A 69,796-nucleotide genomic window follows, 5' to 3' on the forward strand; every position below is an offset into this window, starting at 1 on the left:
GATACTCAATATATATATAGGCTTAAGTTCATTTGAAAAAAAAAAAGGAAAAAATGAAGTTAAAAATATAAGCGCGATTTCTCCTTTTTTTTTTTAACTCTGGAGACAGAAAGTGATAAATATAGCTTTTTGTGCGCATGCCAATCCAAGAAAAGTTTAAAATCCATGCCCTGCTAGTGCGGGGAGTGCGAAGAGAAACGAAGGTTTTATGAAAGAAATTTTAAAAATATCACGCCTTTTGTGTAATATTTGCACGATATTAATACTAAGAAAAATCAAACTGCGCTAAGGGCTATTACGAGATGCATGGTTATTTTACTGACACAATTTGTACTCAACCTCAAGTATATTTTTACAAAAGATTCTGCAAATTACTTTCTCTGAGAATGCAGTTTTGTCGCGTTTTGTGTAAAATGCTTGACTATGCCCTGTCACCATTTCGTCTAGCTAACAGTGGATGTAACTGAAATGAGGATTTTATTTATGGCTAAAACATTACAAAAAAAAAAAAAAAAAAAAACGCTAACGACTGAAAACAACGCTCTGTAAAACTGTGTGCAAACTTTGATATGTCTACACATCGGAAGAAAAAAATCAAACACCAAAATATGCATCTCAGTGCAAGAAAACTAGAGAGCGCAACCCCCGCAAGGACAAATAATTGCGTATTATAAAGTATCATTAATTAAGTATTAGTATTATAAATTGATTAATACTAAAATATGCACCTGAGCAGAAGAAAACCAGAGAGCGCAACCTCCGCAAGGACATAATTTAGTATTATTCAGTATTCTTAATTAATTAATACTAAATTATTTGTCCTTGCGGAGTTCCATGATCGATTAATTTATTAATTAAATAATAAATAAATGGATCATTACCAAAATCTTCTTCCATTGTCCATTTGTGAGCTATCCTGGAAATTTAATTTTCAAGTAATTAATTAATGGAACACAACCAAAATCCAACCATTTCTTCCTTTGCCCATTTGTGACCTATCCTGTAAATTTCAACAAAATCTGTTAATAGCTAAGTAATAAATAAACTTATTAAACAATTAATTAATAAATGAATTAATGGATCATCACCAAAATATGGTGCAGAGCCTGTTCATTGTGGTTGCTGAGACTCACAACGTAATTCAGCCGTTTTCACCCGTGTCACATTTTTGAGTGCTATGAGATGATACTGTAAACAGTACATCGCCAGCCTTAAATATCGGACACAATTTACCATTCTGTTGGACATAAATCCTATTTTCAAATCATGTATGAGTGTAACACAAGAAAATCGAGATAATTGTTATAGAAATTTTATGAGCCGAGATGGTGTACAGAAGAAACAGGTGGGAAAAAGTCTAGTCCTTTTTAGGTCAATTTTTTCAGTTCATTTTTCAAACACAAATATAGATAAATTTGAACTCTTACATGCCCCGTTATGCTTTTATTTCTATTGATTGCCATATAAAACTATTAAATAATCCTTTCTTTCGTTTCTGATCTTTTTCACATGGAAAAGAGTTCTGAAGAGATGAACTGGTTGTAGGGGTCCATGTTCCTCATTACCCAGCTTCTTTTTAAATTTCCATAATGAATTAATTATGACAGTGGAACGTCAGATTTGAGGAGACATAAAATTACCTTAGAGTTAGCCAACGAAAACGCGGCAAGTTATTGACTGCGGGTGTATTGTAGATTTTCAATGTATTTCAATGGGCTGGATTAAATGTGATTAAAACTAATAAAAAGACCACAGGTAATTACAAAAGCAATTATTTCAACAGCTTTGACATAGATGAACAAGAAAATGTAAAAGACTGTTTGAAAAGTGAAAGTTACAGAAAGTTACAGGGTGGGGGGGGGGGGGGTATACTACAAAAGTAGCCTACCGAACGATCTACGTAGACCGACATTGATGGTTTCAAGGGGAATGAGCCATTAAATTCTGTGGCCTGTGATATAGGGCCAGGGGTAATCCTAGAGAGGGGTAAGAAACGTCCATTGTTCTCGTTACGTCAGTGAGGCTAACCGAATTCAGGGTATGTACGCACAGACAGAAAACCATGTATTGTGGGAACGTTACTAATGAAGCCACTGGTAGTACTAGTAGATATCAGTCTGTAGTCTAGAACAAGCACCTCGTTGACGAGTGAACAGTTGTCAAACACAAAAGACCCAGGTGTGGTAGATCGACTACTGTTCGCGCGTGCCGCAAAGACCAAGCCTAATTGTGTGATTGATTATCTACTGTGTAATAGTTCTATATTGTGTAACCTGGAATATTTCAGGGTACACTCTCTAACTCCACTGTCCATCCACTGCATGATTTCCTGCTCACTAAAAACTGGTATGTGCCACTACCCCGACCACAGTCTGCCACAAGACCAAACACATGACCTCCCCAGCAACTATCAATGGTCAAATATCATAAAACAAATTTGGTCAGCCTCACTAGAAACTCCAGATAGCCAGACAGAAATAAATAAATTCATATCTTCATATTCACTTAATAAGGACATGGACATTGACCAACTCACCAACAACTTCTATACACTCCTTACTAATCTGGCCTCTAAAGCAGGTTTCACTAAAAAGAACAATAATAAGAAAGCTAAAAAACGTAAAATGAATAAAAAATGGTTTGACACCAACTGCAAGGAAGTATCCAAATCACTCAAATCTCTAAGTAGACAAATTCGAAAAAATCCCCAAAATCAACAACTCATACAAGAATACAATAGGCAAAAAAAACAATACTCAAAACTACTAAATAAAAAAAGAAACGACTTTCGTAACCACATTTTCCACAAAATTGAAACCCTCGAGAATTCTGACCCCAAAACATTTTGGAACCTCTATGACCAGCTATGTGAGAATGAAAAAAAAAAGTAACTGTAACCCTATACCACCCCACTTATGGTGGGAACATTTTAATAATCTCATGAATAGAAGTCTACAACATGAGGACCCCAAATTTGAATCCCTAATTAATGAATTCTTTAATGGTATTAAAAACGGTACTTTCAATGAACTTGACTACCTACTTACTGTAAATGAAATAAAAAAGGCTTCTACAAAACTTAAGAATAATAAATCCTCTGGCTCAGATGGCATACCTAATGAAATGATCAAAGAGGGTATTCACAGACTGGCAGCCCCCCTGTGTATTCTCTTCAACCACATTCTCACAAATGGAACATTCCCTACACTTTGGAGAACAAGCTTTCTAACAGTTATACACAAAAAGGGTGACAAAACAGATCCAAATAACTATAGAGGAATTGCTGTCACTAGCAATATCTGTAAACTATTCTGTCTAATCCTGAACAACAGACTCACAACATATGTAGAAAAACACAATATCATACCCCCAAATCAAATTGGTTTTAAAAAAGGAAGCCGCACCAGTGACCATATTTTAGTATTAAAAACCCTCATAGACAAATATGTTAAAAGGGCCTCTAAATCCAACCTCTTTGTTTGCTTTGTTGACTTTTCCTCTGCTTTCGATACCGTGTGGCGAAACGCCCTGTTCTACAAACTGACAAGGGCAGGCATCAATGGGAACTTTCTAAGAACCCTTCGTAATATGTACTCATCTGTGCGTTTTGCCGTCAAATGCAGAAATAGCATAACAAATAGTCTCTCGTCCTCTGTTGGTGTTAAGCAAGGCTGTAATCTCAGTCCACTCCTCTTTAATCTCTTCATAAGTGACCTGCCCTCAATTTTTAACGACAGATGTGACCCAGTGTCTCTGAATAATCAAAAATTAAATTGCCTATTATATGCAGACGATCTAGTAATTATGTCGGAAAGCAGTGCAGGTTTACAAACCGCAATAAATCAACTTCAGGCCTACTGCAAAAAATGGAAGCTACTAGTGAACATCACTAAAACAAAAGTCATGATATTCAATAAATCTGGCCACAAAATCCAGAAACAAATTTTCAAGTTTGGCGATATACCTCTAGAAATCTGTAGTGAATACTGCTATTTAGGACTTGTCTTTACTCCATCCGGAAGTTTCACCAAATCCCTTGAAATACTCAAATCAAAAGGGGGGAAAGCATTTTTCAAAATCCGCAATAAATTATTCACCAGCCCAGTGCCCATTTCCATGAAACTTTTTGACTCACTCATAGCTCCCATTCTTACCTATGGCTCTGAAGTTTGGGCACCATACTTTGTCAAAAACTCAAGTAAAGACAGCTACTTCCTAATTTGTGACAAACTTTCCATTGAAACCTTACATCTCAAGGCCTGCAAAACTATCCTAGGTGTTAACCGAAAATCTCCCTCACATGCTGTCCGCGGAGAACTGGGCAGCTTCCCAATACTGACCACTGCCCACACACTGGCCCTCAAATACTGGCACAGCCTCCAATATAAAAAGCACCATGACACCACCTCCTTAGTTACTCATGCACTTCATGAAAATGAAAATTTAAACAGACTTAAAACCTCAACCTGGTCAACCGGCATTAAAAATACACTGGCGCTCATTGGACGCCCTGACATTTGGGAGGACCCTTTTAAAATATCCATGACCGCACTCTCTTCCATAATAAAACCGCTTATCCAAATCTCTTATAGTTCGGCCTTTAAATCTCACCTAGCATCCCTGAACACGGAGGGCAAAAAATTACGTACCTACAGTACCTTCAAAAAAGATTTTAAAAGAGAAATATATACACAGTTAATCCACAAACCCAAATCTACACTCCTTTGCAAATTCAGGATAAGTGCCCACAATTTGGCAATTGAAAAGGGGAGACACATGAATCCTAAAATACCCATTGAGAAAAGGCTATGCACGGTGTGCAACATGGGGTCAGTTGAAGATGAGTTCCATTTTATGATGATATGCCCCTCTTATGCTCCACTAAGAGCCATATTCCTTAACCAGGTTAAAGATATACTGGGCAGTGCAGCCCCTGAGTCCATCAGTGACCTTTTTATTACTGTACTGCAATGTAATGATTTTGATATTGCAAAATGCACAACTAATTTTCTTTATGATTGTTTTAAAGCTAGGGATATGAAAATTGCATCCATGCTGAATAAAACCTAGATTAACTGATGATGCAGTTTTCATATCCCCCTAAATAATAGTTAGTTTTATATAAGGTTTAGTGTAGCCTATTCTAGTTGAATCAGTTTTTTTTTTTTTTTTTTTTTTTTTTTTTTTTTTTTTTTTTTTTTTTTAATTATCCCTATATTGATCTTTATTGAGTAGTACATGTACTTTCCCTGCTTTAGTCTAGACATTATATAATGTATATCAAACTGTATATGGTAATCACTCTGCGGATTACTTCTTGTATTTGTATTTGATCATGCCCGGATGTAGGGCGATAGTCAATAAACTTCTGACCTATAAGTAGCGCGTTTCCACCCCCTGATAGGGCCTACCTGCTGCTGCCATCTTGACTCTGTTTGGGCCGTGACGCTTCACAGAGTCCAACGTTTATATTTCCGCTCTAATAATCACTAATAAACTCTGTTCCGACGATTGAACTGGTCCTTCGCATGTACCACAAACATCATCTTCTTTACGTCCAAAACCGGTTCGCTCGGGCAGAACCTAAAAGACGGAACACCGGAACAACGGAACAGCGGAACAGACTAAAATGCGGAATACAGTAAAAAGCGGAACGTGTATCAAATACATTGTGGAACGAGGAAATATTATTTATTTAGTGGTAAAAGAAAAACAAGACGAATATGAATACATTGAGTTATTATTATTGTTGTTGTTGTCTTCTTTTCCTGCATATAATTAAAGAAAATTTGAACGCCAATATATTATTTCTTGTTTCAATGCGTTATATTGAGTTATTATTATTATTGTTGTTGTCTTTTTCTGCATTCTGTGCAATACATTCGTTCTTCATTCAATGCGTCCTCGTCACTGCGTCCTATACACTGAGGATGATATTCCTCATTGCACCCGTCACAGATGACATAGAGGGTATGTGTATCTGGTAATTTACAATTACAATATAAATTTACCGCGACCGAATTTTTGATAGGATTTTTAATTTTACGTCTGCTTGTTATCGGAAAAAGAGAAAGATGTCGTCTTTCTAAACAAAAAAATAAATGTGAACGCAGTTTTTTACTGTCATACTTCATGTTTGTGGGATCTTTACCATGCGCCAAGGCAACCATATTTGCTATTGCGTACAGACCGCAATCATAGTTGTTGTTTTGTTGCGTTACGTCCAAAACGTTAATTTGTAGAGTTCTTGCAGACGATGGTGCTATTAATGACGCAATGCACATTTGTTCCACAGTTGGAATGTCACTGAAAGAGGAATCGCATATATTAACTGTATCTGGGGCACACCCAATGTTTGATACTGTGAGCCAGTGTGTACCGCGGTCTGGTGTTCGGTTTATAATTTGGATGAATTGATTTTTGTGACGCTTGAAATCTAGCTGTACTGCCAGAGCACATGACTCGAGTCCTTCTAGAAGCGGGAATTGATATTTAATTATATCATGACAAGCGTCGATGATGGTTCCATTTAGCCAACCGCAAGGGTCAGTGATTATGTCGCGGTCTCTGACGTTCAAATTTTCTTTAATAATATTCCTGTCAGCCGGGATCCACACTTCTCTGCTGTAGCTGATGTCCCTTTGAAAACTTTCATCGATGTGTTCCGCGTCCAGAGTTAAGTGTTCCATTCCGTGGTCGATGTCTGTGTGAGTTAAGTGTTCCGTTCCGTGGTCCAGAGTTAATTAAGTGTTCCGTTCCGTGGTCATTGTTCCGTTGTTCCGTGTCCCGAGTTAAGTGTTCCGTTCCGTGGTCGATGTCTATGTGTTCCGTTCCATGGTCATTGTTCCGTTGTTCCGTGTCCCGAGTTAAGTATTCCGCTCCGTAGCCGTTGTCTCTGTGTTCCGCGTCCAGAGTTAAGTGTTCCGTTCCGTGGGCGATGTCTATGTGTTCCGTTCCGTGGTAGTTGTTCTGTTGTTCCGCGTCTAGAGCTAAGTGTTCCGTTCCGGTGTCACATACATCACCCACCCGAGGTTTTTTCCTTCCAGGCTTTGCTCTTTTCGGCCCTCTTGCGTTTTTCCTGACAGTTGATAAGTTTTTGAGGCCTGATTTCTCTAATGGCAAATTGATGCTCATGGGCACTGCCATAAGGTGCACGCACCCATCTTTCAGTGGACAACTGCATGACGGTGGCTTTTCCATCTGCACCCTTTGCATAAAAGTATGATTTTTTGTATAATGGTTGTTTCCTAGGTAATTTTTTAGAACTGCCGTTTGTCCACCTATGGCCGTCTGCCCTCCAGTCTTCTTTTTCCGCCTCCGAATTGGCTTTGAAAACAAATGTTTGTCCTCCTTTTGGTCGAAACGGAATGACGTCCACTTTCTCAGTGTGATTAAATAGTCGACACACTTTATCTGTTGTTAGCGGGGCGTTTTTTTTCAGATATTGTATCAACCATTCTCTGCGCCATCGCGCATCTCTAAGCGTTGCCGCTGCTAGTGCTATTGTAGCATTATGGTGATAGCGATTATGACGTAGACTCCACAGTTTGCAAATAGGAAAACAAACAACAAATATCTCTAATTTTTATTGAAAAGAGAAAAGAAACATAAAAGGCCGTAGTGAGTATTGGTGGGGTGAGATAGAAAACACATCATCCTTTCCTAATTCGCTGTAATTTAGCCATTTTATACACTCTCAAACGTCTATGACTTATACAATGGTAGGGTTTAATTTGCTACGATAAAAGATTAATCACCATTGAAATAAAAACTAATGTAATTTCAGGAATTTATTGATATAAAACAATGAGATGACGCATATTTATAATTTTGATATTTTTATTTTGTAAAAATATTTTCTTGTTTACTTGTAATTGTAAATTTATTAATAGTCTAAGTTATCTGTGACGTCACAATTTTCTTTGGTTGTTATTGGAGCGTTTGTTTTCTAAGGCCGTTCCGCACTGTTGGTTCCGCAAGCCAGCAGTCACAACAATTAAACGTTCCGTCTTTTATGCTGTTCCGTTCCTGCGTCGTGTGTTCCACAGTAACAATGTTCCGCATTATAGTCTGTTCCGCTGTTCCGTTGTTCCGCTGTTCCGTGTTTTAGGCTTACTGTCTGATATTTTTTAACCCAGTGTTGTTGTTGTTGCGGTCGTCACCTTGACGCTCACCTTGACTTGTCAGTAAACGAGTGTCGTAAGATAACCAAATGATTATTTTATTATTACGTTTTGAATGCTGCTATCGAATTTGGTGTTTTTAAAATGTGCTTTGGCATAATAGAATGACAGTTATTTTATTATAGTTTTTTCAGGTTGATGCACCCGGTTTATTAATAATAGGACGATTTTACGACACCCGTTCACCGACCAGTCAAGGTAACCCCCGAAGTGTGTAAGCCGTGTCAACATTCTCTTTGGAAAGGTGGACATCTAGCGATCTGTTTATAATTTGCAGTGACTTTTCGACTGGTGTACTCAGGTATTGCTACAAAAAACGCTCTGCTGGTTTTGAAATGAAACCACATGTTGGCCTACAGTCATGAGAAGTACGCTACTAATAAGATTATGGATCGGTGTGGCGATAGGGGGCATTATGGTATTGTTAATAACAATGCATAAGAAAACAACGTCCCAGCTCCTAAGTCTCCCCGGAGGACCAAGCCACGTCGTGGATGAAGGGGCGCCGGCAGGTACTAGTGCTAGCGGGTCTAACTCCAATATCCCAGGTGTCTGGAACTCTGTTCCGACGCTTGAACTGTTCCTTCGCATGTACCACAAACATCATCATCTTTACGAGAAGATCTTCAAACCCAGCTTGATGCTTTTCTGGCCGCGTCATATTCGTGTGATGGTTATCTTAGACAATGAATCGAAAGAGGACCATGCGTTGGAAGCAACGATAAGAGACAGCCCGCCTTTTCCGAAGGTTTTCTTTGAAGACCCCTACCCAGAAATATACAACCATCGAGGGCCAAGCCGTATGCAGCGGTCGATGTTTTATCCCGAAAATTACACCAAGGCCGAGTACGTTGGCTACGTGGATACAGACACTCTGTTCGTTACGGTTGTTACGCCGGAAGACCTTTTCAGAGACGGCAAACCTATCGTGGTCGGCGTCGTTGGCCAGTTTCTGACGAAAGAATGGGGAATGACAACAATGAAGCATTACAATTTATTCGGGACTGGAGAAGTCATGAAATGCATGTCATACTTTCCTGTCATCATAAAAGTAAAACATGTTGTTGAATGTCGCCATTACTTGGAGCGGTTACATAAGAAATCTTTCGATGCAATCATTAAAGAAATATCAGTCGACAATCTCTTTTCTCAATTCAGCATAATGTGTCAATGTATATACACTCTCCATCGCAAGGAATACATCTTTCGCATCCAAATGCGCCCAAACGGAGACTTCAAAACCGAACTCCCCGGGAGAGCACCTCTCAAAACTTACAAAGAAAATTTTACGACGGAGGAACTATCCCCCATCGCTAGAACTTCAATGCATTGGAAATATCAGACAGTACCCAAACAGGAACTGTTGAAAACACCGTACGACAGGGAAACTTACTACCCTCAAGCTCTTCTGATGGGGATTTGCTATTCCGGTGGCTTCGAAATGTGCCCGAATCACTGTAGATTTTTCAGTAGGAGCGTCATTCAAAGAGACCTGTTTAATTTTGAGTTCACCGACTGGACCTGGCACCCGGGCTGTATGAAGGCTCAAGAAAGACACTACCAGGATGTGAACCGATTGTTGTCGTATTACAAATCGCATGGATTCCCCATATTTGGCGAGAAAAATACCACCGTGGCATGTGATCGAATTTATAAAATGCTTCAGGTCGATAAAAAGTATTCACTGATTACACCAACGTAGGCATGGCTTTTCAAAGTTTTAATATTAGTATGGGTATCTCTGATATGATGATGAAAGTACAACAAGACGTATTTTTTTAAACAATTTTTTAAAGACGCATATCTTTTATATTTTTTACTGTCTGATATTTTTTAACCCAGTGTTGTTGCTGTATGAGATTATTTCTTTCTTTGTATTTTCAATATAATTTTTGGTAGTGTTCATATTAATTTAATTTACTTACTGTAAGACGCGTTGAGATTTGTGGAAAATTTTTGTGGAAAAATTTATATTACTACTGTCATGTTGAGTACTGCATTGGGTTAGATGGTAAAGTCTATACAGCTTTCCATACAACTTTATTTTTTATCTACTTTATTTATTGATCTGTTTGCTAGCTTTATGTACTTGATTTAATTTTTTTGCCTTCTGTAGTTACATAGTATGGAAGCAATGTTTTCGTCTGTCATTTGTTTGTTTAAAAACTTCGTTCACTGCTTGTATTGAGGGCCATGTGCAACATGTTTCACGTTCTTTAAATATAGTTTTTATTATTATAATTATTACTTTCGGGATATACACGATAGTGTGAATACATTTTTAGTGTTAACAGCTGCTGACTTTATCCCCCCCCCCCCTCCCACCCTTAGCTGAACTGACAGCATTATAGAAAGCTAAAGGTAGGATACCATCTTTTTAGAAATGAATATGTATCTTGGACAGTTCGTATCAGACCGGTGTAGGGTAACTTGTGATTATTTAAAGATTATCTTGTGCTACGGCACTTAAACATAATAATAACACATTGTTTAGTAGTAAAGCATAAGTTGAACTGTTTATTTCCTGAAACGAGTCATTTTTCCCACAAAATTATATCGAGTCATTTTGCCCCTTTGCGACCGCGCCATACTTACGGAGGATGTTTTACATAGAGAAGCCCATTGAATTAAGACATCCAAAAGTTGAATGGGGTATATATATATATATTGATGCTTACTTAGGTATGTGATCTTATAGTGGTCACTTCTATCGCTTCTGATAGCTTGGGTATTTTCACCTCACAGAAAACTACAAAAATATAACTGAAATAAAATATGTATATTGTACAAGTAGGAACAAGCTGGAAGTAAGTTAGTCTGAAAACAGTGGGATATATCAATGAACTTTATAATTATAACTTAATTGACCAATGGCGCGTGAGTGACTTGGGTTCTTAGGGTCGATGCCCACCCAAGTTCTCTGAGTATATACTAATGCCAAGTAGTTCTATGTATGTGTGTGAGTGAAACTGGGCGGTAAAATTTTAATTTAAAATTTAAAAAGTAAAATTCCTACTGTTTGTGCCTTGATCATAGCGTGGCTATCACTAAATTTAGTTATATTATAACTTATAAGATGCGTATACTGAGACGCCATTTCGTCAACGAAGGGCTCCGACGTGATTCCAAATCCCGAGTGAAGTCTTTCACTTCACGTGCACAGAAAAGCATAACAAACAACCTCACATCTTCAGTTAAAAACGAAATTTTACTTTATACTGTACACTATTCACATTTTATTCTATTTATGTAAATGGGATCAATATGTGTGCAACAGTAACTCCAAGTAATTTACATGCATCGAAAGGTTCACTATATAATCGGGGCTTAAGTAAGATCAGCTGTGCTACATTTAACATTTTATGGGCACATTTGGGATGAAGATAGCCAAGGCATGTCACTTGATTCACGTATTTTGATCTATTTTAAGCATACTCTGTGTGAAAGAACCAAAAGGGTTATCAGTTAACTCGGCTTACTTTCATCTTGAGAGTTCAATCCCTTTGATACAGTAATAATAAAATTGTACAACTACTACGATCAAAATTGTCGATGTTGATTGCTGTCTGTCATGTTGGATATCCCGCGTTTTTCGGGAAGTCAACAGTCAACATGGCCCGCAACATGTCATGGTGAGGTAGATATATATATATATACTGCGGTGTCCTGGTGCCTGGAAGTTAAACTGGAGACATGCCCCCTCGCCCTCTAAAAAATTTTGAAATGTATTCCGTTTTTAAAGCCCCTTTCACACTAGACGGCGTCCTTTCTGCGTCCTTTGTGGACTATGTAACTGGCATCGATATGGTCGTAGAGAAGAGGCATAAGCATCGCTTTGGCTGCAGATTGAATCCTCAGTGATCGATCAGTTGTCGGCACAGAAGTAATGGTTTTATTTGCTCTCAAACGGGGCCGTTCTAACGGAAGCAGAAAGGACGCCGTCCAGTGTAAAGGGGGCTGTAGTACTACATGGACTCTCAGCATTGAGCTGGTCTCTTGTTACCTCTCTCTCTCTCGTCTCCCCCGTAGATTTTCCACGCAATCGTGCGCTCACACAAACACAGGATCTTTCGCGTCATTTTTGCCTCATTCTGACGCCGACTGAGGGAAAAGTAAGAAACTCCTTTTGGACTGGAAGAAAGCGCAACAGCAATCTTTATACCAATTGCATGCTTCGTGATTTTGGTAATGATGTATTTACTGTTCTCATAAATGAACTGAGCCAGAGGATTGTATGCTCAAGCTAATCGTGTGTGTATCTGGTGGCATATTTTTAATTTTGCTGGTCTTTTTTTGCTCAATGGAAATGACAGTGGAACGTCAGATTTGAGGAGCGTATGCTCTAAACTTGAATAAATGGTATATAATATAGATCGACATTTTGTACTTTCTGTACCGCACGTCAAATTAGGTATGGTAAATGGAATTTAAAAAATATTTTAAATGGTTTACAGCTGTGAGATGATCATATGTAAACAAAAACACATGCCATGTCATGGAACTCGAGTTAGGACACAATTTTTGACCAATAGTGTACATGTCTACATACACACACAAGAATCCAGTATGAAAAGCGTTTCAATGGAAAATTGATAAATCAATATACAAAGCAAAAAATAAATAAAATAAAAATAAATAACTTGGGTAGCCATGCTCATTTCATCACAGTCTAAGGGTTATGTATAAGACCAAATTTGTTGACAAATTTGAGACACTTGTTAATCCATTCCCTAAGCTTTTAAAACAAAAACCCCTGAAAGAGCATTTTAATAGACATATTCTGTAAGATGGACACAAAATTGTCAACAAAACATACATCTTTATCATAAGTGTTTGAATATTTTATATAAAATCAACAAAATTATCATAAATCATTTGCGCCTCTGTGCGGCAGTGAGATCTACAATTACATGTATATTCACCTTCTTCTCCATCAGAAAACTATTCACTGTACCCAGAAGTTCCTGAATATTGACCATGTTATGGCTTTACTTATGATATAAATGAAATCAATGTTTGTCATGTTCAATATGCAGTGTTTACACTATAGGATTATCATATTCTCACTGCTGTTTGGTAATTACCAATAAGGATTTACATGTATAATACATTCTAACAATACAAAACTCCACAAATTTATGTACAATCACAAACAACTGATAAATGAATTACACATACCAATACAATCAGGTCTTTGAACCTTAGGAATTATATGCACTGCTGCTCCCCGCAAGAAAACGCAGTAGTATCGAAGTAGCAAGGAAGCATTAACGCAGTAGTGGTGTGGAGCATATTTGCAGTAGAAATGCAATATAGCCTACTGCAATTCTACTTCAAAAATTACATAGGGTTGTACAGAGGAGGAGCATTAATGCAGTAGATTAGCAGCATGATAGAAGCATGTTTCAAATATGCTAATTAGCTTCCACATCGAAGCAGATTTGAAGCATGTTTGCAGTATGATTGCAGTAGTCTACTGCGCTGGAGTATCTACTTCATTTTCGTGCGGGTCGCCTTTGGACAATCTTAAATTTAAACTTCTGAATATCTACTGAGACAGTCAAATAAAGAGCTTTGTCTATCTATGTCTATTTTCTCCAATTTAATGTACTCACACTGACAGCCAAAATCCTGAAAACGCTCACATACATGTGGTACGATAGGTACCTGTGCTTGCAATAAATGGTACATCCATTTATATATATATTTCTACCTCCGATTCTTATAGCCAGTAAGATATAAACTATCCCATTTGTGGTTTTCTGTACTTTAAATATACCATGTTCATCAGGGGAAAATGGAGAACTATCTGGTTTCTAGTCAAAATCATATTATACTCATAATGAATTAATTATTACAACAGCTGCATTGACACCAGACTCTTCTCTTTTCAGAGAATAGGATATTACAATTTTCAAACTAAATGACCAACCATTTCAAACTTGCATTTTATCTAAATCTTGTTTACATATTCAAAATACGTGCGCCCTTTTTGATCTGTATCTAAACCAAACACTTCAATGTAAAATGACTTCCTTTAAGTTTGTAAACAGACAACGTTTAATTTAATGCCCTGTTTGCTTACAAATAAACTTTTGAACTGTGTTACTATTAAGTTCTTCTTTAAAATATCACACTGCAGATTAAATAACCAATAAATCTTACCAAAAACCAGACAAAAAGACTAAAGCATGACTGCCACTCACCTAATTTACCTGGAATATTTTATTTTACAGACCAGCATATATAATATGTACTGCTGTATTGTATATCCTTGAGGCTTTGCAGGTATTGTGTACTTTTATATACATAATGACATATACAGTAGTCACATTTTGCTTTCAATGTCTTCAGCACTACCATCAGAATGTAGTTGAAAATGTCACTTCTGCACTTTTTTTTTTCTTTTGTACAAAATAACCTTATGCACTTATATACATTTTTCTGAACCAGTTTTAATGGTCATCCTCTTTGCATATGCATATTAGCTGAAAACTAACATTCCTAATAAATAAATAAATAAATAAATAAATAAAATAAAAATAAAAGCCATATGTTTTCAACTCTCTTTTACAATTTCGTCATTCCTTCAGGGTTCTTTTACCTCCTTTCCCTTACAGAAAAGGATGTCTTATTCTGCCACGTTTCATTTGTTATTTTTGTCATCTTCCTCATTCATCGTTTTTCTCCTCGTCCTGGTCCCCTGTGGCCTCCTCATCCTCCTGGAGCATGGCATCCTCATCTATTTCTTCTTCTTTTTCGTCCTCCTCCTCCTCAGCTGCCTCCTCACCATTGGTGTCCTCCTCAGCCACATCCTCACCTGAAAGTCACAACAGGGGCTACCTTCACAAAAGAACTAGAAGGCGCACAATGAGTGTTAGGCCTCTACAGAGGAAAAAAACAACAACAAAATTTCATTTTTTCTCCTTAATAACCAATGGACCTCACATGCAAAATTGTTGATAAAATTATTACTCAGTTTTTGAGTTAATTTTTTTTTTTTTTTTTTTTGTTTGTTTGTTTTTGGGTCACATTCATGATAGAGACAGATAAAGGCGAGTTTCTTGACACCTTCCTCAGAAATCAGTTTGCAGGTGTTACTGTTTCCTCTACCCGCAGTTAGCGTCCCCTCCCCCCAACTCTCCTATTTTTTTGCTATTGGGTGAACTATCATAGTAACTGAAATCAGCCGAAAACTATGGTCTGCGTCGTGCTTTATTCCATGGAGAGTCACAACATGCAGGAAAACGCAGGGCAGACAGAATGTGGCACAACATACAATTTTCTGCTCAAGCAATGGTTAAGTCTAATTAAAGTACTCATAGCAATTTTTTTACCTAATACTGAGTGCATAAAAACAGCAGATCAAATTCTTATACAAAGTCCAATTTAAAGTTCAGGTTCATTTACCTTCTTTCCTTGACTCCTCTTTCTCTTTGCTATTCCCAGCCTGTGTATATGAAAACACCATTATTTACTCTCTCTCAAATCATATTTACAAATAAAGGAATAAATATAAACATTGTAATTCATGCATCAGCATGTACTGCCAAAAATGTATAGTCTGATTTGTATATATATAATGATGTATGTGCACAATATAATAAAAGACTACACCAGGATCTTAACATCATGACAATATTTACAAGAGCCTTTATATTCTTGAACAGCACAACAAACATCATTCAAATCAAAATCACTGAGAGCAATTTTCCAAGTCTTGCTGATACTAAACCAACTGGAAAAATATCATATCTTTGTTATTATGAAAATCAAATCCCTTCACAACTTCAGCTTCATAAATCACTTCTCAGTCAACCAATCAGTTATTTGAGCAATTGTTCAAATGATAAATAACAAACTAACAAGGTACTTTAAAATTCTTTTTTTAAACACCAAATTCATGTGAACTGCTCTAAATGAGAAATATAAAAATACACAAACCTCTGTTGTTTCTGTGCCGTTGGTGCCGGCCTCTGCTGCTTTCTTAATGGCACTCTGGAATGTTTAGAGTCGATAAATTAAACCCACTGATTGGTAGCGATTTGTCTTCACCAAAGCAAGTTATTACCAAGATCAAGCTTTAAACAATTTAGTACCATTTTCAGTCCTGTACTCTTACTGATAACACTGTTTTCTTTCAAATTGCCTATACCATTTATAACGATAAGTAAATAAAGTTTACCTAGAATATTAAAGTCAAATGTTTCTAATAAACGCAAATATTTCTAATTCTTCGAAATGTCAAATCTATCCAAAATGCATAAAAACCATGTATGTATTTCAGTTGTAGCGCTCTAGATCTGCATATGGCAAAGTTTTACCTGTTCTTGGATTGGTGGTACAAATATGGACATGTTGTGTTCGGTTTGGCAGTGGTTACATAACTCCCAGCTAGTGGGGAACACTTTCTTACAGGTAGCACATGACACCACAGCTGGTTCACCATCTGAGGGAAAAAAAAAGCATATCTTTTGAAATAATGGCCCAATCCTTCGAACTCGACCTGTATTTTATGAATATTCATCAGTTCCATGAGTTTGAAGACAAAAGCCGAAATGTTCTTCCACTGATCGTGTTATCACTGAAAGTGCATGGCAACAACGACAACATCAACATCTGTATCTGCACATAAAAAACATCAATGAAAAGCAGGAATTCCAAAAACCCTGACAATATTTCAGAAAAAGAAAATAAATAATTAAGAATGTTAAAATATTATACTAAAACAGTACAAACATCACTACCAGACCCAAGAAAAGTAACTCTGAGAACAAAGAACTCATCCAAAATGGCATGAGAGGTTTCGTGTTTAAAATTTCCCAAAGTTCACTTGTCCATGTTTTCACCAATAGAAGGAAAACCATACGGTCAGGGTTTCCAAGCTTGAAGGGATAACAACTCTTTGTATGAGATTCAAAAATTCCACATTCAATAAATTTTTAACAAGATGTTAACAAGACGTGAAAATGTAATAAATTGTATTTTACCACCAAAATTGCAGTTAATCGTTATATCTGGCTATCACGAGACGGTGGAATGTCATTGATTGCTACCCTCTGTAATAATCTCTGAACAGATTATTACTAAAACATACTCTTAAAAAAAATTAGATTACATTTAAAGTCTCTGTATGGGAAAATTACCTTTCCTTCAAGATAATTCACTTTATGGCACTTTTCCAGCCAAAAAGAAGAGTTGTTATCCCTTTGAGATATGTAGCCGAAATAAGTGGTCCCCTGAAAATCCTATCCAGTACTTATCAATTTCTTTTCTTACCAGGTCTCTTGCATTTACACAGGAACTTCAGTTGACATGTCCGCCGTTTGTGGAGTGCCAGCTCCTCAAAGTCTGTGAAGATCCACTTGCAGTTCCCACAAATCAAGATGTCTGGACTGTCTGAAGAAAAAATACAGAACGGATCACAAGTGTAGAACAAAAAATTGACAGACGATCAGAGCAAAGCAGATATTTTTTAAAAAGACAATTAACACAAAAATCTTTTTAAAAATTCTGCCTGAAAATGTTACAGAAATCTGCATCAAATCTATACCATGAAATATTACTATTTAAAATTATGTAGGAAGAGTTCATACAACGTGATATGAGTAGCAAGAAAAGATTAAACTTAATGGTTTCTAAAAAGACTTAACAAATATGAGGCATTAAGTTCACAGCCTCCATCCCTCAACCACTTGCTACATGAACTCATTAACACTAAGAAAAAAGGTCAAGTCTCACAGGTTCCCCAATAAACCACATGTTTAACCTCTGTAAAAACATTTTGTTTTACCAGCCTAACATGAAATGAATAACATTATCTGGACACTTAGACCCCCCCCCCCCCCAAACACAGACACACACACTACACACACATCTTCCTACCATATTTCTGCACTGGTCCTTTGGGCTGTGTGCTGGCAGGCTTCCCGCCCCTGCCCTTGGGGATATTGCTGACCAGTGACACCAGGTTTCTCTTGTTAATGGACCCCATGGGGTGGGCCATCCCTGGACGCTGTTTTTTCATGGGAGGGCCTCCTCCTCCTCCACCCCCTCCCATTGGCCCCCGTCCTGGCCCTCCTTGGCCCCCACCCTGAGACCTGAAGCACAAATGTTGATAACATTTTTAATTTTTTTAAATTTTACATTGAAATAAAAAAAAAGAAAAATAAAAAAAGGACTGGGTGACTGCATCACAATGGATCATGGTCTTCACTTTCAGAAAAAAAATTCTTGGTCTGCTTTTAGTCCAAGAGCCTGCTTCACAAAGTCTGAGAGCTTTTAGCCTTAGCTTAGACTGCTTAACTTGGATAATCAAACGTGTGGAGTCTAGTTTGCAATAGTGGTGTTAGAGCATTTCACAACTGGCTCCCCATAAATGTATTAAATATATCCACATGGACTAATATCACCCCCATGAGCATTAATCATTGTTAAGGCAATTTCAATCCTCTCTGGGGACTTGGTTAAAAACAAAGGTTGATTCGCCGTCAAGATGGCAGGATCACGTTCTTCGCAAGCCGTGAACATTTTAGTGATTTTAGTGGTTTTATTGCTACAGTTTACGCCCAGATATGATTCTGATGTATTATTAACTTACAGTGACAATTTTGGACATGTGTTTGTGGAATGCCATACGAGTTTGGGTGAGAATTTCGGACTTTTAGGTGCGACATCTTTGCTGTCGCCAGGGATACCTGAACAAACATGGCGCCGGTCTGTTGTTGCTGAATCGGCAATGTCGACATCGAACTTCTGCTGGCATCACGGGTTCGTATTACTTCTACTGAGTGGTGACATCCACTTGAATCCCGGACCAGCCAAAAGGAACTACAAATACCCATGTGGAATATGCAGTAAACCAGTAAAGTCCAACCAGAAGGGACTATGTTGTGATACTTGTGACTACTGGCATCATGTCAAATGTTTGCCGGAAGTGATTTCTGTGTCTAACGCTGAATATGGGAGACTATCAGCAAGTGACAGCGATTGGCACTGCTACAATTGTCAATTGCCATCAATCAGTGATTCTTTCTTTGATAACTCAGTATTGGATAGTACACAGTACTCCAGCAGTAGTGATGGTGAGTGTGAAAATACTGATTTCTTTGATAACATCAAAAAGGACCATCCCAAAGGGTTTATTGCTGCCTACATAAACATTAAGTTTTCGCCACAAAGTAATTCACATCCGTGAATCACTGAGACGAGTACCAGTGGATCTACTAGGCATAGCAGAAACCAAGGTGGACGACTCATTCCCAGATGAGCAGTTCAGAATTGATGGTTACCGGTTGTTTCGACGAGACCGTGATGAAAAAGGTGGCGGTGTCATGGTCTACATCAGGTCGGATATACCCTGTCGTCGGATGAAATGCCATGAGACCGAAGCTGTGGAAATGATAACCGTGGAGGTAGTGCCTAATAAAAAGTCAAAGTATCTCCTCATGTGCGCTTATAAGCCACCTAGTCTACAAAATGCAACCTTTACTGAAGAAATGGCTAACATTTTGGACAAAGCTCACAGTAACTACACCGACATATGTGTGTTAGGTGATCTCAACTTCGATTTGCTACATGACGCCAAAGGTGAGCCATTAAGAGACTTGTGTGATCAGTATGATTTGGAGCAGCTGATCAAACAACCTACAAATCACACTATTCATGGATCTACTCTTATAGATGTGATACTTGTGAGCCGAGCTGACAAATGTGTTAAATCAGCAACCATGAATACAGGATTAAGTGATTCGCATGACATGATATATGTTGTGTTCAAACTGTTTGCTGCCAGGCTGCCAGCAAAAACAGTGACTTATCGCAATTATAAGCAATTTAACATGGATTTATACATTCAGGAAGTGAACTACATTCCCTATACTGTGTGTGAAATCTTTGAAGACCCATCTGATAATTACTGGGCTCTTCAAACTATGCTCAGGGAGATTATGGATGAACATGCACCCCTGAAAACTGTCAAAGTGCGAGCCAAAGAGGCTCCTTTTATGAACAAAACCTTACGAAAGGCTGTGCGAGACAAAAAACGACTGCAAAATAAGTTCAGGAGATTCCCTACAGATGCTAACTGGGAAAAGTACAGATCTCAAAGAAACCGTACAACTCGCATAAGGAAACAGGCCATAAAGGACTATTTCAATGCCAAGTGCAGAAATGGACCTAAAAACTGTGATTTCTGGTCTACGATAAAGCCCTTCCTCACAAACAAAGGGTCCAGCGATGGAAACTCCATCATGATACGAACAGAAAATGCCATTGAGACTAAGCCGCAGGAAGTAGCCAATGTGATGAACAATTTTTATGTGAATATTGCATCGCAGATTGGGGGTAACCTTGATCTAGATCAAGGGATGACCTCCAATACAGACTTTGTACAACAGTGTGAAACTTACTTCACTGATCATCCAAGTGTGCAAAATATCAAATCTAGTATGAACAATTGTGATTTCACTTTTGAACATACCACACCAGATGATGTAATGAAAATCATTAAGGACATGGACACTACTAAGGCAACAGGTTGGGACAGTGTACCACCGAGATTACTGAAACCTGTAGCTACATGCCTTAGTCACCACATCACGTCAATCTACAATCAGTGTGTTGATACTTGTGTATTTCCGGATGGTGCCAAACTTGCTGAAGTGGTGCCACTCTTCAAGAAGGATGACAACCTTATCATGAAAAACTACAGGCCTGTTAGTATCTTGCCTGCTTTGTCCAAAGTACTGGAGAAGATACTTCATCATCAGCTGGCGCCTTTCCTTCAGCGGATCCTGGATCCCAGGATGGCCGCTTATAGGAGAGGATACAACTGCCAGTATGTGCTTCTTCGCTTGATCGAGGACTGGAAGCAGTCCTTGGAAAATCGCAACCACGCAGGAGCCATCCTAATGGACCTGAGCAAGGCGTTCGACTGTTTGCCGCACCAGCTCATTATCGCCAAGCTCAGGGCCTACGGCATGTCGCAAAAAGGTTGTGCCTTGATATGGGCGTACCTTTCGTCACGCAGTCAGAGGGTTAAACTCTCTGGACATGTCAGTGATTGGCTACCGCTGGTAAAGGGGGTCCCGCAGGGTTCCATCATGGGACCGATCCTCTTCAATGTCTTCATGAATGACATTTACGCAACGATCACCAGAGCGTCGTTATACAACTATGCTGACGACAACACTCTAGTCGCTATGCACCCAACCCGACAGGAGGTGATAGAGACTCTAACTACAGAGTCAGAGACTGCCATAAAGTGGTTCAGAGACAATATGATGGAGGCTAACCCATCTAAATTTCATGCTATTATGTTAAATGAAACTACAGATAGAAATACTATCAGTATTGATAATGCTAATATCACCACAGAACCACATGTGAAACTATTAGGTGTGAATATTGATGAAAGACTTAATTTTCATTATCATATCAGTGTACTATGTAAGAAGGCAGGTGCTCAACTTAAAGTGTTACAGAGACTTTCACAGTACCTTGATGAAATGTCTAGACTACAAGTCTTTAGATGTTTTATTTTATCACAGTTTAACTATTGTGCTTTAGCTTGGAACTTTTGTGGTGCTGTAGATTGTGCAAAGATGGAACGCATTCAGTACAGAGCCTTAAAGTTTGTGTATGATGATTTTGAGTCTAGTTATAGTACATTACTAGAGAAAGCAGGGTTATCTACTCTTGAGCTTTCTAGGAATAGAGCTGTAATAATTGAAGTGTTTAAATCAGTAAATAAGCTCTCCCCACCTTTCATGTGGGATTTGTTCAGTGTTAAAGAAGTACCTTACAGCTTAAGGAACTCAAATCAGTTGCTTCAGAAGCACTGCAGGACAAAATGCTATGGATTAAATTCATTAGCCTACAGTGGTGCTAAACTATGGAATATGTTGCCAGTATCAATGAAAAATTGTAAAGATCTGGACACTTTTAAAGGTATGGTCCAAAACTGGACACCCCAGTCAAACTGGAAATGTGAATTGTGTGCAAATGTATAGCCTAAAAGGCATTCTGGTTTTAAATCTCAGGTAGCCTCTATTTATTTAAATTTTATATCACTATTATAGTACTTCACATTAATTTATTTCATTCTGTCGGTGATATTAGCCTGCTATGGCTAGTGTTGTGCTTGTTGGAAAACTGACGTGAAATAAAATTATGTTATGTTATGTTATGTTATCAGATTCTCCGAGAAACATATCCTTGTTATCAATATTCAGTTAATCTTTTGTACAACAGGCCCTTGGATAAATAGCACTCTGAAATCTAGTAACTGCCTGATTGAAACACTGACCATTATCCTTTTTAAGACATTAGGAGGTCTAACATTTTATTCCCAGCAATGAAAATATCTGCTTCCTACACTTCAACTTTAGTTAAAAAATATAATCAAAAATAATTACAGCAAAGCTTTACAATACTTACATGCATCAAAATACAGAAATTTGTTAAGCCTATAAAATTTCTTTAAATATTTCCAGTGGCACCACCTACCAGTTATTTCCAGAAGGCCCTGCATTATGTGGTCGCTTAGCACCTCTTTTATGTTGCTTTGGTTCTGAGACAAGGTTTATATCTGTCAAATAAAACATTGGATCTTAAGTATGGGTATGGGTTTTAAAAAACGTATAGTTGCACAAAACACTAAAACTTGGAATGCCTTATGTGCCATTAAAATAAAATTTAAATCCAAGTTAAATAACATTTGACCACAGACAGTATGCAGAAAAGCATGTAACCAAGGCAACTTAGCTCACCTAAAGTCTGGCCGGCGTATATCATCCCGTCCTCTCCGTGTACCGAATTCCGAGCGTCAAACTCGTTGTAATACTGTACAAAGGCATACCCCTTATGCATGGAGATCCCAGCCACTGGCCCATAGCAGGCAAATATATTCTCCACATCTTCCTTCTTCACCTGAAATGTGTTAAGGTTGCCGACAAAGACGCGGCAGTTCACCCACCGTGGGTCTGACGAGTTGGTAACATTGCTTATTTTAGCAGTGTTCATAGTGTTACAGCTCTGCTTTTTCCTAGCATACCACAGGTATTCCTGAAGCAAAAGGTATGCCATCATCAACAGGTGATACAGGTAATATAAGGTGATGTATATTTACTGTCTTTAGACAATGGAAACAATTTGGACAATGTATGATTTATTAGTCAATACAATACTTTATATTTTTCACTAATTTAATGGAGGTTTTATTTGTGTACTTTTACTAGCCTCATGAGGGCCCCGGAGAAGATAAAGTTTACATAGACCTACCATTTTACCATCAATAAATATAGTTAAATAAATAATAAATGTTTTATTTCACCTAAGCACTTTTTAAAAACAATTAACAATTTTATTTATCTTATTCTTATCAAGTGAATATAACAATTAATAGTTTTACAATCTGACTACTGGTATTTTGGTTGCAAATGAACATTATTGTTATGATTATTTATTATATAACGAGTATGATAAGTTACAATATTGGCAATCAGGCATTTTAAATATTATAATATGCATATCATGATGGGAATATCAGACATAATGCACTTGGAATATTCCAATTTCTATGGAGAGAGAGAGAGAGAGAGAGAGAGAGAGAGGGAGATAGAGGGGAGGGAGAGAGAGAAGCAGAGTTTCCTAAAAAAGGGCATATTTGTGTTCAGAAAGTCATAATAACTATAAGGAGAAATATCAAATTATTTTTTCAGAATTAATGCAATCTATAATAGGTATACATATCACAATGCGCCAGGGGTGCCACAGTAACCACTGTCTAGCTGCAGTGCTGGCAAAACTGTGACCAGCCTGATCACAGGTCGCATATATGACATCCCTTTCAAATCTCTCTTTTAGCAATGTGTAATTTATACCATTTATAAGCTCAGGTAATTTGCAATCTAATTTTAAAACAAGGCAGCAAAGCTGTCAAATGTACAGACAAAAAACAGGAAATAACTATGCACAAAATAGGCTACTGTCAATTCTGATGCGAAAGTACATTATGTTAAACTGCAAATTCAACATCAAATTTTAATTATGCTCAACAGGTAATACCAATGTAAGTAAAATGTGTAACAAGTTCACACTTTGAAAATATATAACTTCCAGAAAAAGAAGCCAATTAGACTGTTTTTCCAACTCAGGCTGCATTTTAGTCCTGTATTTCTTTTTTGAAAGTTTGGCAATCATAAGTAACATGGTTTTCCCATAATGGTCATCATGGCAGCAGCACCCAAAATTGTGTTTTCTTCTATTCTGATGCCATATTACATAATGGTTAACAGCATAATGACTGTTAATTTTTAATAATAAAATATACGTATCATGGATTTTCAGAAAATGTGACTAGCATGGGTCTTCAAGCCCGTGGAACTTCAAAGTCACACCTTGAAAATATGTGAAAAATTAAATTTTCACAAAAAAAAAAAAAAAAAAAAAAAAAAAAAAGTTTAACTGGCAGTAAGAATTACCAGACAGACTGCATTGCCTACTGAAGCTGTATTTTAGTCCCATGTTTCTTTCCTGTAAGTTTGAGAACAGTAAGTGACATGTTTTTTCTTAAATGGTCATCATGGGAGCAGTGCCCAAAATAGTTTTTTTTTTCAAATTTTGATGCAATATTACATAATGTTTAACAGCATAATGATCATCAATTTTAATAATAAAATATTAGTATTATGGATATTCAGAAAATGTGACTAGCAAAGGTCTTCAGGCTGATGGAACTTCAAAGTCACAACTTGAAAATGCCAAAATGTAAACAAGACATCAAAATGTTTTTTTTTTCCAGTTTTAACAATTTCTAACATAAAACAAAATTAACAGTTTACTACCGTTTTTATATGATCAACTAAGAAAATTGATGAGATGGGAAAAATATCAATAGAGCAGTGTTAAATGTCCAATTTCTTCCATTCTGAGATTCTGAACATAGTGAATGATTGAATGTGACAAACTGCAATGATATGAGTTTATTTCCATTTTTGAAACTTTATTACATAATACACGACAACAAGTTTACCATCATTTTTACAAAATCAACTAACAATGTTGTAAAGATGCAGGAAATGTCAAACAAACACTTTTACATATCTTATTAATTAAATAATGAAACTGTTAACATGCCTAAGAATTGAATCTGAGGAAATGTGAAAAAACAGCATAACTTCTAAAATAATGGCCCGTTTATGCTGATTTTTTTAACTCAACCTGCGTTTTAACAGGATTGACCACTCCTGTGAGTTTAATGACAATTGGCCTATCTGTTTTTCTTATATTGTGTTTACAGTGTTGCATATATGCTGAAAAGTGAAAAAAAAAAGAGCATAACTACTAAAATTGTGGCCCGATCATGCCAATTTTTTTAACTTGACCTGCGTTTTAGTAAGATCGATTACACCTGTAAGTTTCATGACAACAGGCCTATCGGTTTTCCTTGAAATGTGTTTACAGTGTTGCATATATGCTGAAAAGTGAAAAAACAGCATAACTTCTACAATAATGACCCGATCATGCTGATTTTCGAACTTGACCTGCGTTTTATGAATATTCATCAGCTCTGTAAATATAAAGCCAAAAAGTAAAACTGCCTTCCACTTATCGTGTTTACAAGGAAAGTGCACGGCGCTGGCGACGACAGACGCAGGTGATGGAAATATGTACAGACACATCTGTGTCTGTACATAAAAAAAACAGAGCTGTGTATCTGAAATAAAGGATTGTTTTATCTATTTTTATTGATTTTACCATTTCTACTCACCCACAGTCTTGGCTCCAGTAGTTTTGTTCCTCCCAATCACGTTCACACAGAGCAGAGCATGCGAGCGGGAGGAGTGAGGAGTGCTCATTCATGTTCGTGCATGCTGTTGCTCTGTTCCTGTGTCCTAGTAACTCCTAGAGGGGCGCAAGTTTGGCCCGTTTTTGGCGATTTGCATTTGCATACACATGCACTTTCGTTATGCACTTTCGTTATAACGCCGGGCACTTTCGTTCTGTATTTTTGATGCTGTGTTTTGTTTGCGTTTGTCAATTTGCTACTTTGTAGCACATTTCTCAACTGCAGGAGCAGGAGAAGGGCCTTTTTTGACGATGTTAACGGTCATTTGGCCGTCGGCTACTGTGACACGGTCATGTGACCACAACAAACCGCAATGTTTACAGGAACTAGGCGTGGGGTCCTTTCTTTAGGGGGGGAACCATTCACCCGGCCACGGCAAACATTCCAGGTGCGCACTAACGTTTTTTAATCGTTTTTGGGGCTTGAAACGCATCTGGTGCCAAGTTGCGCGCCGAAATTGCCCCATCCGCCCCGGGATTTTTGGGGCGTAATTTTCGCATTTTTTGCCTTTTTCTTTTTTTCTTTTTTGCGCTGGGCCGACAGAGAAGATTGAGTGGGTTCCTTTGCGCAGGGGACATGCGTAGCTTCTCTGTAGAGTGACCCCGAATCACATGACGACTCATGCATACGTCATCGCTGATTTTCCTCAAATCAGCGATTCCAACCAATCACAAACCCAAAATCAGCGATCTGGTCGAAAATCAGCGATGACGTAGGCGAAATCAGCGAATTACGGCCGCAGAAAAGAGGTCACGTGGTACAGGAGTCGTCAAGCACAAGCTATTCAACATGGCGACAAGAGGTAAGTTTTCTCTCGACTCAGCGATTCACCTGCCCGTTGCTCGCTTTAAACGGACTAGATAATTTAAACACCGACACCGATGAAAAGCTCAAGTAGTACCGAGCACGCCGACGTATCAGTCGGCGCAACCAGTTGCACCTTTCCGCTTTTTATCGCAATAATTACCTTTTCGCGGGAAAAAATCCACGTGGGTGGGTGCTCGACATGACATGTCTGGATTTCTTTGCAGATGAACCGAAAACGCCACTCCCCTCGACCAGATCAAGCGACCCAGTGTTCAGGAGGAGGTCGGATGGAGCACTGACGCTCGGTGAGAGTAACGCCGCGAGGAGGGCTGCTGCTTCTGCAGCCACTGCCTCCCTCACCGCCGCTGCCAAACCACCGGAGAAGGTTGCGGAGGAGGCCAGGTCTGCAGTCATCCAGCTCGGCCTGGATGTCACCGACAAGAAACACCTTCTGGGGCATCACAGGCTGCAGTTTGGAAAATACCGGGGGCAGACCTTCCGGTGGCTGGTCGAGAACTCCCTGGGGTATGCCGCCTACTTGGCAGAGAGTCTGAGCAGGGAGACTCCACACCCCGGCCCGCTGGGTGTGAACAAATACAAGCTCAAGGTAAAATCTTTCCTTTTAAATCTTTTTGATTGCCTTACTATATGTAATGTGTAAGGTATTGAAAGATTGAAAGTAATGCCCCATGGTGTAAGGTTAGTTGTCTGCACCCCCCCCCCCCCCCCTCCCATGTCTTTTATAAGTCTTTCATTGGTGTTATACTGGTTTGTGGTGAATAATACTTCAAGTATTCAGTTACTGTGGATACAGACAAACATCATAGTTTAAGTATCTGACATATCTGTCCTCAAGTCACTGATATCTAGTATTGTTAAAGTGGTCTTGTAACACAAACTAGTCGGACTGAAGGTCACCTCCCAGGAAAGGTACAACGCATTGTTTGTATCTTAGCACACACAGTAATATAAATCAGTTGTACTAGTTTCCATTATTGAAAGAGATGATAGTAATTAACATTCATTTCAATTGGACAATGCCTTTATTGTCAGGGTACCTGTCTTAATCACCTTTATTGACTTCACATAGGAGTACCTTGAGCTGTTCCCCCAGGGTCGGGAGGCTATTGCTGCCAAGACCAAGGAGAGGCAGGCAAAACCCACACCACCTGCCAAGCCTGTCCCAGTATCCTCCAGCTCACTTCAGAGCCTCATGGTCGGCAGTCATCTGTCACCAGCAGGGCTCAAAGCTGGAGTGAAGAGACAGCTTGGTCCCCCAGGGCCAACACCCAATCTTAAGAAATCAAGAAGAGGTAAATGACACATGTATTATTACACACATTTTTTTTTTTTTTTTTTCAAATTTAATAGTTGATGTGTGCTTCTGTATCAGTGTATTTATTCCGTTATTCATTTTTTTTTTTTTTCCAGCAACGGCGACCCTGCCCAAGTCTGAGGATGTGGAAGTGGTGGACGCCCCCCTTCCTGCCCCAGACAGCACCAACACCGCCGTTGCCAAGAAACCTAAACCCACCACCAGAGGTAAATGTAATTCATGGTAATTTCATTGACGTAAGGACCCTTGTTTTAAGAGTAGCTTTCTAACATCTTTTTACAGTTGTTGCCACTTTTACTTCAGTATATTCTAATTTTGTTCATTTAAAGCGACAGCCGTAGACCCTGAGGAAGTGAGCGACTTGGAACGCCCAGAGCTACCTGTCCCTGCCTCAGCTGGTGCTGGCACCAGTACAGCTGCCGCTCCTGACACCATACCCCAACAGGAGACCAAAAGGCAGAGCTCCCTGCCAGATTCAGGTAAAGACTTTTTGTTTCTTTTCCATGAACAATTTGAGGTCACAGCTGGGATTCAATTTGGAAATTAACCAGTCAATTCAATTTGGAAATTAACCAGTCAATTTTCAGTGAGCAAAAAGTTAACTCCTAGCTGCTGACCTTACATTAAGTGTTTTGTCTGTGACATATCACATACCGCCCCAGCCCTCCTGCCAAGGTGATGATGACAAGAAGAATTCCTTCATGAAAATCTGCACAGCTTAGATTGTGAATTTTAAGATTTTTTATAAAATTAATCGCGCAAAGTGTAATGAAAGAAAATAGTGTAAAACAGAATGTAAAACATTAAGAGTGTTCTATTGTTCTTGTACCTGTTTTCTTTTCACAGTCTTTGGAGGACAGGTGTTGGTGAGTTTGAAATCAAGCTTTCAGAGTTTTATTGTTTTATTTATTATTAATGCACACGTGGCTTATTCACTGACACTTGTAGCATGTGGTGTGTTTTCTTTTTATATGTTTTGGAAGGTGACAGCACAGCAGCAGCAGCAGCACTTTGGTTTTGTTTTCTTTTTCGCTTTTTCGCTTTCCTTTTTTTTTTTTTTCTGCATTACTGTGGGTTCCTTACTGTGAGGTGGTTGGTGTTTGTATTGCCTGTAGATTAGCATAAAAGAGCTGAACATGCAATAACTTTTTTTTGTTTGTGGGTGATAAGGTTAAAGATATGAGGATGTATTTAAATGATAACTATTGACCATAAAGTAAACAAAGTCCAAGCAGTGATTAATCTGTTACTTTTAATAACCTCCAATGCAGAAGATACATGATAAGTAAGAATGAGTAATTTTTAAAAGTAATGAGAAAGTATGTCAGCTCTTGTAAAGTGTGATATATGTTCATGATTTTCTTTTATTTCAGGTTTCCCCCTCTATTATTTTGTACTTATTGCTCTTCACTTGTTCCAGTGCCCGTGGATGACACTGATCTGATCCCTCTGTCATGGAAGGCCAGCCTGCCACCACATGAAGCACAGTGGGTTTCCCGTGCCTTGTTTACCACCCGCCGGGGCCAACTGAAGCAAGAGCTGCAGCTGTGGTGGCACCCACCATCACCCAGACTGGTCCACGCCCAGCCCCCTAGAACAGCAGGGCCTTTCTTCACCCACCCCTTCTTCCTCTGGATGCCACGCCGCATGTTCAGGGCTCAGCTGTCTTGCTCTGTGCCATCATGCAAGGGTCGCCAGTTAACATCCTGCGGTTTCTTCAAGACTGTCCGCCGCGTCCTTGACATCGATGGCTACTTTTACATGGGCACTGAGTACCTGGAGTGCGGCGCCTGTCACAAGAAGTATGCGGGTTGGAGTGGGGAAATCCTCCAACAGCTGGACGTGGCGACAAGGGGGAAATTTCCAGCACTGCTCACATACAGGTAATTTCAAAACTTTTCTTTTTTTTTCTTTTTTTTAATTTATGGAATTCTTGCATTTAATATCAGTTCATTTGAAAATCTATTTCAGCGGACAAAATAACTCTGTCTTTACATTTATAACTTATTCTGTTCTTGATTCTTTGTTGCAGGTACTCTTGCTCTACCCGGGTAGTTTCTCTCCTGAGAGAGCGATCTCTTGGGAACAGCACTACTCGGCTGAGTAAGCAACTGTGTGAGCAGCACACCAGGGATTGGCTAAGCAGGGTAGCCAATTTCCTCTCAGTTGTAGACAAGTTTGCCAGCTCATCCCTTGTGCAGAGAACAAGTCCTCTTCAGCCGTTACCCTTTGAAAGACTCCCGGGGCCAGCATGGCTACAAACTGTGCTGGTCCGTGACGTGTTGTTGAGGCTTGATGAGATCAAAGCCAAGGTGACCTCCACCTTTGGATCCGTCTTGAAGATGGACTCCACCAAAAAGGTATGTACAGTTTTTGTTCTGATTTGCTCTCTTAAACTTTGTACAGTGAACAGTTTTGAAAACAAAACAACAAAACACACACACAAAAAAAAAAAAAAAAAAAAAAATTTCTTTAAGAAAATGTATTAAGTGTCATATTTCCCCCCTCCGTTTTTCAGGTAGCCAAAAAGCTGGCAGGAGAGGCTGCAGGCTCAGCTGCCTGGTGCACCAACGTGGGCAATGAACACGGCCAGGTACTGACCTCAGTACTCACTGCTCAGGAGGGAGCTGGCCTGACCAAGATGGCCCAGGGCCTCGTGAGGCGGTACCAGCTCAGTGAACAGCCTCCACCCAAGGTGATGTATGTTGACAGGGACTGCTGCTCCACCTCCGGTCCCTGCAATGTCAAGAAGCTGTTTGCTGGCTGGCCCCATCTGGTGGTGCGACTGGACGTGTGGCACTTCATGCGCAGGTTCGCCTCCTGTGTCACCACGGAAAGCCACCCACTATACGCCGTCTTCATGAAGAAGTTGTCTGCCTGCATTTTTGAGTGGGACGCAGATGATCTGGCAGCACTTCGAGATGCCAAGCTGGGCCAACTACAACTACAGGGCGCTGGCGTCAGCCCAGACAACATCATGCAGCACATCTCGCGCAAGGAGTTAGAGAAACACTGCCGTCGCCGCACCCGCGGTGTAGCTGAAACCACTCGTCTCTTGCAGTCGCTGGTCGACACGCTGGACAGTGATCAGGGGGTGCGACGCGCTAGGAGTACCTCTCCTTGATCACGAGAGAGTGCAAGACATGTGGGCCTCTCAACAGCGCCACATACCATGCCTCCAGGACGTCGAAGGGGTCTCTCTGTACACCCAGACTGGAACTCTGAGGAAGGGCGGGAAGGAGCTGAAGGTCTACAGGTGTGCGAGGGGCTCAGTTTCCCTGGAGAGCTTCCATTCTCATATTGTTAGATTCATTCCCGGTAAGCACAACCACACACACCGACAGACTGCTTGGTTACCTGAAAGTAGATTTAAAATCACTTTAGACTGACTTAATTTTGATGCATTGGTACTTGTTAAATTAAACTTAACATTTTTGTTGAAAATTTGTGGTTATTGAACACTTGCAGCTAATTTTCTCCCTTTTTTCTTGTTTTTAACAGGACAAAGTGCCTCTGCCACAAATTTCCAAGCCTACATCCTGGAAGGAATTGTTCGGTGGAACCAGGATCGTGCGCTGGCCGCAATTGACAATGGGGACACCGAACTTCGCTGCTATGATGGACAGCTCGTCCAGGCAGTGAACCATCTGGGAGAACGGGTGCTTGGCAATACCATCGTGCCAAATGCTGTGGTCCCCAGGAAATACACTGGTAATTAAAGTGATTTAGGTTTCGTGTAATTTATAGGAATATAATTAGTTTAGATGTAATTGCAGCCAAGAAATTATTTTTGGAAAAAATAAATAAATAAATAAATAAATAAATACATGAAAAAAAAAATGAGGCCTGCTACTAATAATTCTCTCATTTCTCTCTTTACTTCCAGGTGAGCTTCTAGGGTGCGAGTACCTGCTCGATCAGACGGGAAAGGCCCTAGAACCTGTAAAACTGGACCCAGATGCACCCGAGGAGGAGGTTGTCGAGACAGTGGAGGAAGATGCTGATGATGAGGGTTCTCTGAAGACTGTGATCCCACAATTGCAGATGCTGACGAGGACCCTGTATTCCCACATCCCTCCCAGACCACACACCTCCTCCGTGACAGAGGCAACCAATACCTCTCCACCCAGAGAAGGTAAATTTTTAGATTATTACTATTGTAATTATTATTATTATTTCTTTATTATTATTATTATTTTTTCTTTATATGTTTAATTCCAGATATGTAGCTATGCAAGTCAGTTGCCCTGTTCTGTTCACACAAGGTTATTTTATTTATTTTTTTTTTTTTTCAGGTGATATTTCTTTTTTCCCCTCCCCCCTCATTATATCGGCATATTTTTTTTTTACTTTCCAGAAGAGGTGCCCCTTGAAGAACCAACACCCAAGGTAGATGAGACTTCAGAGTCAGTGGACAGACATCATATCCCCGGTTATGATGCCGTAACGAAGCTGGCTTCTGTACTCGTCTCCCTACGTACCATCGAGAGGGAGTGCCTCCTAACCGAAGATGTGGAGAAGATAATCCACCACTGGGAGGCGTTGCCAGAAATGGACAAACAACGCCTCCGTTACACTCCACACTTCAAGAGGAGGCACACAAAGGGGCGATTTGCCTCTTCCAAGAACACCATCACTCCTGGGGTGGAGAGTGTCAAGAAGTAAGTTTTTTTTTTTTTTTTTTCAGCTAAGATTGTATTAACACTTATTTTTCAGAAGATATTGGCATGAAATAGACCAAATAATAATAATAATAATAATAATAATACAAGAAAAAATTAAGTTTTTCCTTTGTACTTTCAGGTGCATGCTGGGGACTGGCACCCCTGCGCGTGAGCCTTCCGAATCCAGGGTAGTGGAGGCCGTCATAATGCAACTAATGGAGGCCCATGATGCTCCGTGGAAGGGAGGCAAAAGACAACACCCGTGGGGAGTCATCATGCGGGACTATGAGAGGATCACCAGGCTCCTTTTCAACAACGCCCGTGTGATGGAAAAAACAACCCTCCAGCTCTTCTCCATAAACATGAGGACACTACATACATGGTAATTTCTCAACTGACTCGACTGTCACAGCAACATTGTAAAATGTTAATTCCTCACTTAAATTAGATTCCTGAAAAGTCACCAATTAAACTGATACAATGATATTGCTAGTGCTTTTTTTTTTTTTTTTTTCCAATTTCATTTCAGTTTTTATTTTTTATTTTCTTTCAGATTTAAGAATATTTAAAGATTATTTCCTGATTATTCTTTTTTTTTCTTTTCTTCCATAGGCACAACAGGACTACAGATGAGCAGTACAGGGCCTCCCTTCTACAGGGGATGTCCCTGCCCGCTCCTCCTGCAACAGCAACAACACCGCTGCCTGCTGCCAGGCAGCTGCTACCGCGGCTGCCAGTGCCCTCTGGAACACCGCACCAGTACCACCTGCCTAAAGACACCACAGGCACTGCGGTGCTGAGAAGAGATGGGAAGAAGAAGAAGAAGAAGAAGATGAAGCCAGCCCGCGCAACAGAGACACAGTCCAAACAAGTGGTCGTGGTCCCACAACCTGTTGGATTTTTTCCACCTGGCATTCTGCCGCACCAGTTGGCACCAGCACCCGCCCAGTGGACCACCTTCGCACCCACGGTGATGACCCCAATACCAGGTTTTCCACCCTGGTCCCAACCACTTCCACAGTCAACTACACCAGCTCCGGTTGTGGCTAAGAGGACCAGAAAAACAAACAACTGTAAGAAATGTGGAAAACCACGCAACATCCAGGCGGGTCATAGCGGCTACCGTGGCCATACATACTGCCCTGACAACGCAGAGGGCCTGACGTACTTAGCCTGGAAGGAACGAATGAAGGCCCTCTTAGAACAACAACAACAACAACAACAGTGAGGGCAGTATAAATAAGGACTGTGTCTTCCCCAAAATGACATTATTCTCGACAGCTGGAGTGTCATTTTTTATTTAATTATACAAAGACAGCTGGACTGTCATCATATATTTATACACAGACAGCTGGACTGTCATTAATGCAACAAACAATGCAAGGGAAGTGTGCAATAGCTTGGTTAGCTGGCAATTCACTTATTCAAGGATAGCTGGACTATCTCTTATTTATTCAATGCAACTGCAATGCAAAAACAACTGTGCAATAATTTGTTCCAAGATAGCTGGACTATCACCTACTTATTCAATGCAACTGCGATGCAAAAACAACTGTGCAATAATTTGTTCCAAGATAGCTGGACTATCACCTACTTATTCAATGCAACTGCGATGCAATAACAACTGTGCAATAATTTGTTCCAAGATAGCTGGACTATCACCTACTTATTCAATGCAACTGCGATGCAAAAACAACTCTGCAATAATTTGTTCCAAGATAGCTGGACTATCACCTACTTATTCAATGCAACTGCGATGCAAAAACAACTGTGCAATAATTTGTTCCAAGATAGCTGAACTATCACCTACTTATTCAATGCAACTGTGATGCAAAAACAACAAGACAGCTGGACTATCATCTATTTATATATATATATATATATTAAAAAAAAAATCACTGACTTATTTCAATCATTTATGCAACTACAACGCAGAAAAAAACTGCTATCTGCATTGAGGTTCAATAAATTTGATTCATATACAACCTGCATTCTTTGTTTCAATTTGTATATTGATTTTAAAAAAAACAGTAAACTGAAAATAAAACGGAATTTGTACATTTAATTTAATTTTGATGAACAGTACAAGTAAATTGAAAGTAGAATGCAGAGCACGTTTCTGTATTCCCCCCCCTCCCCTTCTTTCCCCACCACGATCTCAACTGTAGCAATCTGTCACAACCAAGGTTATTTACGTTTTTTTAGCATGCAAACGCATTAGGCGACGCTATTCAGCCAAGATCTGGGTCTTAACTCCTACTTAACTCTAGAGGGCGCAAGTTTGGCCCGTTTTTGGCGATTTGCATTTGCATACACATGCACTTTCGTTATGCACTTTCGTTATAACGCCGGGCACTTTCGTTCTGTATTTTGATGCTGTGTTTTGTTTGCGTTTGTCAATTTGCTACTTTGTAGCACATTTCTCAACTGCAGGAGCAGGAGAAGGGCCTTTTTTGACGATGTTAACGGTCATTTGGCCGTCGGCTACTGTGACACGGTCATGTGACCACAACAAACCGCAATGTTTACAGGAACTAGGCGTGGGGTCCTTTCTTTAGGGGGGAACCATTCACCCGGCCACGGCAAACATTCCAGGTGCGCACTAACGTTTTTAATCGTTTTTGGGGCTTGAAACGCATCTGGTGCCAAGTTGCGCGCCGAAATTGCCCCATCCGCCCCGGGATTTTTGGCGTAATTTTCGCATTTTTTGCCTTTTTCTTTTTTTCTTTTTTGCGCTGGGCCGACAGAGAAGATTGAGTGGGTTCCTTTGCGCAGGGGACATGCGTAGCTTCTCTGTAGAGTGACCCCGAATCACATGACGACTCATGCATACGTCATCGCTGATTTTCCTCAAATCAGCGATTCCAACCAATCACAAACCCAAAATCAGCGATCTGGTCGAAAATCAGCGATGACGTAGGCGAAATCAGCGAATTACGGCCGCAGAAAAGAGGTCACGTGGTACAGGAGTCGTCAAGCACAAGCTATTCAACATGGCGACAAGAGGTAAGTTTTCTCTCGACTCAGCGATTCACCTGCCCGTTGCTCGCTTTAAACGGACTAGATAATTTAAAACACCGACACCGATGAAAAGCTCAAGTAGTACCGAGCACGCCGACGTATCAGTCGGCGCAACCAGTTGCACCTTTCCGCTTTTATCGCAATAATTACCTTTTCGCGGGAAAAATCCACGTGGGTGGGTGCTCGACATGACATGTCTGGATTTCTTTGCAGATGAACCGAAAACGCCACTCCCCTCGACCAGATCAAGCGACCCAGTGTTCAGGAGGAGGTCGGATGGAGCACTGACGCTCGGTGAGAGTAACGCCGCGAGGAGGGCTGCTGCTTCTGCAGCCACTGCCTCCCTCACCGCCGCTGCCAAACCACCGGAGAAGGTTGCGGAGGAGGCCAGGTCTGCAGTCATCCAGCTCGGCCTGGATGTCACCGACAAGAAACACCTTCTGGGGCATCACAGGCTGCAGTTTGGAAAATACCGGGGGCAGACCTTCCGGTGGCTGGTCGAGAACTCCCTGGGGTATGCCGCCTACTTGGCAGAGAGTCTGAGCAGGGAGACTCCACACCCCGGCCCGCTGGGTGTGAACAAATACAAGCTCAAGGTAAAATCTTTCCTTTTAAATCTTTTTTGATTGCCTTACTATATGTAATGTGTAAGGTATTGAAAGATTGAAAGTAATGCCCCATGGTGTAAGGTTAGTTGTCTGCACCCCCCCCCCCCCTCCCCATGTCTTTTATAAGTCTTTCATTGGTGTTATACTGGTTTGTGGTGAATAATACTTCAAGTATTCAGTTACTGTGGATACAGACAAACATCATAGTTTAAGTATCTGACATATCTGTCCTCAAGTCACTGATATCTAGTATTGTTAAAGTGGTCTTGTAACACAAACTAGTCGGACTGAAGGTCACCTCCCAGGAAAGGTACAACGCATTGTTTGTATCTTAGCACACACAGTAATATAAATCAGTTGTACTAGTTTCCATTATTGAAAGAGATGATAGTAATTAACATTCATTTCAATTGGACAATGCCTTTATTGTCAGGGTACCTGTCTTAATCACCTTTATTGACTTCACATAGGAGTACCTTGAGCTGTTCCCCCAGGGTCGGGAGGCTATTGCTGCCAAGACCAAGGAGAGGCAGGCAAAACCCACACCACCTGCCAAGCCTGTCCCAGTATCCTCCAGCTCACTTCAGAGCCTCATGGTCGGCAGTCATCTGTCACCAGCAGGGCTCAAAGCTGGAGTGAAGAGACAGCTTGGTCCCCCAGGGCCAACACCCAATCTTAAGAAATCAAGAAGAGGTAAATGACACATGTATTATTACACACATTTTTTTTTTTTTTTTTTCAAATTTAATAGTTGATGTGTGCTTCTGTATCAGTGTATTTATTCCGTTATTCATTTTTTTTTTTTTCCAGCAACGGCGACCCTGCCCAAGTCTGAGGATGTGGAAGTGGTGGACGCCCCCCTTCCTGCCCCAGACAGCACCAACACCGCCGTTGCCAAGAAACCTAAACCCACCACCAGAGGTAAATGTAATTCATGGTAATTTCATTGACGTAAGGACCCTTGTTTTAAGAGTAGCTTTCTAACATCTTTTTACAGTTGTTGCCACTTTTACTTCAGTATATTCTAATTTTGTTCATTTAAAGCGACAGCCGTAGACCCTGAGGAAGTGAGCGACTTGGAACGCCCAGAGCTACCTGTCCCTGCCTCAGCTGGTGCTGGCACCAGTACAGCTGCCGCTCCTGACACCATACCCCAACAGGAGACCAAAAGGCAGAGCTCCCTGCCAGATTCAGGTAAAGACTTTTTGTTTCTTTTCCATGAACAATTTGAGGTCACAGCTGGGATTCAATTTGGAAATTAACCAGTCAATTCAATTTGGAAATTAACCAGTCAATTTTCAGTGAGCAAAAAGTTAACTCCTAGCTGCTGACCTTACATTAAGTGTTTTGTCTGTGACATATCACATACCGCCCCAGCCCTCCTGCCAAGGTGATGATGACAAGAAGAATTCCTTCATGAAAATCTGCACAGCTTAGATTGTGAATTTTAAGATTTTTTATAAAATTAATCGCGCAAAGTGTAATGAAAGAAAATAGTGTAAAACAGAATGTAAAACATTAAGAGTGTTCTATTGTTCTTGTACCTGTTTTCTTTTCACAGTCTTTGGAGGACAGGTGTTGGTGAGTTTGAAATCAAGCTTTCAGAGTTTTATTGTTTTATTTATTATTAATGCACACGTGGCTTATTCACTGACACTTGTAGCATGTGGTGTGTTTTCTTTTTATATGTTTTGGAAGGTGACAGCACAGCAGCAGCAGCAGCACTTTGGTTTTGTTTTCTTTTTCGCTTTTTCGCTTTCCTTTTTTTTTTTTTCTGCATTACTGTGGGTTCCTTACTGTGAGGTGGTTGGTGTTTGTATTGCCTGTAGATTAGCATAAAAGAGCTGAACATGCAATAACTTTTTTTTGTTTGTGGGTGATAAGGTTAAAGATATGAGGATGTATTTAAATGATAACTATTGACCATAAAGTAAACAAAGTCCAAGCAGTGATTAATCTGTTACTTTTAATAACCTCCAATGCAGAAGATACATGATAAGTAAGAATGAGTAATTTTTAAAAGTAATGAGAAAGTATGTCAGCTCTTGTAAAGTGTGATATATGTTCATGATTTTCTTTTATTTCAGGTTTCCCCCTCTATTATTTTGTACTTATTGCTCTTCACTTGTTCCAGTGCCCGTGGATGACACTGATCTGATCCCTCTGTCATGGAAGGCCAGCCTGCCACCACATGAAGCACAGTGGGTTTCCCGTGCCTTGTTTACCACCCGCCGGGGCCAACTGAAGCAAGAGCTGCAGCTGTGGTGGCACCCACCATCACCCAGACTGGTCCACGCCCAGCCCCCTAGAACAGCAGGGCCTTTCTTCACCCACCCCTTCTTCCTCTGGATGCCACGCCGCATGTTCAGGGCTCAGCTGTCTTGCTCTGTGCCATCATGCAAGGGTCGCCAGTTAACATCCTGCGGTTTCTTCAAGACTGTCCGCCGCGTCCTTGACATCGATGGCTACTTTTACATGGGCACTGAGTACCTGGAGTGCGGCGCCTGTCACAAGAAGTATGCGGGTTGGAGTGGGGAAATCCTCCAACAGCTGGACGTGGCGACAAGGGGGAAATTTCCAGCACTGCTCACATACAGGTAATTTCAAAACTTTTCTTTTTTTTTCTTTTTTTAATTTATGGAATTCTTGCATTTAATATCAGTTCATTTGAAAATCTATTTCAGCGGACAAAATAACTCTGTCTTTACATTTATAACTTATTCTGTTCTTGATTCTTTGTTGCAGGTACTCTTGCTCTACCCGGGTAGTTTCTCTCCTGAGAGAGCGATCTCTTGGGAACAGCACTACTCGGCTGAGTAAGCAACTGTGTGAGCAGCACACCAGGGATTGGCTAAGCAGGGTAGCCAATTTCCTCTCAGTTGTAGACAAGTTTGCCAGCTCATCCCTTGTGCAGAGAACAAGTCCTCTTCAGCCGTTACCCTTTGAAAGACTCCCGGGGCCAGCATGGCTACAAACTGTGCTGGTCCGTGACGTGTTGTTGAGGCTTGATGAGATCAAAGCCAAGGTGACCTCCACCTTTGGATCCGTCTTGAAGATGGACTCCACCAAAAAGGTATGTACAGTTTTTGTTCTGATTTGCTCTCTTAAACTTTGTACAGTGAACAGTTTTGAAAACAAAACAACAAAACACACACACAAAAAAAAAAAAAAAAAAAAAAAATTTCTTTAAGAAAATGTATTAAGTGTCATATTTCCCCCCTCCGTTTTTCAGGTAGCCAAAAAGCTGGCAGGAGAGGCTGCAGGCTCAGCTGCCTGGTGCACCAACGTGGGCAATGAACACGGCCAGGTACTGACCTCAGTACTCACTGCTCAGGAGGGAGCTGGCCTGACCAAGATGGCCCAGGGCCTCGTGAGGCGGTACCAGCTCAGTGAACAGCCTCCACCCAAGGTGATGTATGTTGACAGGGACTGCTGCTCCACCTCCGGTCCCTGCAATGTCAAGAAGCTGTTTGCTGGCTGGCCCCATCTGGTGGTGCGACTGGACGTGTGGCACTTCATGCGCAGGTTCGCCTCCTGTGTCACCACGGAAAGCCACCCACTATACGCCGTCTTCATGAAGAAGTTGTCTGCCTGCATTTTTGAGTGGGACGCAGATGATCTGGCAGCACTTCGAGATGCCAAGCTGGGCCAACTACAACTACAGGGCGCTGGCGTCAGCCCAGACAACATCATGCAGCACATCTCGCGCAAGGAGTTAGAGAAACACTGCCGTCGCCGCACCCGCGGTGTAGCTGAAACCACTCGTCTCTTGCAGTCGCTGGTCGACACGCTGGACAGTGATCAGGGGTGCGACGCGCTAGGAGTACCTCTCCTTGATCACGAGAGAGTGCAAGACATGTGGGCCTCTCAACAGCGCCACATACCATGCCTCCAGGACGTCGAAGGGGTCTCTCTGTACACCCAGACTGGAACTCTGAGGAAGGGCGGGAAGGAGCTGAAGGTCTACAGGTGTGCGAGGGGCTCAGTTTCCCTGGAGAGCTTCCATTCTCATATTGTTAGATTCATTCCCGGTAAGCACAACCACACACACCGACAGACTGCTTGGTTACCTGAAAGTAGATTTAAAATCACTTTAGACTGACTTAATTTTGATGCATTGGTACTTGTTAAATTAAACTTAACATTTTTGTTGAAAATTTGTGGTTATTGAACACTTGCAGCTAATTTTCTCCCTTTTTTCTTGTTTTTAACAGGACAAAGTGCCTCTGCCACAAATTTCCAAGCCTACATCCTGGAAGGAATTGTTCGGTGGAACCAGGATCGTGCGCTGGCCGCAATTGACAATGGGGACACCGAACTTCGCTGCTATGATGGACAGCTCGTCCAGGCAGTGAACCATCTGGGAGAACGGTGTGCTTGGCAATACCATCGTGCCAAATGCTGTGGTCCCCAGGAAATACACTGGTAATTAAAGTGATTTAGGTTTCGTGTAATTTATAGGAATATAATTAGTTTAGATGTAATTGCAGCCAAGAAATTATTTTTGGAAAAAATAAATAAATAAATAAATAAATAAATACATGAAAAAAAAAATGAGGCCTGCTACTAATAATTCTCTCATTTCTCTCTTTACTTCCAGGTGAGCTTCTAGGGTGCGAGTACCTGCTCGATCAGACGGGAAAGGCCCTAGAACCTGTAAAACTGGACCCAGATGCACCCGAGGAGGAGGTTGTCGAGACAGTGGAGGAAGATGCTGATGATGAGGGGTTCTCTGAAGACTGTGATCCCACAATTGCAGATGCTGACGAGGACCCTGTATTCCACATCCCTCCCAGACCACACACCTCCTCCGTGACAGAGGCAACCAATACCTCTCCACCCAGAGAAGGTAAATTTTTAGATTATTACTATTGTAATTATTATTATTATTTCTTTATTATTATTATTATTTTTCTTTATATGTTAATTCCAGATATGTAGCTATGCAAGTCAGTTGCCCTGTTCTGTTCACACAAGGTTATTTTATTTATTTTTTTTTTTTTTCAGGTGATATTTCTTTTTTCCCCTCCCCCCTCATTATATCGGCATATTTTTTTTTTACTTTCCAGAAGAGGTGCCCCTTGAAGAACCAACACCCAAGGTAGATGAGACTTCAGAGTCAGTGGACAGACATCATATCCCCGGTTATGATGCCGTAACGAAGCTGGCTTCTGTACTCGTCTCCCTACGTACCATCGAGAGGGAGTGCCTCCTAACCGAAGATGTGGAGAAGATAATCCACCACTGGGAGGCGTTGCCAGAAATGGACAAACAACGCCTCCGTTACACTCCACACTTCAAGAGGAGGCACACAAAGGGGCGATTTGCCTCTTCCAAGAACACCATCACTCCTGGGGTGGAGAGTGTCAAGAAGTAAGTTTTTTTTTTTTTTTTTTTCAGCTAAGATTGTATTAACACTTATTTTTCAGAAGATATTGGCATGAAATAGACCAAATAATAATAATAATAATAATAATAATACAAGAAAAAATTAAGTTTTTCCTTTGTACTTTCAGGTGCATGCTGGGGACTGGCACCCCTGCGCGTGAGCCTTCCGAATCCAGGGTAGTGGAGGCCGTCATAATGCAACTAATGGAGGCCCATGATGCTCCGTGGAAGGGAGGCAAAAGACAACACCCGTGGGGAGTCATCATGCGGGACTATGAGAGGATCACCAGGCTCCTTTTCAACAACGCCCGTGTGATGGAAAAAACAACCCTCCAGCTCTTCTCCATAAACATGAGGACACTACATACATGGTAATTTCTCAACTGACTCGACTGTCACAGCAACATTGTAAAATGTTAATTCCTCACTTAAATTAGATTCCTGAAAAGTCACCAATTAAACTGATACAATGATATTGCTAGTGCTTTTTTTTTTTTTTTTTTCCAATTTCATTTCAGTTTTTATTTTTTATTTTCTTTCAGATTTAAGAATATTTAAAGATTATTTCCTGATTATTCTTTTTTTTTCTTTTCTTCCATAGGCACAACAGGACTACAGATGAGCAGTACAGGGCCTCCCTTCTACAGGGGATGTCCCTGCCCGCTCCTCCTGCAACAGCAACAACACCGCTGCCTGCTGCCAGGCAGCTGCTACCGCGGCTGCCAGTGCCCTCTGGAACACCGCACCAGTACCACCTGCCTAAAGACACCACAGGCACTGCGGTGCTGAGAAGAGATGGGAAGAAGAAGAAGAAGAAGAAGATGAAGCCAGCCCGCGCAACAGAGACACAGTCCAAACAAGTGGTCGTGGTCCCACAACCTGTTGGATTTTTTCCACCTGGCATTCTGCCGCACCAGTTGGCACCAGCACCCGCCCAGTGGACCACCTTCGCACCCACGGTGATGACCCCAATACCAGGTTTTCCACCCTGGTCCCAACCACTTCCACAGTCAACTACACCAGCTCCGGTTGTGGCTAAGAGGACCAGAAAAACAAACAACTGTAAGAAATGTGGAAAACCACGCAACATCCAGGCGGGTCATAGCGGCTACCGTGGCCATACATACTGCCCTGACAACGCAGAGGGCCTGACGTACTTAGCCTGGAAGGAACGAATGAAGGCCCTCTTAGAACAACAACAACAACAACAACAGTGAGGGCAGTATAAATAAGGACTGTGTCTTCCCAAAATGACATTATTCTCGACAGCTGGAGTGTCATTTTTTATTTAATTATACAAAGACAGCTGGACTGTCATCATATATTTATACACAGACAGCTGGACTGTCATTAATGCAACAAACAATGCAAGGGAAGTGTGCAATAGCTTGGTTAGCTGGCAATTCACTTATTCAAGGATAGCTGGACTATCTCTTATTTATTCAATGCAACTGCAATGCAAAAACAACTGTGCAATAATTTGTTCCAAGATAGCTGGACTATCACCTACTTATTCAATGCAACTGCGATGCAAAAACAACTGTGCAATAATTTGTTCCAAGATAGCTGGACTATCACCTACTTATTCAATGCAACTGCGATGCAATAACAACTGTGCAATAATTTGTTCCAAGATAGCTGGACTATCACCTACTTATTCAATGCAACTGCGATGCAAAAACAACTCTGCAATAATTTGTTCCAAGATAAGCTGGACTATCACCTACTTATTCAATGCAACTGCGATGCAAAAACAACTGTGCAATAATTTGTTCCAAGATAGCTGGACTATCACCTACTTATTCAATGCAACTGTGATGCAAAAACAACAAGACAGCTGGACTATCATCTATTTATATATATATATATATATTAAAAAAAAAATCACTGACTTATTTCAATCATTTATGCAACTACAACGCAGAAAAAAACTGCTATCTGCATTGAGGTTCAATAAATTTGATTCATATACAACCTGCATTCTTTGTTTCAATTTGTATATTGATTTTAAAAAAAACAGTAAACTGAAAATAAAACGGAATTTGTACATTTAATTTAATTTTGATGAACAGTACAAGTAAATTGAAAGTAGAATGCAGAGCACGTTTCTGTATTCCCCCCCCTCCCCTTCTTTCCCCACCACGATCTCAACTGTAGCAATCTGTCACAACCAAGGTTATTTACGTTTTTTTAGCATGCAAACGCATTAGGCGACGCTATTCAGCCAAGATCTGGGTCTTAACTCCTACTTAACTCCTAGAGGGCGCAAGTTTGGCCCGTGTTTTGGCGATTTGCATTTGCATACACATGCACTTTCGTTATGCACTTTCGTTATAACGCCGGGCACTTTCGTTCTGTATTTTGATGCTGTGTTTTGTTTGCGTTTGTCAATTTGCTACTTTGTAGCACATTTCTCAACTGCAGGAGCAGGAGAAGGGCCTTTTTTGACGATGTTAACGGTCATTTGGCCGTCGGCTACTGTGACACGGTCATGTGACCACAACAAACCGCAATGTTTACAGGAACTAGGCGTGGGGTCCTTTCTTTAGGGGGGAACCATTCACCCGGCCACGGCAAACATTCCAGGTGCGCACTAACGTTTTTAATCGTTTTTGGGGCTTGAAACGCATCTGGTGCCAAGTTGCGCGCCGAAATTGCCCCATCCGCCCCGGGATTTTTGGCGTAATTTTCGCATTTTTTGCCTTTTTCTTTTTTTCTTTTTTGCGCTGGGCCGACAGAGAAGATTGAGTGGGTTCCTTTGCGCAGGGGACATGCGTAGCTTCTCTGTAGAGTGACCCCGAATCACATGACGACTCATGCATACGTCATCGCTGATTTTCCTCAAATCAGCGATTCCAACCAATCACAAACCCAAAATCAGCGATCTGGTCGAAAATCAGCGATGACGTAGGCGAAATCAGCGAATTACGGCCGCAGAAAAGAGGTCACGTGGTACAGGAGTCGTCAAGCACAAGCTATTCAACATGGCGACAAGAGGTAAGTTTTCTCTCGACTCAGCGATTCACCTGCCCGTTGCTCGCTTTAAACGGACTAGATAATTTAAACACCGACACCGATGAAAAGCTCAAGTAGTACCGAGCACGCCGACGTATCAGTCGGCGCAACCAGTTGCACCTTTCCGCTTTTATCGCAATAATTACCTTTTCGCGGGAAAAATCCACGTGGGTGGGTGCTCGACATGACATGTCTGGATTTCTTTGCAGATGAACCGAAAACGCCACTCCCCTCGACCAGATCAAGCGACCCAGTGTTCAGGAGGAGGTCGGATGGAGCACTGACGCTCGGTGAGAGTAACGCCGCGAGGAGGGCTGCTGCTTCTGCAGCCACTGCCTCCCTCACCGCCGCTGCCAAACCACCGGAGAAGGTTGCGGAGGAGGCCAGGTCTGCAGTCATCCAGCTCGGCCTGGATGTCACCGACAAGAAACACCTTCTGGGGCATCACAGGCTGCAGTTTGGAAAATACCGGGGGCAGACCTTCCGGTGGCTGGTCGAGAACTCCCTGGGGTATGCCGCCTACTTGGCAGAGAGTCTGAGCAGGGAGACTCCACACCCCGGCCCGCTGGGTGTGAACAAATACAAGCTCAAGGTAAAATCTTTCCTTTTAAATCTTTTTTGATTGCCTTACTATATGTAATGTGTAAGGTATTGAAAGATTGAAAGTAATGCCCCATGGTGTAAGGTTAGTTGTCTGCACCCCCCCCCCCCCCTCCCCATGTCTTTTATAAGTCTTTCATTGGTGTTATACTGGTTTGTGGTGAATAATACTTCAAGTATTCAGTTACTGTGGATACAGACAAACATCATAGTTTAAGTATCTGACATATCTGTCCTCAAGTCACTGATATCTAGTATTGTTAAAGTGGTCTTGTAACACAAACTAGTCGGACTGAAGGTCACCTCCCAGGAAAGGTACAACGCATTGTTTGTATCTTAGCACACACAGTAATATAAATCAGTTGTACTAGTTTCCATTATTGAAAGAGATGATAGTAATTAACATTCATTTCAATTGGACAATGCCTTTATTGTCAGGGTACCTGTCTTAATCACCTTTATTGACTTCACATAGGAGTACCTTGAGCTGTTCCCCCAGGGTCGGGAGGCTATTGCTGCCAAGACCAAGGAGAGGCAGGCAAAACCCACACCACCTGCCAAGCCTGTCCCAGTATCCTCCAGCTCACTTCAGAGCCTCATGGTCGGCAGTCATCTGTCACCAGCAGGGCTCAAAGCTGGAGTGAAGAGACAGCTTGGCTTGGTCCCCCAGGCCAACACCCAATCTTAAGAAATCAAGAAGAGGGTAAATGACACATGTATTATTACACACATTTTTTTTTTTTTTTTTTCAAATTTAATAGTTGATGTGTGCTTCTGTATCAGTGTATTTATTCCGTTATTCATTTTTTTTTTTTTTCCAGCAACGGCGACCCTGCCCAAGTCTGAGGATGTGGAAGTGGTGGACGCCCCCCTTCCTGCCCCAGACAGCACCAACACCGCCGTTGCCAAGAAACCTAAAACCCACCACCAGAGGTAAATGTAATTCATGGTAATTTCATTGACGTAAGGACCCTTGTTTTAAGAGTAGCTTTCTAACATCTTTTTACAGTTGTTGCCACTTTTACTTCAGTATATTCTAATTTTGTTCATTTAAAGCGACAGCCGTAGACCCTGAGGAAGTGAGCGACTTGGAACGCCCAGAGCTACCTGTCCCTGCCTCAGCTGGTGCTGGCACCAGTACAGCTGCCGCTCCTGACACCATACCCCAACAGGAGACCAAAAGGCAGAGCTCCCTGCCAGATTCAGGTAAAGACTTTTTGTTTCTTTTCCATGAACAATTTGAGGTCACAGCTGGGATTCAATTTGGAATTAACCAGTCAATTCAATTTGGAAAATTAACCAGTCAATTTTCAGTGAGCAAAAAAGTTAACTCCTAGCTGCTGACCTTACATTAAGTGTTTTGTCTGTGACATATCACATACCGCCCCAGCCCTCCTGCCAAGGTGATGATGACAAGAAGAATTCCTTCATGAAAATCTGCACAGCTTAGATTGTGAATTTTAAGATTTTTTATAAAATTAATCGCGCAAAGTGTAATGAAAGAAAATAGTGTAAAACAGAATGTAAAACATTAAGAGTGTTCTATTGTTCTTGTACCTGTTTTCTTTTCACAGTCTTTGGAGGACAGGTGTTGGTGAGTTTGAAATCAAGCTTTCAGAGTTTTATTGTTTTATTTATTATTAATGCACACGTGGCTTATTCACTGACACTTGTAGCATGTGGTGTGTTTTCTTTTTATATGTTTTGGAAGGTGGACAGCACAGCAGCAGCAGCAGCACTTTGGTTTTGTTTTCTTTTTCGCTTTTTCGCTTTCCTTTTTTTTTTTTTTCTGCATTACTGTGGGTTCCTTACTGTGAGGTGGTTGGTGTTTGTATTGCCTGTAGATTCAGCATAAAAGAGCTGAACATGCAATAACTTTTTTTTGTTTGTGGGTGATAAGGTTAAAGATATGAGGATGTATTTAAATGATAACTATTGACCATAAAGTAAACAAAGTCCAAGCAGTGATTAATCTGTTACTTTTAATAACCTCCAATGCAGAAGATACATGATAAGTAAGAATGAGTAATTTTTAAAAGTAATGAGAAAGTATGTCAGCTCTTGTAAAGTGTGATATATGTTCATGATTTTCTTTTATTTCAGGTTTCCCCCTCTATTATTTTGTACTTATTGCTCTTCACTTGTTCCAGTGCCCGTGGATGACACTGATCTGATCCCTCTGTCATGGAAGGCCAGCCTGCCACCACATGAAGCACAGTGGGTTTCCCGTGCCTTGTTTACCACCCGCCAGGGGCCAACTGAAGCAAGAGCTGCAGCTGTGGTGGCACCCACCATCACCCAGACTGGTCCACGCCCAGCCCCCTAGAACAGCAGGGCCTTTCTTCACCCACCCCTTCTTCCTCTGGATGCCACGCCGCATGTTCAGGGCTCAGCTGTCTTGCTCTGTGCCATCATGCAAGGGTCGCCAGTTAACATCCTGCGGTTTTCTTCAAGACTGTCCGCCGCGTCCTTGACATCGATGGCTACTTTTACATGGGCACTGAGTACCTGGAGTGCGGCGCCTGTCACAAGAAGTATGCGGGTTGGAGTGGGGAAATCCTCCAACAGCTGGACGTGGCGACAAGGGGGAAATTTCAGCACTGCTCACATACAGGTAATTTCAAAACTTTTCTTTTTTTTTCTTTTTTTAATTTATGGAATTCTTGCATTTAATATCAGTTCATTTGAAAATCTATTTCAGCGGACAAAATAACTCTGTCTTAACATTTATAACTTATTCTGTTCTTGATTCTTTGTTGCAGGTACTCTTGCTCTACCCGGGTAGTTTCTCTCCTGAGAGAGCGATCTCTTGGGAACAGCACTACTCGGCTGAGTAAGCAACTGTGTGAGCAGCACACCAGGGATTGGCTAAGCAGGGTAGCCAATTTCCTCTCAGTTGTAGACAAGTTTGCCAGCTCATCCCTTGTGCAGAGAACAAGTCTCTTCAGCCGTTACCCTTTGAAAGACTCCCGGGCCAGCATGGCTACAAACTGTGCTGGTCCGTGACGTGTTGTTGAGGCTTGATGAGATCAAAGCCAAGGTGACCTCCACCTTTGGATCCGTCTTGAAGATGGACTCCACCAAAAAGGTATGTACAGTTTTTGTTCTGATTTGCTCTCTTAAACTTTGTACAGTGAACAGTTTTGAAAAACAAAACAACAAAAACACACACACAAAAAAAAAAAAAAAAAAAAAAAATTTCTTTAAGAAAATGTATTAAGTGTCATATTTCCCCCCTCCGTTTTTCAGGTAGCCAAAAAGCTGGCAGGAGAGGCTGCAGGCTCAGCTGCCTGGTGCACCAACGTGGGCAATGAACACGGCCAGGTACTGACCTCAGTACTCACTGCTCAGGAGGGAGCTGGCCCTGACCAGATGGCCCAGGGCCTCGTGAGGCGGTACCAGCTCAGTGAACAGCCTCCACCCAAGGTGATGTATGTTTGACAGGGACTGCTGCTCCACCTCCGGTCCCTGCAATGTCAAGAAGCTGTTTGCTGGGCTGGCCCCATCTGGTGGTGCGACTGGACGTGTGGCACTTCATGCGCAGGTTCGCCTCCTGTGTCACCACGGAAAGCCACCCACTATACGCCGTCTTCATGAAGAAGTTGTCTGCCTGCATTTTTGAGTGGGACGCAGATGATCTGGCAGCACTTCGAGATGCCAAGCTGGGCCAACTACAACTACAGGGCGCTGGCGTCAGCCCAGACAACATCATGCAGCACATCTCGCGCAAGGAGTTAGAGAAACACTGCCGTCGCCGCACCCGCGGTGTAGCTGAAACCACTCGTCTCTTGCAGTCGTGGTCGACACGCTGGACAGTGATCAGGGGTGCGACGCGCTAGGAGTACCTCTCCTTGATCACGAGAGAGTGCAAGACATGTGGGCCTCTCAACAGCGCCACATACCATGCTCCAGGACGTCGAAGGGGTCTCTCTGTACACCCAGACTGGAACTCTGGAGGAAGGGCGGGAAGGAGCTGAAGGTCTACAGGTGTGCGAGGGGCTCAGTTTCCCTGGAGAGCTTCCATTCTCATATTGTTAGATTCATTCCGGTAAGCACAACCACACACACCGACAGACTGCTTGGTTACCTGAAAGTAGATTTAAAATCACTTTAGACTGACTTAATTTTGATGCAATTGGTACTTGTTAAATTAAACTTAACATTTTTGTTGAAAATTTGTGGTTATTGAACACTTGCAGCTAATTTTCTCCTTTTTTTCTTGTTTTTAACAGGACAAAGTGCCTCTGCCACAAATTTCCAAGCCTACATCCTGGAAGGAATTGTTCGGTGGAACCAGGATCGTGCGCTGGCCGCAATTGACAATGGGGACACCGAACTTCGCTTGCTATGATGGACAGCTCGTCCAGGCAGTGAACCATCTTGGGAGAACGGGTGCTTGCAATACATCGTGCCAAATGCTGTGTCCCCAGGAATACACTGGTAATTAAAGTGATTTTAGGTTTCGTGTAATTTATAGGAATATAATTAGTTTAGATGTAATTGCAGCCAAGAAATTATTTTTGGAAAAAATAAATAAATAAATAAATAAATAAATACATGAAAAAAAAAATGAGGCCTGCTACTAATATTCTCTCATTTCTCTCTTTACTTCCAGGTGAGCTTCTAGGTGCGAGTACCTGCTCGATCAGACGGGAAAGGCCCTAGAACCTGTAAAACTGGACCCAGATGCACCCGAGGAGGAGGTTGTCGAGGACAGTGGAGGAAGATGCTGATGATGAGGGGTTCTCTGAAGACTGTGATCCCACAATTGCAGATGCTGACGAGGACCCTGTATTCCACATCCCTCCCAGACCCACACACCTCCTCCGTGACAGAGGCAACCAATACCTCTCCACCCAGAGAAGGTAAATTTTTAGATTATTACTATTGTAATTATTATTATTATTTCTTTATTATTATTATTATTTTTCTTTATATGTTAATTCCAGATATGTAGCTATGCAAGTCAGTTGCCCTGTTCTGTTCACACAAGGTTATTTTATTTATTTTTTTTTTTTTCAGGTGATATTTCTTTTTTCCCCTCCCCCCTCATTATATCGGCATATTTTTTTTTTACTTCCAGAAGAGGTGCCCCTTGAAGAACCAACACCCAAGGTAGATGAGATCTTCAGAGTCAGTGGACAGACATCATATCCCCGGTTATGATGCCGTAACGAAGCTGGCTTCTGTACTCGTCTCCCTACGTACCATCGAGAGGGAGTGCCTCCTAACCGAAGATGTGGAGAAGATAATCCACCACTGGGAGGCGTTGCCAGAAATGGACAAACAACGCCTCCGTTACACTCCACACTTCAAGAGGAGGCACACAAAGGGGCGGATTTGCCTCTTCCAAGAACACCATCACTCCTGGGGTGGAGAGTGTCAAGAAGTAAGTTTTTTTTTTTTTTTTTTCAGCTAAGATTGTATTAACACTTATTTTTCAGAAGATATTGGCATGAAATAGACCAAATAATAATAATAATAATAATAATAATACAAGAAAAAATTAAGTTTTTCCTTTGTACTTTCAGGTGCATGCTGGGGACTGGCACCCCTGCGCGTGAGCCCTTCCGAATCCAGGGTAGTGGAGGGCCGTCATAATTGCAACTAATGGAGGCCCATGATGCTCCGTGGAAGGGAGGCAAAAGACAACACCCGTGGGGAGTCATCATGCGGGACTATGAGAGGATCACCAGGCTCCTTTTCAACAACGCCCGTGTGATGGAAAAAAACAACCCTCCAAGCTCTTCTCCATAAACATGAGGGACACTACATACATAGGTAATTTCTCAACTGACTCGACTGTCACAGGCAACATTGTAAAATGTTAATTCCTCACATTAAATTAGATTCCTGAAAAGTCACCAATTAAACTGATACAATGATATTGCTAGTGCTGTTTTTTTTTTTTTTTTCCAATTTCATTTCAGTTTTTATTTTTTATTTTCTTTCAGATTTAAGAATATTTAAAGATTATTTCCTGATTATTCTTTTTTTTTCTTTTCTTCCATAGGCACAACAGGACTACAGATGAGCAGTACAGGGCCTCCCTTCTACAGGGGATGTCCCTGCCCGCTCCTCCTGCAACAGCAACAACACCGCTGCCTGCTGCCAGGCAGCTGCTACGCGCGGCTGCCAGTGCCCTCTGGAACACCGCACCAGTACCACCTGCCTAAAGACACCACAGGCACAGCGGTGCTGAGAAGAGATGGGGAAGAGAAGATTATTATTAAATTTACATTTACTTAATTTATAGATTTCTCAATTATATTTATAAGTTTTAAGACTAGAAGAAAGACCAACAAACTTTTTTTCATATTTCACAACCAGTTTATTACAGAGTAGTATCTTAAAATCATACATTTTTATTTTAATTACATGCTCTCTTTGAATAGCTATGATCAGGAATTACAAGTTTTGGCATAGATATGCATCTTCTGTAGTCATTATTACTTTTCAATGCTTTAGATCTGTCATATCTTCTGTAACGGCTAAGGATTCTCTGTCTAGCTCTTAACTTAAATGCAACTGTCTTTTTGTGATTTACTCTCATTTTCATCTGTTTTTCATCTTTCTCCAGATATTTAACAACTGAAGAAGTGGGCCTAACACCAACAGAGGCCATCTTACACAAAGTGGATTGCTTAAGTCCATTATTCCTCAAGTGAACTGCACTGTGAATCCTGCCTTCGAAGTTCCGTGAAAAGGTGACAACTTTATTATTAGTTTTCTGAAATGTCCGGTTTAAAGACTCCACTTTTTGTGTGTTGGTATTAAGTTTTGTTGATTCAATTGCCCTTGGGCCCAGTCTATAATTTAGGCACTGTCTTAAGATGTGCACATCTTCAGAGTTGCTAAAGTCTAGTTTGCCTTTCTCAGGGAAAATAGTTTCCGTGCCACCTTTGCATACATAAGAATACTTTAAGCAGTTTTCACAATCACCGTTGTAACAACTAATTATAGAGTCAGTGACATAACTCAGTGCTCTTTTAATCAATTCTATGTCCCCTTTATTTGCTTTATAGCAGGCATCGAATTCAGCATAACAGCGCATTGCTATGCACTGAGCAAAGCGTTTCTGCATCTTGTCTCTGGAGTACTTTGTTTTCCCTGGGAAAACTTGACCGGAAAATGGTGCTTTTTCAATTTGCTTTTTCAGAGCTTTACTGAAGTGGCGCGTGTCCCGAAGACTTTCGACATCATCACATGCAGAGTGGGCTCGGCTATCACCATCAGTGGTCAAGGCACCAACTGTGACCTCTCCAGAAATTTCCTCGAGGATCTGCTGCATGGCACGTTTCTCGTCTCCAATACTGTCGTCTTCCCGTAGATTCGCCGTGCAGATACCACTGTGCTCTGGACAGGATACATCTTCCCCTCTACTTTTAAGCAGGTGAGCTGTGTGGCATAACTTGTTTCCGGTGTAAACACCAATGATGTCTTTTTTGCTGGTTACATTTTCTGCAACGGTGTATACAGTCTGAGTGGCTGGCTGGTATGGTGTTTTGTTCCCTCCACTAAACAGACTATTATTATATCTGCCATCTCCTTCCACTGCTATGGGCTGTCCTTCACACCCTCTCAGATCTTGAATGCGGCGTAGATTCTCACGGCGCTGTTGCATGTCAGCTTTGTTAAGCTTGGTTATAGCAGCACCGACTTTATTTGCTTGCTTTTGCATGGATGATGCACTGGGCGGGGTCACATTGGTCGCCATTAGAATCTGCCTCATGGCCGTGTTGGAGATCATGTTTTGTGACAGGCCTACTTGCAAGCCTGCATTCACCGTTGCTGCTCTCCTGCCACGCTGCTTGCTCTCGACTTCATTGTACAATTTCTGTTTCCCTGTCCTGTACTGACACGTGTCACATTTTAGTCCCATTGACCAAGCCACTCCCCACTTGCTTTCTGCCTCTCTGTCCCAAACCATTGAGCCAGTGCACTCAGCTGTATGCTCTGACAAGACTTTGTTGACCAGATTGACAATTTTTTCTGGTGAAACCAACTTGTATTCATCATCTGGGGGTTGGGGCTGGCTGCTGGACAAACTCTCTGACTGGGCCCTCCTAGGTCTGAGGATGACGGGTGCATCAGGGTTGCTGCTGAGGGTTGCTGGCGGCCCGACAGGGGGTGGAGAGGAGGCTGCCTGGTACAACTCTTGGCTGGGTCTGATGTATCTTCTCACAATAGGCTCTGGAGGCTGGTCAGACTTCTGTCTTGCATGGTATAGCTTGTGTCCCTTCACAAATACACTTTTTCTTCGTTTTTTCCAGCTACCTTTACCGTACGGCATGGTGGATAGAAAGTGACTTCTGAGTCCAGAGGCAGAGACAGGGCATTTTATAGCATCAGCTGCCCATTGTCTCTCCCAGGTGTGCAGGAAAGCAGGATACATTACAACAAAAGGTATGAACAGTGATTGGTAGTGGGGTTTCCTGTAAACAGCAAACTGCATGGCCCCAGTGCAGGAGGGGGGTATACAGCTTAGCAGTGAGTATTGTTCTGCAGGGAGGGACAAGAAGCTCATTTCCTGTATCCTCACAACAAACACAAACAAACATAAACAACAGTTGTGACAATTAACCTTGCACTTGAGTTTAAGTAATTTTTAGATATTTTAAAATATTTTTATTAGTAATTTTCCACTTTTCACATTTTATTTCTCAACAAAGTGCACTTAAACTAGGCCCAACCAGTTAAGATGCTTATCTCAGATTTTCACACCTGTCCAGCATAAGGTGTCCAAATTTCAAAACAATTGAAACAAATTCAGGCACAGAAATGTACATTTAACTTTTTATCACTCATGAAATTATGCTTTCTCACCAGGTGCAATGTTGGCTAGAGTGGCCGATACAGCAACCACATTTTCAACTTGACAGGGCTCAGTCATCAAGAGACCGTTCTCAGTCATATTGGGCGGAGCAGTTGGCAGTGTATTAAGGTTTTAATTTTTGGTGTCAGAAGGTAAGAACAGGGGGGGTGGTTTGTGTGAAGGGCAGAAACCTCCAAATCAACCAATCAGCACCTGTTATAGACGAATATAGTTCAGTGAGAAAAAATGAGTGCTTTTTTCCATTTTTTTCCTGGCATTTCTTGTGTGTTGCTAGGGTTAATTTTGGTATCAACTAGCAGAGTAGGGTGTTAACTACTGCCAGTTTTTTTTTCAGGACCAGGCACAGGTGCAGTGCAGTCGTGAGACCTCTGGCGGAAGGGTCTACTGACTGTGAGTGGTGCAGTGGTTTGTTTACAAACAGAGGGGTGCACATGTTCAAGTGATGCCGGTAAGACAGCGGAGTTGATGACAGTATATTTTTTTGCCATTTGGAGTTATGTCAGTGTGTCTGCTGTCCATGGAGATGGGAAATGTTTCCCAGAGTTATTTTCTTTATGCAGTTTTGCAGGCATTTCTTAGTATGGTCGTCAATGGGAAATATTTTGGTGGTTTCTCCCCTGAACAGGAAAAGTGACAACTGTTCACTTTTGGCTTAGTTTCTAAATTTAGAGCAGCACAGGCCATAAAAGGGTGCTCTTGCATCATTTCACACAAAAAATGGCTAATGACCAGTTCTAGGATGTATATCTTGCGAAATTACATGCAAAATTGCATAACACACAGGAGGGATACTGTTGGCTGTGGACTGGGGGCACCAGTTGTTCCAGTGGGGCCCGTTATGGGTTATGGAGGGTTACATTTCCTGGGGCTAGACACTCTGTTACTGTTGGAGTGCACAGGGTGGCATTTATGCTTAGGAGAGGGTTTTACACATTCCACCCGTGTGGAGTCGGTCTGTGCTGTAACCCCGATCATCTCACAGCAGAGCCTCAATGAATCAACAATAACAGATTACATTGTCGTAATGTGGGCAGGTGCCTCAGACACAGACGGGGGCCAAATTGTGTACATGATAATTATTAATATTATTGTTATTATTATTAAATTTACATTTACTTAATTTATAGATTTCTCAATTATATTTATAAGTTTTAAGACTAGAAGAAAGACCAACAAACTTTTTTTCATATTTCACAACCAGTTTATTACAGAGTAGTATCTTAAAATCATACATTTTTATTTTAATTACATGCTCTCTTTGAATAGCTATGATCAGGAATTACAAGTTTTGGCATAGATATGCATCTTCTGTAGTCATTATTACTTTTCAATGCTTTAGATCTGTCATATCTTCTGTAACGGCTAAGGATTCTCTGTCTAGCTCTTAACTTAAATGCAACTGTCTTTTTGTGATTTACTCTCATTTTCATCTGTTTTTCATCTTTCTCCAGATATTTAACAACTGAAGAAGTGGGCCTAACACCAACAGAGGCCATCTTACACAAAGTGGATTGCTTAAGTCCATTATTCCTCAAGTGAACTGCACTGTGAATCCTGCCTTCGAAGTTCCGTGAAAAGGTGACAACTTTATTATTAGTTTTCTGAAATGTCCGGTTTAAAGACTCCACTTTTTGTGTGTTGGTATTAAGTTTTGTTGATTCAATTGCCCTTGGGCCCAGTCTATAATTTAGGCACTGTCTTAAGATGTGCACATCTTCAGAGTTGCTAAAGTCTAGTTTGCCTTTCTCAGGGAAAATAGTTTCCGTGCCACCTTTGCATACATAAGAATACTTTAAGCAGTTTTCACAATCACCGTTGTAACAACTAATTATAGAGTCAGTGACATAACTCAGTGCTCTTTTAATCAATTCTATGTCCCCTTTATTTGCTTTATAGCAGGCATCGAATTCAGCATAACAGCGCATTGCTATGCACTGAGCAAAGCGTTTCTGCATCTTGTCTCTGGAGTACTTTGTTTTCCCTGGGAAAACTTGACCGGAAAATGGTGCTTTTTCAATTTGCTTTTTCAGAGCTTTACTGAAGTGGCGCGTGTCCCGAAGACTTTCGACATCATCACATGCAGAGTGGGCTCGGCTATCACCATCAGTGGTCAAGGCACCAACTGTGACCTCTCCAGAAATTTCCTCGAGGATCTGCTGCATGGCACGTTTCTCGTCTCCAATACTGTCGTCTTCCCGTAGATTCGCCGTGCAGATACCACTGTGCTCTGGACAGGATACATCTTCCCCTCTACTTTTAAGCAGGTGAGCTGTGTGGCATAACTTGTTTCCGGTGTAAACACCAATGATGTCTTTTTTGCTGGTTACATTTTCTGCAACGGTGTATACAGTCTGAGTGGCTGGCTGGTATGGTGTTTTGTTCCCTCCACTAAACAGACTATTATTATATCTGCCATCTCCTTCCACTGCTATGGGCTGTCCTTCACACCCTCTCAGATCTTGAATGCGGCGTAGATTCTCACGGCGCTGTTGCATGTCAGCTTTGTTAAGCTTGGTTATAGCAGCACCGACTTTATTTGCTTGCTTTTGCATGGATGATGCACTGGGCGGGGTCACATTGGTCGCCATTAGAATCTGCCTCATGGCCGTGTTGGAGATCATGTTTTGTGACAGGCCTACTTGCAAGCCTGCATTCACCGTTGCTGCTCTCCTGCCACGCTGCTTGCTCTCGACTTCATTGTACAATTTCTGTTTCCCTGTCCTGTACTGACACGTGTCACATTTTAGTCCCATTGACCAAGCCACTCCCCACTTGCTTTCTGCCTCTCTGTCCCAAACCATTGAGCCAGTGCACTCAGCTGTATGCTCTGACAAGACTTTGTTGACCAGATTGACAATTTTTTCTGGTGAAACCAACTTGTATTCATCATCTGGGGGTTGGGGCTGGCTGCTGGACAAACTCTCTGACTGGGCCCTCCTAGGTCTGAGGATGACGGGTGCATCAGGGTTGCTGCTGAGGGTTGCTGGCGGCCCGACAGGGGGTGGAGAGGAGGCTGCCTGGTACAACTCTTGGCTGGGTCTGATGTATCTTCTCACAATAGGCTCTGGAGGCTGGTCAGACTTCTGTCTTGCATGGTATAGCTTGTGTCCCTTCACAAATACACTTTTTCTTCGTTTTTTCCAGCTACCTTTACCGTACGGCATGGTGGATAGAAAGTGACTTCTGAGTCCAGAGGCAGAGACAGGGCATTTTATAGCATCAGCTGCCCATTGTCTCTCCCAGGTGTGCAGGAAAGCAGGATACATTACAACAAAAGGTATGAACAGTGATTGGTAGTGGGGTTTCCTGTAAACAGCAAACTGCATGGCCCCAGTGCAGGAGGGGGGTATACAGCTTAGCAGTGAGTATTGTTCTGCAGGGAGGGACAAGAAGCTCATTTCCTGTATCCTCACAACAAACACAAACAAACATAAACAACAGTTGTGACAATTAACCTTGCACTTGAGTTTAAGTAATTTTTAGATATTTTAAAATATTTTTATTAGTAATTTTCCACTTTTCACATTTTATTTCTCAACAAAGTGCACTTAAACTAGGCCCAACCAGTTAAGATGCTTATCTCAGATTTTCACACCTGTCCAGCATAAGGTGTCCAAATTTCAAAACAATTGAAACAAATTCAGGCACAGAAATGTACATTTAACTTTTTATCACTCATGAAATTATGCTTTCTCACCAGGTGCAATGTTGGCTAGAGTGGCCGATACAGCAACCACATTTTCAACTTGACAGGGCTCAGTCATCAAGAGACCGTTCTCAGTCATATTGGGCGGAGCAGTTGGCAGTGTATTAAGGTTTTAATTTTTGGTGTCAGAAGGTAAGAACAGGGGGGGTGGTTTGTGTGAAGGGCAGAAACCTCCAAATCAACCAATCAGCACCTGTTATAGACGAATATAGTTCAGTGAGAAAAAATGAGTGCTTTTTTCCATTTTTTTCCTGGCATTTCTTGTGTGTTGCTAGGGTTAATTTTGGTATCAACTAGCAGAGTAGGGTGTTAACTACTGCCAGTTTTTTTTTCAGGACCAGGCACAGGTGCAGTGCAGTCGTGAGACCTCTGGCGGAAGGGTCTACTGACTGTGAGTGGTGCAGTGGTTTGTTTACAAACAGAGGGGTGCACATGTTCAAGTGATGCCGGTAAGACAGCGGAGTTGATGACAGTATATTTTTTTGCCATTTGGAGTTATGTCAGTGTGTCTGCTGTCCATGGAGATGGGAAATGTTTCCCAGAGTTATTTTCTTTATGCAGTTTTGCAGGCATTTCTTAGTATGGTCGTCAATGGGAAATATTTTGGTGGTTTCTCCCCTGAACAGGAAAAGTGACAACTGTTCACTTTTGGCTTAGTTTCTAAATTTAGAGCAGCACAGGCCATAAAAGGGTGCTCTTGCATCATTTCACACAAAAAATGGCTAATGACCAGTTCTAGGATGTATATCTTGCGAAATTACATGCAAAATTGCATAACACACAGGAGGGATACTGTTGGCTGTGGACTGGGGGCACCAGTTGTTCCAGTGGGGCCCGTTATGGGTTATGGAGGGTTACATTTCCTGGGGCTAGACACTCTGTTACTGTTGGAGTGCACAGGGTGGCATTTATGCTTAGGAGAGGGTTTTACACATTCCACCCGTGTGGAGTCGGTCTGTGCTGTAACCCCGATCATCTCACAGCAGAGCCTCAATGAATCAACAATAACAGATTACATTGTCGTAATGTGGGCAGGTGCCTCAGACACAGACGGGGGCCAAATTGTGTACATGATAATTATTAATATTATTGTTATTATTATTAAATTTACATTTACTTAATTTATAGATTTCTCAATTATATTTATAAGTTTTAAGACTAGAAGAAAGACCAACAAACTTTTTTTCATATTTCACAACCAGTTTATTACAGAGTAGTATCTTAAAATCATACATTTTTATTTTAATTACATGCTCTCTTTGAATAGCTATGATCAGGAATTACAAGTTTTGGCATAGATATGCATCTTCTGTAGTCATTATTACTTTTCAATGCTTTAGATCTGTCATATCTTCTGTAACGGCTAAGGATTCTCTGTCTAGCTCTTAACTTAAATGCAACTGTCTTTTTGTGATTTACTCTCATTTTCATCTGTTTTTCATCTTTCTCCAGATATTTAACAACTGAAGAAGTGGGCCTAACACCAACAGAGGCCATCTTACACAAAGTGGATTGCTTAAGTCCATTATTCCTCAAGTGAACTGCACTGTGAATCCTGCCTTCGAAGTTCCGTGAAAAGGTGACAACTTTATTATTAGTTTTCTGAAATGTCCGGTTTAAAGACTCCACTTTTTGTGTGTTGGTATTAAGTTTTGTTGATTCAATTGCCCTTGGGCCCAGTCTATAATTTAGGCACTGTCTTAAGATGTGCACATCTTCAGAGTTGCTAAAGTCTAGTTTGCCTTTCTCAGGGAAAATAGTTTCCGTGCCACCTTTGCATACATAAGAATACTTTAAGCAGTTTTCACAATCACCGTTGTAACAACTAATTATAGAGTCAGTGACATAACTCAGTGCTCTTTTAATCAATTCTATGTCCCCTTTATTTGCTTTATAGCAGGCATCGAATTCAGCATAACAGCGCATTGCTATGCACTGAGCAAAGCGTTTCTGCATCTTGTCTCTGGAGTACTTTGTTTTCCCTGGGAAAACTTGACCGGAAAATGGTGCTTTTTCAATTTGCTTTTTCAGAGCTTTACTGAAGTGGCGCGTGTCCCGAAGACTTTCGACATCATCACATGCAGAGTGGGCTCGGCTATCACCATCAGTGGTCAAGGCACCAACTGTGACCTCTCCAGAAATTTCCTCGAGGATCTGCTGCATGGCACGTTTCTCGTCTCCAATACTGTCGTCTTCCCGTAGATTCGCCGTGCAGATACCACTGTGCTCTGGACAGGATACATCTTCCCCTCTACTTTTAAGCAGGTGAGCTGTGTGGCATAACTTGTTTCCGGTGTAAACACCAATGATGTCTTTTTTGCTGGTTACATTTTCTGCAACGGTGTATACAGTCTGAGTGGCTGGCTGGTATGGTGTTTTGTTCCCTCCACTAAACAGACTATTATTATATCTGCCATCTCCTTCCACTGCTATGGGCTGTCCTTCACACCCTCTCAGATCTTGAATGCGGCGTAGATTCTCACGGCGCTGTTGCATGTCAGCTTTGTTAAGCTTGGTTATAGCAGCACCGACTTTATTTGCTTGCTTTTGCATGGATGATGCACTGGGCGGGGTCACATTGGTCGCCATTAGAATCTGCCTCATGGCCGTGTTGGAGATCATGTTTTGTGACAGGCCTACTTGCAAGCCTGCATTCACCGTTGCTGCTCTCCTGCCACGCTGCTTGCTCTCGACTTCATTGTACAATTTCTGTTTCCCTGTCCTGTACTGACACGTGTCACATTTTAGTCCCATTGACCAAGCCACTCCCCACTTGCTTTCTGCCTCTCTGTCCCAAACCATTGAGCCAGTGCACTCAGCTGTATGCTCTGACAAGACTTTGTTGACCAGATTGACAATTTTTTCTGGTGAAACCAACTTGTATTCATCATCTGGGGGTTGGGGCTGGCTGCTGGACAAACTCTCTGACTGGGCCCTCCTAGGTCTGAGGATGACGGGTGCATCAGGGTTGCTGCTGAGGGTTGCTGGCGGCCCGACAGGGGGTGGAGAGGAGGCTGCCTGGTACAACTCTTGGCTGGGTCTGATGTATCTTCTCACAATAGGCTCTGGAGGCTGGTCAGACTTCTGTCTTGCATGGTATAGCTTGTGTCCCTTCACAAATACACTTTTTCTTCGTTTTTTCCAGCTACCTTTACCGTACGGCATGGTGGATAGAAAGTGACTTCTGAGTCCAGAGGCAGAGACAGGGCATTTTATAGCATCAGCTGCCCATTGTCTCTCCCAGGTGTGCAGGAAAGCAGGATACATTACAACAAAAGGTATGAACAGTGATTGGTAGTGGGGTTTCCTGTAAACAGCAAACTGCATGGCCCCAGTGCAGGAGGGGGGTATACAGCTTAGCAGTGAGTATTGTTCTGCAGGGAGGGACAAGAAGCTCATTTCCTGTATCCTCACAACAAACACAAACAAACATAAACAACAGTTGTGACAATTAACCTTGCACTTGAGTTTAAGTAATTTTTAGATATTTTAAAATATTTTTATTAGTAATTTTCCACTTTTCACATTTTATTTCTCAACAAAGTGCACTTAAACTAGGCCCAACCAGTTAAGATGCTTATCTCAGATTTTCACACCTGTCCAGCATAAGGTGTCCAAATTTCAAAACAATTGAAACAAATTCAGGCACAGAAATGTACATTTAACTTTTTATCACTCATGAAATTATGCTTTCTCACCAGGTGCAATGTTGGCTAGAGTGGCCGATACAGCAACCACATTTTCAACTTGACAGGGCTCAGTCATCAAGAGACCGTTCTCAGTCATATTGGGCGGAGCAGTTGGCAGTGTATTAAGGTTTTAATTTTTGGTGTCAGAAGGTAAGAACAGGGGGGGTGGTTTGTGTGAAGGGCAGAAACCTCCAAATCAACCAATCAGCACCTGTTATAGACGAATATAGTTCAGTGAGAAAAAATGAGTGCTTTTTTCCATTTTTTTCCTGGCATTTCTTGTGTGTTGCTAGGGTTAATTTTGGTATCAACTAGCAGAGTAGGGTGTTAACTACTGCCAGTTTTTTTTTCAGGACCAGGCACAGGTGCAGTGCAGTCGTGAGACCTCTGGCGGAAGGGTCTACTGACTGTGAGTGGTGCAGTGGTTTGTTTACAAACAGAGGGGTGCACATGTTCAAGTGATGCCGGTAAGACAGCGGAGTTGATGACAGTATATTTTTTTGCCATTTGGAGTTATGTCAGTGTGTCTGCTGTCCATGGAGATGGGAAATGTTTCCCAGAGTTATTTTCTTTATGCAGTTTTGCAGGCATTTCTTAGTATGGTCGTCAATGGGAAATATTTTGGTGGTTTCTCCCCTGAACAGGAAAAGTGACAACTGTTCACTTTTGGCTTAGTTTCTAAATTTAGAGCAGCACAGGCCATAAAAGGGTGCTCTTGCATCATTTCACACAAAAAATGGCTAATGACCAGTTCTAGGATGTATATCTTGCGAAATTACATGCAAAATTGCATAACACACAGGAGGGATACTGTTGGCTGTGGACTGGGGGCACCAGTTGTTCCAGTGGGGCCCGTTATGGGTTATGGAGGGTTACATTTCCTGGGGCTAGACACTCTGTTACTGTTGGAGTGCACAGGGTGGCATTTATGCTTAGGAGAGGGTTTTACACATTCCACCCGTGTGGAGTCGGTCTGTGCTGTAACCCCGATCATCTCACAGCAGAGCCTCAATGAATCAACAATAACAGATTACATTGTCGTAATGTGGGCAGGTGCCTCAGACACAGACGGGGGCCAAATTGTGTACATGATAATTATTAATATTATTGTTATTATTATTAAATTTACATTTACTTAATTTATAGATTTCTCAATTATATTTATAAGTTTTAAGACTAGAAGAAAGACCAACAAACTTTTTTTCATATTTCACAACCAGTTTATTACAGAGTAGTATCTTAAAATCATACATTTTTATTTTAATTACATGCTCTCTTTGAATAGCTATGATCAGGAATTACAAGTTTTGGCATAGATATGCATCTTCTGTAGTCATTATTACTTTTCAATGCTTTAGATCTGTCATATCTTCTGTAACGGCTAAGGATTCTCTGTCTAGCTCTTAACTTAAATGCAACTGTCTTTTTGTGATTTACTCTCATTTTCATCTGTTTTTCATCTTTCTCCAGATATTTAACAACTGAAGAAGTGGGCCTAACACCAACAGAGGCCATCTTACACAAAGTGGATTGCTTAAGTCCATTATTCCTCAAGTGAACTGCACTGTGAATCCTGCCTTCGAAGTTCCGTGAAAAGGTGACAACTTTATTATTAGTTTTCTGAAATGTCCGGTTTAAAGACTCCACTTTTTGTGTGTTGGTATTAAGTTTTGTTGATTCAATTGCCCTTGGGCCCAGTCTATAATTTAGGCACTGTCTTAAGATGTGCACATCTTCAGAGTTGCTAAAGTCTAGTTTGCCTTTCTCAGGGAAAATAGTTTCCGTGCCACCTTTGCATACATAAGAATACTTTAAGCAGTTTTCACAATCACCGTTGTAACAACTAATTATAGAGTCAGTGACATAACTCAGTGCTCTTTTAATCAATTCTATGTCCCCTTTATTTGCTTTATAGCAGGCATCGAATTCAGCATAACAGCGCATTGCTATGCACTGAGCAAAGCGTTTCTGCATCTTGTCTCTGGAGTACTTTGTTTTCCCTGGGAAAACTTGACCGGAAAATGGTGCTTTTTCAATTTGCTTTTTCAGAGCTTTACTGAAGTGGCGCGTGTCCCGAAGACTTTCGACATCATCACATGCAGAGTGGGCTCGGCTATCACCATCAGTGGTCAAGGCACCAACTGTGACCTCTCCAGAAATTTCCTCGAGGATCTGCTGCATGGCACGTTTCTCGTCTCCAATACTGTCGTCTTCCCGTAGATTCGCCGTGCAGATACCACTGTGCTCTGGACAGGATACATCTTCCCCTCTACTTTTAAGCAGGTGAGCTGTGTGGCATAACTTGTTTCCGGTGTAAACACCAATGATGTCTTTTTTGCTGGTTACATTTTCTGCAACGGTGTATACAGTCTGAGTGGCTGGCTGGTATGGTGTTTTGTTCCCTCCACTAAACAGACTATTATTATATCTGCCATCTCCTTCCACTGCTATGGGCTGTCCTTCACACCCTCTCAGATCTTGAATGCGGCGTAGATTCTCACGGCGCTGTTGCATGTCAGCTTTGTTAAGCTTGGTTATAGCAGCACCGACTTTATTTGCTTGCTTTTGCATGGATGATGCACTGGGCGGGGTCACATTGGTCGCCATTAGAATCTGCCTCATGGCCGTGTTGGAGATCATGTTTTGTGACAGGCCTACTTGCAAGCCTGCATTCACCGTTGCTGCTCTCCTGCCACGCTGCTTGCTCTCGACTTCATTGTACAATTTCTGTTTCCCTGTCCTGTACTGACACGTGTCACATTTTAGTCCCATTGACCAAGCCACTCCCCACTTGCTTTCTGCCTCTCTGTCCCAAACCATTGAGCCAGTGCACTCAGCTGTATGCTCTGACAAGACTTTGTTGACCAGATTGACAATTTTTTCTGGTGAAACCAACTTGTATTCATCATCTGGGGGTTGGGGCTGGCTGCTGGACAAACTCTCTGACTGGGCCCTCCTAGGTCTGAGGATGACGGGTGCATCAGGGTTGCTGCTGAGGGTTGCTGGCGGCCCGACAGGGGGTGGAGAGGAGGCTGCCTGGTACAACTCTTGGCTGGGTCTGATGTATCTTCTCACAATAGGCTCTGGAGGCTGGTCAGACTTCTGTCTTGCATGGTATAGCTTGTGTCCCTTCACAAATACACTTTTTCTTCGTTTTTTCCAGCTACCTTTACCGTACGGCATGGTGGATAGAAAGTGACTTCTGAGTCCAGAGGCAGAGACAGGGCATTTTATAGCATCAGCTGCCCATTGTCTCTCCCAGGTGTGCAGGAAAGCAGGATACATTACAACAAAAGGTATGAACAGTGATTGGTAGTGGGGTTTCCTGTAAACAGCAAACTGCATGGCCCCAGTGCAGGAGGGGGGTATACAGCTTAGCAGTGAGTATTGTTCTGCAGGGAGGGACAAGAAGCTCATTTCCTGTATCCTCACAACAAACACAAACAAACATAAACAACAGTTGTGACAATTAACCTTGCACTTGAGTTTAAGTAATTTTTAGATATTTTAAAATATTTTTATTAGTAATTTTCCACTTTTCACATTTTATTTCTCAACAAAGTGCACTTAAACTAGGCCCAACCAGTTAAGATGCTTATCTCAGATTTTCACACCTGTCCAGCATAAGGTGTCCAAATTTCAAAACAATTGAAACAAATTCAGGCACAGAAATGTACATTTAACTTTTTATCACTCATGAAATTATGCTTTCTCACCAGGTGCAATGTTGGCTAGAGTGGCCGATACAGCAACCACATTTTCAACTTGACAGGGCTCAGTCATCAAGAGACCGTTCTCAGTCATATTGGGCGGAGCAGTTGGCAGTGTATTAAGGTTTTAATTTTTGGTGTCAGAAGGTAAGAACAGGGGGGGTGGTTTGTGTGAAGGGCAGAAACCTCCAAATCAACCAATCAGCACCTGTTATAGACGAATATAGTTCAGTGAGAAAAAATGAGTGCTTTTTTCCATTTTTTTCCTGGCATTTCTTGTGTGTTGCTAGGGTTAATTTTGGTATCAACTAGCAGAGTAGGGTGTTAACTACTGCCAGTTTTTTTTTCAGGACCAGGCACAGGTGCAGTGCAGTCGTGAGACCTCTGGCGGAAGGGTCTACTGACTGTGAGTGGTGCAGTGGTTTGTTTACAAACAGAGGGGTGCACATGTTCAAGTGATGCCGGTAAGACAGCGGAGTTGATGACAGTATATTTTTTTGCCATTTGGAGTTATGTCAGTGTGTCTGCTGTCCATGGAGATGGGAAATGTTTCCCAGAGTTATTTTCTTTATGCAGTTTTGCAGGCATTTCTTAGTATGGTCGTCAATGGGAAATATTTTGGTGGTTTCTCCCCTGAACAGGAAAAGTGACAACTGTTCACTTTTGGCTTAGTTTCTAAATTTAGAGCAGCACAGGCCATAAAAGGGTGCTCTTGCATCATTTCACACAAAAAATGGCTAATGACCAGTTCTAGGATGTATATCTTGCGAAATTACATGCAAAATTGCATAACACACAGGAGGGATACTGTTGGCTGTGGACTGGGGGCACCAGTTGTTCCAGTGGGGCCCGTTATGGGTTATGGAGGGTTACATTTCCTGGGGCTAGACACTCTGTTACTGTTGGAGTGCACAGGGTGGCATTTATGCTTAGGAGAGGGTTTTACACATTCCACCCGTGTGGAGTCGGTCTGTGCTGTAACCCCGATCATCTCACAGCAGAGCCTCAATGAATCAACAATAACAGATTACATTGTCGTAATGTGGGCAGGTGCCTCAGACACAGACGGGGGCCAAATTGTGTACATGATAATTATTAATATTATTGTTATTATTATTAAATTTACATTTACTTAATTTATAGATTTCTCAATTATATTTATAAGTTTTAAGACTAGAAGAAAGACCAACAAACTTTTTTTCATATTTCACAACCAGTTTATTACAGAGTAGTATCTTAAAATCATACATTTTTATTTTAATTACATGCTCTCTTTGAATAGCTATGATCAGGAATTACAAGTTTTGGCATAGATATGCATCTTCTGTAGTCATTATTACTTTTCAATGCTTTAGATCTGTCATATCTTCTGTAACGGCTAAGGATTCTCTGTCTAGCTCTTAACTTAAATGCAACTGTCTTTTTGTGATTTACTCTCATTTTCATCTGTTTTTCATCTTTCTCCAGATATTTAACAACTGAAGAAGTGGGCCTAACACCAACAGAGGCCATCTTACACAAAGTGGATTGCTTAAGTCCATTATTCCTCAAGTGAACTGCACTGTGAATCCTGCCTTCGAAGTTCCGTGAAAAGGTGACAACTTTATTATTAGTTTTCTGAAATGTCCGGTTTAAAGACTCCACTTTTTGTGTGTTGGTATTAAGTTTTGTTGATTCAATTGCCCTTGGGCCCAGTCTATAATTTAGGCACTGTCTTAAGATGTGCACATCTTCAGAGTTGCTAAAGTCTAGTTTGCCTTTCTCAGGGAAAATAGTTTCCGTGCCACCTTTGCATACATAAGAATACTTTAAGCAGTTTTCACAATCACCGTTGTAACAACTAATTATAGAGTCAGTGACATAACTCAGTGCTCTTTTAATCAATTCTATGTCCCCTTTATTTGCTTTATAGCAGGCATCGAATTCAGCATAACAGCGCATTGCTATGCACTGAGCAAAGCGTTTCTGCATCTTGTCTCTGGAGTACTTTGTTTTCCCTGGGAAAACTTGACCGGAAAATGGTGCTTTTTCAATTTGCTTTTTCAGAGCTTTACTGAAGTGGCGCGTGTCCCGAAGACTTTCGACATCATCACATGCAGAGTGGGCTCGGCTATCACCATCAGTGGTCAAGGCACCAACTGTGACCTCTCCAGAAATTTCCTCGAGGATCTGCTGCATGGCACGTTTCTCGTCTCCAATACTGTCGTCTTCCCGTAGATTCGCCGTGCAGATACCACTGTGCTCTGGACAGGATACATCTTCCCCTCTACTTTTAAGCAGGTGAGCTGTGTGGCATAACTTGTTTCCGGTGTAAACACCAATGATGTCTTTTTTGCTGGTTACATTTTCTGCAACGGTGTATACAGTCTGAGTGGCTGGCTGGTATGGTGTTTTGTTCCCTCCACTAAACAGACTATTATTATATCTGCCATCTCCTTCCACTGCTATGGGCTGTCCTTCACACCCTCTCAGATCTTGAATGCGGCGTAGATTCTCACGGCGCTGTTGCATGTCAGCTTTGTTAAGCTTGGTTATAGCAGCACCGACTTTATTTGCTTGCTTTTGCATGGATGATGCACTGGGCGGGGTCACATTGGTCGCCATTAGAATCTGCCTCATGGCCGTGTTGGAGATCATGTTTTGTGACAGGCCTACTTGCAAGCCTGCATTCACCGTTGCTGCTCTCCTGCCACGCTGCTTGCTCTCGACTTCATTGTACAATTTCTGTTTCCCTGTCCTGTACTGACACGTGTCACATTTTAGTCCCATTGACCAAGCCACTCCCCACTTGCTTTCTGCCTCTCTGTCCCAAACCATTGAGCCAGTGCACTCAGCTGTATGCTCTGACAAGACTTTGTTGACCAGATTGACAATTTTTTCTGGTGAAACCAACTTGTATTCATCATCTGGGGGTTGGGGCTGGCTGCTGGACAAACTCTCTGACTGGGCCCTCCTAGGTCTGAGGATGACGGGTGCATCAGGGTTGCTGCTGAGGGTTGCTGGCGGCCCGACAGGGGGTGGAGAGGAGGCTGCCTGGTACAACTCTTGGCTGGGTCTGATGTATCTTCTCACAATAGGCTCTGGAGGCTGGTCAGACTTCTGTCTTGCATGGTATAGCTTGTGTCCCTTCACAAATACACTTTTTCTTCGTTTTTTCCAGCTACCTTTACCGTACGGCATGGTGGATAGAAAGTGACTTCTGAGTCCAGAGGCAGAGACAGGGCATTTTATAGCATCAGCTGCCCATTGTCTCTCCCAGGTGTGCAGGAAAGCAGGATACATTACAACAAAAGGTATGAACAGTGATTGGTAGTGGGGTTTCCTGTAAACAGCAAACTGCATGGCCCCAGTGCAGGAGGGGGGTATACAGCTTAGCAGTGAGTATTGTTCTGCAGGGAGGGACAAGAAGCTCATTTCCTGTATCCTCACAACAAACACAAACAAACATAAACAACAGTTGTGACAATTAACCTTGCACTTGAGTTTAAGTAATTTTTAGATATTTTAAAATATTTTTATTAGTAATTTTCCACTTTTCACATTTTATTTCTCAACAAAGTGCACTTAAACTAGGCCCAACCAGTTAAGATGCTTATCTCAGATTTTCACACCTGTCCAGCATAAGGTGTCCAAATTTCAAAACAATTGAAACAAATTCAGGCACAGAAATGTACATTTAACTTTTTATCACTCATGAAATTATGCTTTCTCACCAGGTGCAATGTTGGCTAGAGTGGCCGATACAGCAACCACATTTTCAACTTGACAGGGCTCAGTCATCAAGAGACCGTTCTCAGTCATATTGGGCGGAGCAGTTGGCAGTGTATTAAGGTTTTAATTTTTGGTGTCAGAAGGTAAGAACAGGGGGGGTGGTTTGTGTGAAGGGCAGAAACCTCCAAATCAACCAATCAGCACCTGTTATAGACGAATATAGTTCAGTGAGAAAAAATGAGTGCTTTTTTCCATTTTTTTCCTGGCATTTCTTGTGTGTTGCTAGGGTTAATTTTGGTATCAACTAGCAGAGTAGGGTGTTAACTACTGCCAGTTTTTTTTTCAGGACCAGGCACAGGTGCAGTGCAGTCGTGAGACCTCTGGCGGAAGGGTCTACTGACTGTGAGTGGTGCAGTGGTTTGTTTACAAACAGAGGGGTGCACATGTTCAAGTGATGCCGGTAAGACAGCGGAGTTGATGACAGTATATTTTTTTGCCATTTGGAGTTATGTCAGTGTGTCTGCTGTCCATGGAGATGGGAAATGTTTCCCAGAGTTATTTTCTTTATGCAGTTTTGCAGGCATTTCTTAGTATGGTCGTCAATGGGAAATATTTTGGTGGTTTCTCCCCTTCAAACAGGAAAAGTGACAACTGTTCACTTTTGGCTTAGT

The 69,796-nt window shown here is 41.5% G+C and overlaps 7 protein-coding genes and 1 long non-coding RNA gene across 12 annotated transcripts; 7 read left to right on the plus strand and 1 right to left on the minus strand.

Annotated features, from left to right (window-relative positions):
* Positions 1–12,685: 12,685 nt before the first annotated feature.
* On the minus strand, positions 12,686–26,084 carry LOC147759310 (uncharacterized). The gene is made up of 9 exons (XM_086998297.1): positions 25,957–26,084; positions 22,955–23,249; positions 22,692–22,773; positions 18,069–18,283; positions 17,463–17,582; positions 16,508–16,632; positions 16,128–16,181; positions 15,594–15,633; positions 12,686–15,003 (listed from the first exon to the last, which is right to left on the minus strand). The coding sequence occupies exons 2-9, from the start codon at positions 23,205–23,207 to the stop codon at positions 14,855–14,857; spliced, it is 1,038 nt and encodes a 345-aa protein (XP_086854423.1). The 5' UTR covers positions 23,208–23,249; positions 25,957–26,084; the 3' UTR covers positions 12,686–14,854.
* On the plus strand, positions 18,813–22,225 carry LOC147759311 (uncharacterized). Its single transcript, XM_086998298.1, has 2 exons — positions 18,813–18,829; positions 19,351–22,225. Exons 1-2 carry the CDS (start codon positions 18,813–18,815, stop codon positions 22,193–22,195), a joined length of 2,862 nt encoding a protein of 953 aa, XP_086854424.1. The 3' UTR covers positions 22,196–22,225.
* A 951-nt stretch (positions 26,085–27,035) lies between the features above and the next one.
* Positions 27,036–29,793, plus strand: LOC147759312 (uncharacterized). 3 transcript variants are annotated; one of them, XM_086998310.1, is made up of 6 exons: positions 27,036–27,448; positions 27,932–28,154; positions 28,273–28,383; positions 28,507–28,656; positions 29,024–29,043; positions 29,598–29,793. In XM_086998310.1, the coding sequence occupies exons 1-6, from the start codon at positions 27,041–27,043 to the stop codon at positions 29,619–29,621; spliced, it is 936 nt and encodes a 311-aa protein (XP_086854436.1). In that variant the 5' UTR covers positions 27,036–27,040; the 3' UTR covers positions 29,622–29,793. The 3 variants fall into 3 exon arrangements, with proteins under 3 accessions (XP_086854436.1, XP_086854434.1, XP_086854435.1); XM_086998308.1 differs by lacking the exon at positions 29,598–29,793 and having other exon boundaries at positions 29,024–29,507; XM_086998309.1 differs by lacking the exon at positions 29,598–29,793 and having other exon boundaries at positions 28,507–29,181.
* A 1,481-nt stretch (positions 29,794–31,274) lies between these two features.
* On the plus strand, positions 31,275–34,093 carry LOC147759313 (uncharacterized). The gene is made up of 6 exons (XM_086998307.1): positions 31,275–31,495; positions 31,679–31,888; positions 32,064–32,312; positions 32,535–32,838; positions 32,981–33,223; positions 33,454–34,093. The coding sequence occupies exons 1-6, from the start codon at positions 31,321–31,323 to the stop codon at positions 34,067–34,069; spliced, it is 1,797 nt and encodes a 598-aa protein (XP_086854433.1). The 5' UTR covers positions 31,275–31,320; the 3' UTR covers positions 34,070–34,093.
* A 1,942-nt stretch (positions 34,094–36,035) lies between these two features.
* On the plus strand, positions 36,036–38,800 carry LOC147759314 (uncharacterized). 3 transcript variants are annotated; one of them, XM_086998306.1, is made up of 6 exons: positions 36,036–36,458; positions 36,941–37,163; positions 37,281–37,391; positions 37,515–37,664; positions 38,032–38,051; positions 38,605–38,800. In XM_086998306.1, the coding sequence occupies exons 1-6, from the start codon at positions 36,051–36,053 to the stop codon at positions 38,626–38,628; spliced, it is 936 nt and encodes a 311-aa protein (XP_086854432.1). In that variant the 5' UTR covers positions 36,036–36,050; the 3' UTR covers positions 38,629–38,800. The 3 variants fall into 3 exon arrangements, with proteins under 3 accessions (XP_086854432.1, XP_086854430.1, XP_086854431.1); XM_086998304.1 differs by lacking the exon at positions 38,605–38,800 and having other exon boundaries at positions 38,032–38,514; XM_086998305.1 differs by lacking the exon at positions 38,605–38,800 and having other exon boundaries at positions 37,515–38,189.
* Positions 38,801–38,819: 19 nt separating this feature from the next.
* On the plus strand, positions 38,820–43,541 carry LOC147759315 (uncharacterized). The gene is made up of 8 exons (XM_086998299.1): positions 38,820–39,067; positions 39,216–39,543; positions 39,703–40,485; positions 40,838–40,895; positions 41,071–41,319; positions 41,540–41,843; positions 41,987–42,229; positions 42,460–43,541. The coding sequence occupies exons 1-8, from the start codon at positions 38,820–38,822 to the stop codon at positions 43,073–43,075; spliced, it is 2,829 nt and encodes a 942-aa protein (XP_086854425.1). The 3' UTR covers positions 43,076–43,541.
* Positions 43,542–44,408: 867 nt separating this feature from the next.
* LOC147759316 (uncharacterized) lies at positions 44,409–46,410 on the plus strand. Its single transcript, XM_086998301.1, has 3 exons — positions 44,409–45,465; positions 45,949–46,129; positions 46,295–46,410. Exons 1-3 carry the CDS (start codon positions 45,058–45,060, stop codon positions 46,408–46,410), a joined length of 705 nt encoding a protein of 234 aa, XP_086854427.1. The 5' UTR covers positions 44,409–45,057.
* Positions 46,411–46,527: 117 nt separating this feature from the next.
* Positions 46,528–47,712, plus strand: LOC147759317 (uncharacterized). Its single transcript, XR_015331577.1, has 3 exons — positions 46,528–46,679; positions 47,048–47,067; positions 47,624–47,712. It is a non-coding gene; the product is annotated as an uncharacterized LOC147759317 (long non-coding RNA).
* Positions 47,713–69,796: the final 22,084 nt, after the last annotated feature.

The sequence above is a fragment of the Lingula anatina genome, unplaced genomic scaffold (genome assembly GCF_051362555.1).
Source record: "Lingula anatina isolate TDL-2025a unplaced genomic scaffold, LinAna3.0 unanchor8, whole genome shotgun sequence".
Taxonomy (NCBI): Eukaryota; Metazoa; Brachiopoda; class Lingulata; order Lingulida; family Lingulidae; genus Lingula; species Lingula anatina.

Excerpts from the sequence above, each read along its gene's own strand:
- LOC147759310 (XM_086998297.1), bottom strand. The coding sequence starts at position 23,207 with ATGAACACTGCTAAAATAAGCAATGTTACCAACTCGTCAGACCCACGG. Across the intron at positions 18,284-22,691 it reads GGGCCTTCTGGAAATAACTG|GTCTCAGGGTGGGGGCCAAG; the intron begins GTAGGTGGTGCC and ends TTTGTGCTTCAG. Across the intron at positions 16,633-17,462 it reads GTGTAAATGCAAGAGACCTG|ATGGTGAACCAGCTGTGGTG; the intron begins GTAAGAAAAGAA and ends TTTTTCCCTCAG.
- LOC147759312 (XM_086998308.1), top strand. The coding sequence starts at position 27,041 with ATGACATGTCTGGATTTCTTTGCAGATGAACCGAAAACGCCACTCCCC. Across the intron at positions 28,384-28,506 it reads ACCTAAACCCACCACCAGAG|CGACAGCCGTAGACCCTGAG; the intron begins GTAAATGTAATT and ends GTTCATTTAAAG. Across the intron at positions 28,657-29,023 it reads GAGCTCCCTGCCAGATTCAG|TCTTTGGAGGACAGGTGTTG; the intron begins GTAAAGACTTTT and ends TTCTTTTCACAG.
- LOC147759313 (XM_086998307.1), top strand. The coding sequence starts at position 31,321 with ATGTGGGCCTCTCAACAGCGCCACATACCATGCCTCCAGGACGTCGAA. Across the intron at positions 32,313-32,534 it reads TACCTCTCCACCCAGAGAAG|AAGAGGTGCCCCTTGAAGAA; the intron begins GTAAATTTTTAG and ends TTTACTTTCCAG. Across the intron at positions 33,224-33,453 it reads ATGAGGACACTACATACATG|GCACAACAGGACTACAGATG; the intron begins GTAATTTCTCAA and ends TTTCTTCCATAG.
- LOC147759314 (XM_086998304.1), top strand. The coding sequence starts at position 36,051 with ATGACATGTCTGGATTTCTTTGCAGATGAACCGAAAACGCCACTCCCC. Across the intron at positions 37,392-37,514 it reads ACCTAAACCCACCACCAGAG|CGACAGCCGTAGACCCTGAG; the intron begins GTAAATGTAATT and ends GTTCATTTAAAG. Across the intron at positions 37,665-38,031 it reads GAGCTCCCTGCCAGATTCAG|TCTTTGGAGGACAGGTGTTG; the intron begins GTAAAGACTTTT and ends TTCTTTTCACAG.
- LOC147759315 (XM_086998299.1), top strand. The coding sequence starts at position 38,820 with ATGCCACGCCGCATGTTCAGGGCTCAGCTGTCTTGCTCTGTGCCATCA. Across the intron at positions 40,486-40,837 it reads AGAGCTTCCATTCTCATATT|AACGGTGTGCTTGGCAATAC; the intron begins GTTAGATTCATT and ends ACCATCTGGGAG. Across the intron at positions 40,896-41,070 it reads GGTCCCCAGGAAATACACTG|GTGAGCTTCTAGGGTGCGAG; the intron begins GTAATTAAAGTG and ends CTTTACTTCCAG.
- LOC147759316 (XM_086998301.1), top strand. The coding sequence starts at position 45,058 with ATGACATGTCTGGATTTCTTTGCAGATGAACCGAAAACGCCACTCCCC. Across the intron at positions 45,466-45,948 it reads TGAACAAATACAAGCTCAAG|GAGTACCTTGAGCTGTTCCC; the intron begins GTAAAATCTTTC and ends GACTTCACATAG. Across the intron at positions 46,130-46,294 it reads TGGAGTGAAGAGACAGCTTG|CAACGGCGACCCTGCCCAAG; the intron begins GCTTGGTCCCCC and ends TTTTTTTTCCAG.